General features: G+C 38.3%; 4 protein-coding genes across 14 annotated transcripts in view; 2 read left to right on the forward strand and 2 right to left on the reverse strand.

The window, feature by feature from the left end:
* Positions 1-9,102, reverse strand: part of sh3bgr (SH3 domain binding glutamate-rich protein) — a 26,865-nt gene extending 17,763 nt beyond the window's left edge. For 2 of the 8 annotated variants that reach the window (XM_079608929.1, XM_079608926.1), the window contains exons 1-3: positions 8,882-9,102; positions 5,258-5,443; positions 4,481-4,561 (exon numbers count right to left, since the gene is read on the reverse strand). In XM_079608929.1, the coding sequence (XP_079465055.1) occupies positions 4,481-4,561; positions 5,258-5,443; positions 8,882-8,926 (312 nt within the window). In that variant the 5' untranslated portion in view covers positions 8,927-9,102. Of the gene's footprint in view, positions 1-2,587; positions 2,666-4,480; positions 4,562-5,257; positions 5,444-8,881 lie in introns of all 8 variants that reach the window. The other 6 variants (XM_079608925.1, XM_079608923.1, XM_079608924.1 and 3 more) reach the window with 6 other exon arrangements.
* Positions 9,103-12,405: 3,303 nt separating this feature from the next.
* On the reverse strand, positions 12,406-18,945 carry get1 (guided entry of tail-anchored proteins factor 1). The gene is made up of 5 exons (XM_079608931.1): positions 18,511-18,945; positions 17,358-17,523; positions 15,459-15,526; positions 14,762-14,876; positions 12,406-12,916 (listed from the first exon to the last, which is right to left on the reverse strand). Exons 1-5 carry the CDS (start codon positions 18,598-18,600, stop codon positions 12,843-12,845), a joined length of 513 nt encoding a protein of 170 aa, XP_079465057.1. The 5' UTR covers positions 18,601-18,945; the 3' UTR covers positions 12,406-12,842.
* A 55-nt stretch (positions 18,946-19,000) lies between these two features.
* On the forward strand, positions 19,001-24,707 carry hmgn1a (high mobility group nucleosome binding domain 1a). The gene is made up of 6 exons (XM_079608932.1): positions 19,001-19,247; positions 20,448-20,474; positions 21,765-21,794; positions 21,887-21,928; positions 23,478-23,603; positions 23,713-24,707. Exons 1-6 carry the CDS (start codon positions 19,230-19,232, stop codon positions 23,770-23,772), a joined length of 303 nt encoding a protein of 100 aa, XP_079465058.1. The 5' UTR covers positions 19,001-19,229; the 3' UTR covers positions 23,773-24,707.
* Positions 24,708-27,269: 2,562 nt separating this feature from the next.
* Positions 27,270-60,135, forward strand: brwd1 (bromodomain and WD repeat domain containing 1). Of its 4 annotated transcripts, XM_079608846.1 has the most exons (44): positions 27,454-27,689; positions 27,786-27,844; positions 27,938-27,967; positions 28,180-28,239; positions 29,155-29,214; positions 29,441-29,591; positions 29,688-29,780; positions 31,294-31,454; positions 31,540-31,761; positions 34,536-34,636; positions 34,725-34,795; positions 35,639-35,739; positions 35,836-35,876; positions 37,909-38,010; positions 38,092-38,245; positions 38,330-38,464; positions 40,361-40,489; positions 40,589-40,814; positions 43,796-43,981; positions 44,096-44,279; positions 46,987-47,077; positions 47,170-47,310; positions 47,395-47,468; positions 47,684-47,906; positions 48,890-49,006; positions 49,087-49,194; positions 50,093-50,217; positions 50,525-50,607; positions 50,692-50,803; positions 50,891-50,952; positions 51,106-51,257; positions 52,430-52,469; positions 52,567-52,687; positions 53,403-53,528; positions 53,615-53,684; positions 53,760-53,813; positions 54,336-54,461; positions 54,791-54,943; positions 55,038-55,207; positions 55,336-55,478; positions 56,569-56,706; positions 56,821-57,141; positions 57,232-57,372; positions 57,900-60,135. In XM_079608846.1, exons 1-44 carry the CDS (start codon positions 27,641-27,643, stop codon positions 59,315-59,317), a joined length of 6,624 nt encoding a protein of 2,207 aa, XP_079464972.1. In that variant the 5' UTR covers positions 27,454-27,640; the 3' UTR covers positions 59,318-60,135. The 4 variants fall into 4 exon arrangements, with proteins under 4 accessions (XP_079464974.1, XP_079464975.1, XP_079464972.1 ...); XM_079608848.1 differs by lacking the exon at positions 29,155-29,214 and having other exon boundaries at positions 27,270-27,689; XM_079608847.1 differs by lacking the exon at positions 52,430-52,469 and having other exon boundaries at positions 51,106-51,261.
* Positions 60,136-67,039: the final 6,904 nt, after the last annotated feature.

Here is a 67,039-nt window from a genome sequence, read left to right on the forward strand (position 1 = left end):
ATGGGAGGATTTGAACTTGAAGAGCGGAGTGTACTGACGCCTTCCCGCGGGTAAAACAACATGTGTTTTTCACTGCGTGCGAACATGGTGTGTGTGAGAGCGGCGTAGCTTGTCGGACATAGCGACGGTAACTAAGGGGGGCGGGTCTTTGCGAACGGTCAATTCTCTGCTGTTTCCTACATTATCAATTGCTTGTGTCATGTTGATCAAAATGTATTATAATGGGTCTCTGTTGAATAGTCTCACCCCCCACAAGCCACAACATTTAGGCATTAGTTCATAGCATAAGTCTTTACATGCAAAATGGTTGAACAAATTGTCATAATATGTCATAATATAGAAGATATTCGTTGCGATGTGGATGAGAAATTGTGGCCCAACAGAGGAACGTCAGGAGGTGTAAAAGACTGATTCCTGCGGCACTGCGTGTACAGTTTTCCCTGAGGAGATTGTCCTATGTTCACATTTCTTTTGTTGTTTTTTTACTTCTTTCTTTGTGCTATGCAGTGCTGTCCTTTCCTTTCTGTGTCGCAATGACATGGACTGTCAACAAATTACAGAGCAAACAGTAAAAGTGTAAATGTGAATCTTGTCCAGTCTCTTGCAATCAAACTCCCACATGTGACCTACAATTTACAATAATTGTCATCAAACTTTAGCCATAGTTTACATCAGAGCATCCCTCCAGAGTACACTGTTATATTGACAACATGACAAAAGCAATTTGACTTTGTCTAATCCGTACACAGTGACACACGGACTTGTCGTTCTGACGGCACTGACATGTTCATAGACACAGATACTTACTTTTGAGAGATGAACTGAGGATTTTGAGCGAGAGACTGGCTTGTGCAGGTAATCCATGGTTTGTACGCATTGTTTTGGGAAATGCACTTACTGTTTTGCAAATGTCGAGGATGATTCGAGAAATGTACCAAAGCGACTGAGGAAAACTGTCATTTTAAACAAATTGAATACACATTTATAACGCTATACTTTGTGTTATATAACCTTCACACTAAATGACTAAATAGGAATTAACACTCCAGTGAGGGTGTTTCTACAACGGCTGAGGGAGTGACGGCTAACTTAACATCTTTCTCTCTTCTCACCGATGTAATCAATCTCTCTATATTTTCCCTCTTTTGTAAAGTCGTGGAATCGCCATCACATAATCTTTCTTTTGCTTTTAGAGCAGATGCAAATACAAAAATTATATTTGCTGTCATCTCCCGTTCAACACTATAAAAGTTCACACAACTGTGATGACTGGCACTTCTAAGAACCACGGAAATGTGAAAAAGGTTTATACACTAAACAAATTCGCAAATGTTAGCCATGCAGGAATTTCTTGCAAATGTACTCTGAGCAGTCTACATACCGCTGAAGTAGTATAGCATACTTATCCGAACATGGTGTTAAGTTACAAGGTTACACTCTCAGAAAAAAAATTATAGTACAAACGTTTGTCACTGGGATGGTCCCCTTTCAAAGGGATCTAATATATAACATCTAGGCACTAATATGTACAATTTAGGTACAGATATGTACCTTTAACCCTTAAAGACCTAGGACATTTTTGGGGCACCTGACTCGCCTGTTCTTTTCTTTGTTTTTCTAACTCATTATAGCAGTCAGCATCAAGTGCCATATATAATTTTAAACATTTTAAAGAACTTGAAGTTTCCATCTAGCTCATTTAAATTCCAAATTTGACATTAATTTTGTCTTGGAATGGATGAATTTACCAGATTTAAGAAAAACGGTAGCACATTTTTAGTGATTTTTTTTTTTTTTACTCAACTCAAACAAATCCTCCTGAAGTTTGTATCCTTTCCTTTAGAAATATTTACTTGGATATTCTAGATATCCAGATGAAATTTTGACTGCATGTAACAATCCCTAAGCAAGTTATAGCCATTTAATACAACATTATTATAGGCGATTTTCAGTGAAAAGCTGGTGTGTTTTTTCAATTTACTGACAATGTTGTGTCCAAAAAAGTTCAGGAAGTAAAATAAATAGAAAACATTGTAATAGGACACTGAAGCAAAAGTGACATGTATATATATAAACCAATCTGGGCATGAGGATGAGACTAAGCATCAACAATCATTCCTGTTTGGCTCAGAGAAACAAACGCATTGGTTTCTATTACGAATCAATGCTGATCAAGAAAATGATGCAATCACATTCACTACGGAGCCTCTGAATGTCCAAAGGTGTCCCGACACCACATAAAAGCCGCGAATCTCCTCTTTACGGGACTTTTTTAAAGCATACAGATTGGATTAGCGGTTCAAAAGTTATTAAACATTTAAGAACAATAGTTATTTTTAGCTGCCGGCGGCTGTATGGGTCTTTAAGGGTTAAGGTACTGATATGCACCCTTTAGGGGTAAATAAAGTACAAAGTGTCCCTTTTTTCTGAGAGTGTAGGTTGTGATTGACTGGTGAACAAAAACTTAGCAGAATCATAAAGCAGACGAAGGGCATAAAACAAAGACGTGTCTGGAAATGCACTGGAAGTGAATTTCGGTTAAATATATATAAACCAAAGAACTGAAAGAAATTCAATTGGGTATTACTGTTGTGTCATCACCAAGATGTTCCTCTGTGCCAGATCCATTATGAAGCTTTTGTGAATGTTCAGCTTGTTGTGCCTCCTGCACCAAGAGAGATTTTTATTAAAGAACTGGAGAGTCAATGCAATCACTGTCAGCAAGGGACAATTCACCAAAGTTGCTAAAAAAAGAGAGAGGAAGAAGACCGAATTCTACAGTGATAACACACTTTCATGATTAAATGTAATTCTACAGATGTTTGTCCATCCACCACCAAAGACTTGTCTGGTAATTGTTGTGCTTGATTCAGAGGATGACAAGGAGCCTGGGATATCTTTACTGGCTGATGCATTTCAAGCAATTTGATTCGATTTTTAATGAGAATTTCTATGTATTAAGCTAGATGTTCTGAGTGACATTAAGGTGGACAAAGGAAAAACATTCGATTTGGGTTTGCTGGCCGATAACTGTCTCAAATATCTTTCTCTTTTGTCTCTACGTCTGTATTCTGCATTACTAAAACTTTTAATAAAGTCACCCAAACATCTGCAGATAGTTGAGGCCTAAAACGGTACCAAAGCGATGTTTGGGTAGTTGGCAGATAGTGTACATGACTGGGAACAAGTGAAAAAAGATTTGGTTGTTATTTGCCCTAGATGTTAAAGGTTTAGTTCACCCAAAAATTATGTCATTATTTACTCGTTCTAAACCCGTAAGACTTTCCTTCATCTTCAGAACACAAATTAAGATATTTTCTATGAAATCTGAGAGCTTTCTGTGTCCCTCCATAGACAGCTAAGCAGCTGACACTTTGTGGTATACGAAAAGTTCAAAAAGTTCAGCTTCAGGTTCTTGCGTAGAACCTCGTAACACAAGAGAATGAACCTCATTGGTTATTGCAGAAGCTCAAACTTTCAGTGTAACACGAGAATGAACCTCGTTGGTTCTTGTGAAGCTTTAGTCAGATGCATTTACATTGTCACTGTGCCTCAGATGCAATCATCGCTATCTGTGTCTGTAAAGGTGTGAACCAAATGGCCCATACAGACGTATGGCCCATAGAAACTGAAGGGTGTGAATGACAAAGAAGCAACATTGCTCAGATCATTCTCCTGTGGGAGGTCCTAACAGTTTTCGATTGTATGTAGCCCTTTTGTCTTCATGTATAACGTTCACACAGACAGAACTTAGGATTAAGATTTTTTAAAGGCTGACAACCCGCTAACATCGCTGCTGAAGAACTGTGCTATACTACTACCTTCAATACATTCTCATTGGTTCTTGCAGAAGCTCAGACGTGCTGCGTGACACACAAGAACGAACCTCATTGGTTCTCACACCTCAATGATTGAGCTTCCGTATACCGCAACTGATGTGTGAGTGAGTTGATGAATATGTGAATAAAAGCCTAAATTTAAACTGTTCAATTCATTGGATTAGTTTTACGATCTCTTTATGAACTTTTTTAAGGATCAAAGTAGTAGTTGTGTAAGTTGACAGAAAGCTCTCAGATTTCATCAAACTTAATTTGTGTTACGAAGGTGAACGCAAGTCGTACGGGTTTGGAACAACATGAGGGTGAGTAATTACTGACTGAATTTTTATTTTTGGGTGAACTAACCCTTTTTACTGGTATCACTTTAAGATATTGCAGTCTAAAGGCCAATTCACACTGCGCCGACAGATGCAGACCAACGCCGACAGCCTCCAGTTTACAAGTATGTCATTTCTCAGTCATTTCAAGACCGACAAACGGCAATTCAACATGTTCAATCGGCAACAATGAGAGCCAACACACTGATTCAACAAAACCCGACAAAGTGTCTGTCGGTGGCGGTGCTGTAAAAATTGGCCTTAAGATGGTTTTCTATCAATCAAGAAAAGGAAGCACACAGAAAAGAAAAAAACAACAACAACCTTAGATCCTGGTGGAGGTGTCAGACCCAAAAATTCATAGACTGTGTTGTCCTCTTTGGCATCAAAGAATGTGTCGTAGTCCTGCAATGTAGGATAGGAAACCATCGTTAGCATTTTAAAGCAAATAATCTAGCAATTAATGTCTCATTTCTGATCAAGCAGAGGGTCCAGACTGGGTTATTTTATATAAAACATTAGTGGATGGGGACCGCATAAAATGAATGTAGTCAAAGTAAGTTGTCCATATGACTTATGCACTTGCTTTAAAATATCATGAAGCCGTACAATAACTTTTAGAGGAGAATGGATCAAAATCTTTAGTCATTGTTCCAACACAATCTCACTGCGATTCATAACTATAATACATTTTGGTGAATTGGTGGATAATTCATATGAATTCATTAAGTTCCTCAAAGATCACATTTTGTTCCCTATACATAAACTGCAAACAATTACACTTTTAAAAAAAACAACAGCAAACGGAATAAAAATATGAGTGTAATTTATAATACTGTTAACCACAGACATTATTTTCCTCAAAAAAAGCTTGAACCATTTTACAGCCCCATAGGAAATCCCCAATGTATATGGTAAATTTCTTCCAAGTTTTAGGACTACTAACTGTGCAGTTCTTTTGAATACGTTCTTGGGGGTTTCTGTCTTATAAAGTGGATTTTACATCTCTTAACCTGGATATACGACTTGTGAAAATGTTATCTCACATTAGGTCTTGACCCAAATTGTAGACTTTTAGAAGGGCCACATTCGAGATCTTACCCCACAGTACATCTCCTCGTTGAAAATCTGTGGAGGAAGAGGAATTCCACTGGTGGGCTTCTTTTCTCCAGGGACATTTTCCCTCATCCACAGCCGATTGTCCTCGTTTGAAGCAATGTCAAGCTGTGCGTGATCGATTTTAAGTGCCTCAAGAAACCCGACAACATCCTGCTGTTTCTTTTTGATCTGTGGTATTAGCAATAACAGATTATTGACGTGAATCCCAAGACACTTGGAAAAAGAAAAAAACATTCAAATTCTTGCAAATTCAAAACACACTCCAGATAGCAGTTCATTGTACACCGTAGTAGATAATGCATTTGAAATGTAAATACAGTAATGATGTCAGATGATACAAATGTTTCTTTGACATAAACCATAATAAAAAAAAATTAAAACACATAAAAGGTTTCAGAATTAAGGATTATAATTTGTAGGCTATAGGTTGGCATTTCCCGAAATAGGGTTTATGCCGAACGTCACATGAAAACAGGAAAACTGGTCTCATTGCATCCGCTTGTCAGAGAAAGTGTTAATAAAGTGTTATGACAGGACGAACTGATATCTATGCACTTATAAGGTAATCGGCTAACCTATCTATTTATTTTAATTGTTAGCTTTTTTTTCAGTTTAAATATTAAAATATTAGTGAGAAGAAGAAAAAAAATCGATACCAATCTGCATATGTGATGGACATTGGTTAAGCTCATCTTTGCTCACTCCTTTGTAGGTATCTTGAGTTAAACGGCTTTATATTTAAAGTCTATGTAGTGTTTTTAATATCCTTTAAGACAAACCATGTGTAGATTCATAAGTCGACAGCATTGCTGAGTATTTTCTACTTAAATCTGCAGTGAACCAAAGACAGTCTCAAAAACACGGTGTGAAATCGCTGGTGTTTCTGACGTCACAAACTACCTTGTAACCAATCAGATCAACGTGTGATCGTCAACCAGTGGATCTCTGAGCTGAGTGAGTGGGTGGAGGCGGGGTTCATTTGCATATTCATAGAACTGCGTATACTAAATGAGGCAAGGGTGTAAAGTTACATTCAAGCTATTTTTAGGAAAGCTATTTAAAGGTGAGATTTAAGGGATAAAATTATTGACTACAGGGGGACTTTAACAAAGCACATACAAAAGACCTGAACCGGAAGAGACACAACCTGTTTTACAAAACCCCCATTGTCAGAGTGACCAACACACACACACTAATACTTTTGAGCTATTTTTAATTGGCCATTGGGATAGTTTTGTTACGCAGACCTGGCAACTTAAAAAAAAAAAGATTTTACCTGTCTTAAAGAAAATAATTAGATGACTAACTGTCAAGACAAGCAGTTCATGCAATCAATCAATATTTTTGAAAAAAAGCAAAAATTGTTATTGGTCTAATTATTTTAAAGGGTGACCAAAAAACAAATGCAGAATTTAGCTAGGTGTGTTACAACAACGTATTATGGTGCGTTCAAGTCAGGTTATAAAGATCGTATTTACGAGTTGAACGCACATGAACCACCACAATGTCATAAATACGAGATGAATCTCTGGATTTTCTTTAAGCCCCGATCTTTGCGAGTTGAGGACGTGTCAGTGAACAACATGGCGGAATACCTTAAAGCTACAACATTCAACTGAACTACACGCAAGTGCTGAATTACTGTCTCATACAGGCCAGATCATATTCTAATTCTTTCACCACGTTGAGCTACATAACATTGATTAGTTTTATGTACATTGGCTCACCTGTCTAATAAAGTACATGCAAGAGTGTCTCTGTCAAGTCGAAGTTTGTCACAGACGCGAAGCTCTCGGCATCTCGAAAACGCCACGCTCGTTTTATTTCTTCTTTTGTCCCAAAGTCTGCTTGCCATGGTCCATAATGTTTGAACGAAACAACAACAACGTGGCGCTAGAAGTTACGCACTACGCAGTTGTCCACGTCTGTCGCCATGGTTACTATGGCAGTACAAGCGGAAACCAGGGATAACGCGGATATCACGTCATTGACAGGCGACAAGTGACAGGGACGGGCACTATTTAAAATTTTTAATTTTTCTGAATTTACAAATTCTTGGAAACAATTAGGATAATGTATACACAATTAAAAGAAATATAATAACACTGTGCATGTGGTTTTTGCATATTTTGATACAAAATTCTTACATATTGTACCTTTAAAGGTGCAGTATGTGAGATTGACAGCTAGTGGTTGAAATGGGTACTGCAGACCAAATTCAAAATATTGGAGAGTTGTTTCTTTCGCCCCATCCTCATCAGTCTCGATGCTCACGCTGGTTGCCAGATTGAGGACACGCAACAGGAACAAGCGCAATTGACAATAAAAGCTGAGGAGACTTACACTATAAGTTGATGAGTTGATTTATTGATTTATGATGAGTTAATATCGCGTTTTAATATGCTCCCATTCTTAGATATTTTTAGATGGGTGCGGAGGCTTTTTAGGTCGGGTAGAATCTGCAATCTTTGACACAGTTTGTTCGCTGGCTTCCATGACTGCAATATGCTGTGTTTTCCGACAACTGGCAACCTGTGGTGGCGAAATACTATTGGGAAAATTGGCAACCTGTGGTATCGCACAGACCAAAACAAAAACATATATTTCGACACGGAACACACATTTCAAAGTAAAATAACTGCCGGTAGCATTGTTTTTCAGAGAAACGAGTATGTGAACTTAGCATATTTCCTGCAAACACATTATGTTTTTTTTTTATGCTTTAGTACAGTCAAAAACTTACATACAGCACCTTAAAAGGTATTTATCAGTGATTTTGTCAGGCTTTTCTATTTGCAGCGAAGTAATTAATTTTCTACACAATATAATATAGCATTATAATAACAATAGCCTATAATATGTAACAATAAAGTAGTGGCTTCATAAATGAATTAAAAACATAACAAAAGCAAAACACACCTGATGCACATTCCTTGTTCTTCATTTTCTAGAAGTAGAGTTTAAGAACCTTGCTGTATTTTTGTGTAATTAATGAAGAGAAAGTACACCGCCATCTTACTCCGACGAAAGTGACTATAAACACACCTGCCGTCGTAAACACGACTTCCTATCTCGTAAATAGCAACTTCCCAGGAGGACTTGAACATCACTCATTAGACATGGACGCTATAATTTACACGGTGCAGGGGTAGATTGTAAACCCTAACAAGTTAAAACATGACAGTAAAAGTACCCTACATGTTTTGTTAGAGATAAAGTTAAGAGATTAGATCATTAGTAAGATATATCTTTAAAAAAAACATAAATCAATAAATAAACACGTCCTGCTGAGTAACTCAAATCAGTTCTGGAAGTTTCATGTTTAAAGGATCAGCATGCTGCTTTCTGGAATGTGATCTCAGAGATATTTAAGGAAACTGGCGGAGCTGCATCGGTTATTAGGTCACTCGGGATTATTTAAACCAGCTTGAGTCAAAAAAAATGTTAGGCTTTAAAATACATGCGCTAATTATTGCAAATACGCTTTTGGAGTATCGATCGATTCATTCCGCAATCTGCATTAAACACAGTCGAACTCAAAGCGCTTCGGCTCTTCGACCTGTTGAATGACTGAACAATAAACACACTTGCTGTCCGGTTTCTTACCGCCGTCGATCCCGAGGAGGATGCCAGGAAGACTTTAATGACCATTTTGTTGAAGTGCGAGGTTAAATGATCAGGGAAAAGTGTTTAAAGACACAGATATCCTTCCCACTTCGGCTGGAAAGCACAGACACAGCGCTTCAGTCTCAGTCTGGACTCTGGTGTCTATTTCTGTCCGCAGAGCATCATTGGCGCGCTTGTCCCGGCTTGTCCCAGTGCTGTCTGAGTGATTGGCGATTTCAGCTGTCTGTCCACATCAGGAGCTGCTAAAGTTAGTGTAACGAAATGCATATATGGGCAGAGATGCTGTTTCTCAAGAAACGTGCAATTTGCATTGACAACAACAACAACAAAAAGTGTGGTGAATTTTACTTTCATGTTTTGTTGTTGACTGCAACTCTGAGGCTATAGTTGGTGCTATTTAAAAACGGGTCAGTAGTTTAGTTAATATACTGCTAATCATTAGGCTACTGTTAATATCGCTTATCATTTACAAAATTACAGATTCAAACTGGAAAGTTACCACTGTTGAGACAGTGGGAATGTGGTCCCGGGCCCTGTGATGAGGGGGTCCCATGAGGTCTTGTAAAGTTTCGGCTATCTGGGAAGAGAGGCTTTTGACTCTGGACAACAAGAAACTAGTAATGCTCTTCTACAATGACCCAGAACACCCTAACAAAACTCAACTCCCCAGAAATCATCCAAGCAAATATCTACTGGGACAATATCATGATAGCAAGTTTTGCATTAAAAAAACAACTGCTCTAATTTTTCTTCTGCTTTATTGCATATCCCGTCACTGCGAAAGTTTCTTGTAGGTAAACAGAATCTTGTGCCTACACAAAAATATTATCATGCATACACACATTTTTTTCTGCAAATGTTAATTTAAGAGCTGTATTGGTCCATTATGTTGCAAGGTTAAAACCATCAATTAAAATAACCGTAATAAATGACAGAAGCTGTAACAGTTAATAAATATACAACTGTTGCATGAATAAGTTAAATTCATGAGCTTTATTCAGTGATGTATCTAGCAATTATTAACAAATGATCTACAGCGGGGAATCTAAAGGATCTGGAGAGATGAGGAATGAATGGTCAGGTGTTCTCTAAACTCATCTGGCATTAGGAGAAGATTCAGAGCTGTTATCTTTGCAAAAGGAGCTTGCAAAAAGTATTTGCCCCCCCCCCCCTCCCCCCACAGAATTTTAATTATTTTACTTCAATTAAAAAAGGTTCCATTTTTGTGAATTTTTTTAATAAAAGATCAAAAGGATGACCAATGCAGATTTATTTTTACAGCCATTTTTGATCATATTTACCAGGGGTGCCAATAATTCTGACCACGACTGTATATCAACTATTGTAATTAGCAAGCTATAGCTAACATTATAGCTAATGATATGCATCTAACGTTAATCAAGTAATTAAATATAGTGTAAATGTACATTTATGCATCATCTTTAATGTGCACCATAAAGTTGCTTATCAATCACTGAAATTAAATTATGTGTCACATTAAATAATGTTAGAAAATTTCAAAACAAATAGTAGGAAAAGAGCATAAAAGACAAGTTATGTTTCTGTAATGTTTTTTTTCCCTTAAAAAAAAGAGGAAAATGTGATGGTTATGCTAAGGGATGAGACCTGCAGGGATGCACAATACAATATTTATTCCTCGGGGTCAAGTAAAAGTTCTGATTTTAATAGTAGGTTTAAATTACTCTCAAAAGCAGAATTGTTTTTGAGTAAGTTCAAACTAACCACTGGGGTTACTCAGGGTTCGGTGCTTGGACCTTTCCTCTTCTTGATCTACACAACATCGCTAAAAACATCATCAAATTAACTAAATGACTTTAGTTGAAGTCAACAATACATTGATCTTTTTTACTTAGCCTAATGCACATTCCTGGTCTTATTGTGATTGATTCATTGGTACATTTTACTGCAAAAACTTCGGTAACACTTTATAATAAGGTTCATTAGTTAACATTAGTTAATGTATTTACTAACATGAACTAACAATGAGCAAAACATTTGTCACTGTATTTATTAATCTTTGATAATGTTAGTAAATAAAAATCCAGCTGTTCAGTTTTTGCTCATGTCAGCTCACGGCGTATTAACTAATGTTAACAAATACAACCTTTGATTTTAATAACGTATTAGTAAATGTTGAAATTAATATTAACTAAGATTAATAAATACTGAAGAAGTATTGTTCATTCTTAGGTCATGTTAACTAACAAACCTTATTGTAAAGTGTTACCAAAACTTCTATTACATGTTTAAATATAATAACTTGCTCTTATGGATGCTGATGTCACTAAGGCCTCACAAACAGATATTGAAGCATAATTTTATCAAACTTGCATTTGGTTTGGCTGCATTCTTGCATATTTGTGTAATGCCCTCTTTTCATGATCCAATCAATTCCCAATGGATGAAATAAGATATTAATGCATGTTCTTGGTCTTCATTAGTTCACATTATTCCAAAGAATGTCTTTGAATATTAACATTTTATCAGCATTTGCACTGTGCTTTTTTGTTTTTCTGTTTATTAGACAGACCAGTGAAGGGTTGAGACAGACAGAACTGAAGATATAACAACAGGATATGGGAATGCAACAAGCCAGCCCACTCAAACCTGTGTCCGCATAATGTCCTTGTGTGCACAAATAATGTGCAGTTCTTACATTCTTTATTCTTAAAAAAACATCATTCAAATTGTTATTATTCTACATTTTCTGAAAGTATTTGGTAAATAACAGCTATTCGTTGACATTTTGAGCATCAGTGACACAAAACCAGAACAAGGCACTGCAGGATCTAAAAACAGCTACTTACTGTACATTCAGTTCTTGATCCTTTTTTTTTCTTCAAAATTATGAGATAAAATGTGTATTTTACCAAAGTATAACCCCGTGTTTGTGCACAAGGACTGTGCATACAGCAAACAGGTCATGTGTGAAATGGGCGTTACAATGACTTTTTTTTTTATCATATTACATCATACAAACAAACCAAATGCAGTGGCAGGAACAGGTTTTTGAACAATTTGATATCTGGATGTCTGCATTGATTACTCAAGACACACAAACAGTTTCACTTTTCAACATGTTATTGAAGACAGTGATCATTGACAGAGCAGGCTGGACGAAGAAAGTGAACCTCTTGATTACTAATGTTCTGTGGACAATTAAGAAAAAAAAAAGTTTAACCGTTTTTTTTACTGTTAAAAACTCTTTTTAGACCCAAATCACACAAGTAAACCAACTAAAGAACGCTTTCTCTGCTAAAGGGGGGTCGAGAAGTTACTAAATTCACCCTGCACTGTGAATGATTTTAACATATCCAATAAAACTGTAAAAAGTACAATTGTTTGTGTGTTATTAGTTTAGCCAGAACAGACCAAATTGTATTAGTACCGGTAATCAATGCAGAAATCCAGTACCGGTAATTTCCAAAGAGTTCCTAAACATATTCTTGCCACTATAAAGGCAATTGAAGTAACAACTCACATACCTCATTTTCACATTTATTAACACATGGATTTTTTTTTTTGAAATACAATCAATAAATAGATTTGTAACACTGACAAAAAAAAAAACTGTAACACCAAAGCAAGCCCAAATATACAATTATGGTACAAGTAATAAATAAACAATCTTTTGATGGTTTCAACTTATATCATAAAGCTTAAACCAGTGTTTTGCTATTTGTCAGGAATGTTCACATGTCAGCATTTTCTAACTAAATGCAAATAAAACATTTGAAATTCATTAAACAACAAATTTACCACAGACTTGAACTGTTTAACGGAACAGTGAATGGTATGTTTTTTCATTAAAAGCGTCACTGAGATAAGGCCAGAGGTCCTGAGCCTCGCTGCACACCTCTTGTTTAGGCCACTCATGAAAATCCAGTGACTGTGTTGATGTTGATATGAAGCGGTTAGTTTAACTGATAGCATGAAGAACGATGGCCACCACCTTGTTGCAGACAACTAGCCAGCATGTGATCCCAACACCACCTGAGAAAAATCAGGGGGAAAAAACACACTTTATAACACTCTAAACCCCATGTGAATATATTTATGTTATCCAGATGGCAAGTAAATCATTCAGGGCTCGCAAAAATCACTAGCCCGACGTCCCGGGGCTATTGTGTTTTCCAGTCGGGCTACCAAAATGTGTGACGGGCTTTCTGAAATAGTGTAATCAAATTTCTCCCTTTTTTCACATTATTGACTCGTTATTTTAAGGAAAAATATGACCGGGTAAGTTTTTGATCATGCCGATTTATCCGCAGCGCAATTTCTCATGAATCTCTGTGCCTGTTTTAAGAGAAACACATGATCATTGCGTGTGATCACTTTTTTGTTTTAAAAAGTGGGTTGGAAAGGTGTGTGTGTGTGTGTGGGGGGGGGGGGGGGGGGGGGTTGCTAATACAATGCTAAATCAGATTTACAGGTGAAACGCGAAAAATTAGAATATGGTGCAAAAGTTCATTTATTTCAGTAATTCAACTTAAAAGGTGAAACTAATATATTATATAGACTCATTACATGCAAAGTGAGATATTTCAAGCCTTTATTTGTTATAATGTTGATGATTATGGCTTACAGCTTATGAAAACCTTTTAACAATATTCTAATTTTGAGTTTGGGGTTTTCATAAGCTGTAAGCCATAATCATCAAAACTATAACAAATAAAGGCTTGAAATATCTCACTTTGCATGTAATGAGTCTATATAGTATATTAGTTTCACCTTTTAATTTGAATTACTGAAATAAATGAACTTTTGCACCATATTCTAATTTTTCCAGTTTCACCTGTATGTACAATAACAATTTTAGGCAAAAAAAATAACATTATGATGTCTAGAAATCAATTTCAATAGTAAATTTGAATATCAGCAAACTCTGTTTGAGTTCTTCAATGGTCTAGTGGTTAAAACTTTTGCCAGAGGTTCTAATCCGCACTCGTATAGTTTATATTTTTTTCTCATCAAAACCAAATATGCTCATCAGTGGTTGTATATCAAGCAGGGACACGTTTGTGTGCATTTTGTTTTGTGATTACACCTGAACGAATAGAGAATCTCCGCAACGGCGATAGATTGAAGAGCGCGTCCGAGTGAAGACTGTGCGTGCGCCACAAGAGACACTGTATCCGCGCCACTGAAAGCAGCGGCAACAAGCGCTTGATTTCAAAAACAACACATTATAGCGCTAGATCGTCTCTTATTTAATAACGAACTAAATGAATGCTCTGCTAGTTAACTGGAGATGTTTTATTTATTTGTATTAGGTACATCCGTGCCTCATAATGTTTCCTTCTGATTCATTCATTCATGTTTATTTGATGCTATAAATGAACTAGAAGGAAGAGATGATCGGTTCACGAGCAGCTTTAACTGATGCTCTACACAGCAATCTGTCAGACACATTAAAGAGCCACAAAACGGTATTTATCGTTTAAATTTCTGCTTTTTTTTAAATCACCAAATTTGAAAGGTGAGACTTTGTTTAATATCAAAAGTAACCAAAAAGTAACCTGGTCTGTCCTGTCTGTCAGCGTGCGAACGGTCAATTGTTGATATTTGTGTTTTGAAAAAGTTTTTGATGGATGTTTTGACTCCTAACCAATTTTCTACATTAAAAATTGTCTTTTTATTTGGGCTAGTAAAATTCATTTCGGGCTGAAGAGTCTGAAGAGTAAGACAATCTGAAGAGTGACCAGCGATTTTGAAATTTTACGAGCCCTAATCGTGAATACATTTAGATGTCACTTTGTTAAAGACTTTTTAAATCTATAATCTATCCCACTATCCCATCAAAGTGGCCATCCAATACCGCTGGTGACTGGGACATACCTGCAACTCCAGAAGGAAAGGCTACTAGTCTCTCCAGCGGAGCAATCCATTTACTGGGCACAACTGTGACCGGATCTGCGTAATACTTCAATATGAGCGAGATCATGACGGCCGCCTAACAACAGAACAACATGCCATTATGAGAGGAATGCACATGCAGATACATACATCATATTAACACAGTAAAGCCTGACATATGAAAGAATAGTCGGAAAAAAAATTATTTCTTGAAATGGAAGAATTTATTCAACCTTTAGACAAAATCTAAAAATGTTTGCCTATTAATTAGTTAAGTATCTTCTATGAGATCTTTAGCAGTGTAGCAGACTACTAACATAAAATGCATATGAATAATAAACATCAGTTGTCACTCTACACGATTTTCCTAAAACATGATGCACGTGTAATCAAATAAACCTAATTTGCTTCTGTCCAGAAAGTGTTCATCTAAAAATATTACTAACAATATAAAAATTATTCTTGTGTTTACCACTACAGAATTTTTTTGGAAAGTTTTCATAGCAAAAATAGGCATGGACCATGTTCTGAAGGTGGACGCTTTTACAATTATACTAAACGGGCTTTTACTTATATTGTGTACAGCAGGTTTATCAGCAAAGGTTGACATTTGCATATCAAATATGATACAGTAGGCTTCATGGGGTTAATACGCAAATTAAAAATGCTCCTAACTCACCTGAGAAATGTAAAATACAATATTCACAATCCATTTCATCTTGGCTTGTTGTGCAGTTCTTGATTTGACTGTAAAGAAGAAGAAAAAAAACAAAGAATATAAACAAGACACCTAAGAGAACTATCATCTACTCAAAGTTTTCCTCAAATCCAGGCCCAGAAGGCCACAACCCTGCAGAGTTTTGCTCAAACCAAGTACCTGTCGTCTTCTAGCAACTCTGAAGCCAAGCTGCTTTAGGGTTAGCAAAAAAAAAAAGTGTAAAGCTTGAAAGACATAAGTGAATAAGACAGAGGGAAGTTAGTGAGGGAAGGGCATAAAACTTAAATCTAGCCCATGTAATGTGATTGGTTATCAAGGCACACGTGATCCAAGTTGGCCGTTACACTTTCTCCAATGGTAGAGCCACAGAGCCAATGAGAAGACCATCTCTGTCTGAAGAACCAGCTTTGAGCTGAACTCTGCAGGGCAGTGCTCTTCCCAGGCTAGATTTGAGGATTGGGCATCCATGAGATTAAAGATTTTCACAATTTATTCATGTAAAAATTGGTCTGTTTCTCACAGCACAAGAGTCATGTGAGCTACATTCAAGGTGCATTTTTGAGGCCAACAGTGTGAATCACTGTCCATGTTCACATGGTCAAGCTCTACAGATGTAGACAATGATCTACACACATGGATCAAAACCATTTTAGACTTTGGATGTCATATCTCACCCTCATGTCACTCCAGTCCAAACCCATAAGACTTATCATCTTCAAAACACAAATGAAAAGTCTTTTGAAAGTCCATTACAACAAAACTTTTGATGCTCTCAAAAAGTTCATGAAGACATTGTAAAAGAGATCCATACGCCATCCAATACCAAGCTAAATGGATGGAATTTAGGAATCCAAAACCAAGCGGTTTAATCCAGGTCTTCTGAAGAGACACAAACACTTTAATGATGAACAGAGTAAATTTAGTCTATTTATTATCATATAAACAACAATGCACATATGTAGATCACATCAAATATGGTAAAAAAGAAACTGAAATGTGCTTGCCTTAATGCAAGAGCCAATTTAATGGATCTTAATTCATTATTTTATTATTATTACAGATATATAATCACAAACGTTTGGCCAAAATGTGCAGCCCTACAAACAAGCACAACAAACCTGGATTTTACTTTAAATCACAAATGTATTATTCCCCAAATAGTGTAGCCCTAGTATAAAGTGATAGTATCTCTTCAGGAAACTTGGATTAAACTACGAAATTCATACATTTACAATTTTAATGGAGGGACAGAAATCTCTCAGGATTCATTTAAAGTCTCTTTGGTGTTTTGAAGATGAACATGTCTTATGGGATTGGAACGAGTAAATTATGATACAATTTAAAATTTGGGGTAAACTAACCCTTTAATGAGTTATAACCATGCTTTACTCCAATAACTGTGGCTACGGAAGACATGAAGGACAGCGCCAGGCAGCAGCTGAGCCATTTGTCTTCCTTCATGAATACTCAAGCCGTTATCTGAAACCCACCTGCCATTTTCCACACTTGGCCTGTGAAGTGAAGAAACTTTTGGTTCCTCAGTTTTCACCCTACTATAAAGTGGACAACAGCAATCACACAAACAAGCTCACCAAAGCAATGTTGGAAAGATTCATGCTAGTTTGACTTTCATCAGGTGTGCCGCTGGCTGTAAACATCTTAACACTTGCTGCCCTTTGCTCCTTGTTTTCAATATATCAATATTACTCATGTTGCGACACAATTTGGCTATTTTGTGAGCTTCTTTCTGTGTTGTGCTGGTTAGAAAGCAACCATTAGCTTGTCGCTTCATCTGCAATCTTGCTGCACACGCACCTATAAAGAAATCACAAAATAAAAACTTCATGAGGTTTTGTTTACCTAGAGTCTTTAGTTGATCGGTCATCTTGTTGATCTTGCGTTCCAGTCTAGCGTATCTGGCAAACTCGTCCATCATGTTGATGCTGGACAGCTCCATCCTCATGTTCTGGATCTCCGTCCTCATCTCTGTCTCCTGATCAGCATCTTTATGAAAGATCTTCGACAGCTATGAGAACAAACACAAAATCTTATAATGTTAGTATGTTACATGTGCTCATTAATATTGGATGCATTCAAATATACTCAAAGATTTTACGCTGAATATCCCCCAAAAAAGCAGAATCAAAAGGGAGATTTATTGTTATTACTTATGAAGATCTAAGAAGGCGATGGAAGTTTGTTTTCGCCACAGAATAAAAACATTAAAAAGGCAATTGAAATGTTTATCTCACAATTCTGACTTTTTCTCTCTCAAATACGAGTTTATATCTGAGTTTTGACTTTTTCCACATCTCTCAATTACGAGTTTATATCTCAGTTTTGACTTTTCCCTCTCAAAAGTCAATTTACTTTTTTCCTCAGAATTCGGAGTTTACATCTTAATTCAGTTTTATTTTCTGCCACGGAATAACAAAATAAAAAGGTAATTGCAACATTTTATCTCACAGTTGACCTTTCCCCCCTCACAGTTTATATCTCTATATCACTTTTATATTTATACGACTTTATAATGACTACAATAATCTAAACATTAAAAAAAAACAGACATTAGCATGTTTTTTAATATGGTATGTTGTTTTTTGGACATGTGTGGTACGAGATTGTTGAGTATTATTTACATGAAATGGCATGTTATATTAATAAATGATAATTCAGTACATGTGTAAGTAACATGGTATTGCCTAATTCATGAAAGAATGGCACTTTTTATTGGTTTGTGAAAATATGAATACTCCACATCAAACGTTTGTTAGGTCCTAGTACTACTGACCGCTAGTTGGTGTTAATGAATGAGTTTTACTTAGTAAAAGCTAAAGAATGGTGGTAGTTTAACAGAGCTTTTGTTTGCTGTGACTACATGAAGCTCCTGTAGGGGTAGCAGACATGCTGTGTGACACCGAGCATTATAATGGCGTCACATCACGACGAATATACTTTCGAAAATATAGATGTGTTTAAGCGTCCCTAAAAACCCTTTTGAATCAATACTTACAAATGAAGAAATGGATGGCAGGAGTGTTTTGACGAGGTTGCACAGAAACACACAGCTCAGTACAAGAAACCAGTTAAACCCGGCAGCCATTTTCTTTTCATCACCCTGATCCTCCCCCAATAATACAAACACTGCTTTTAACCGGTTCACGTTACATGTTTAAAATATGCTTATATAACGTGATCTAAAAATATGAAACGGCATAAACTCCCTAAAAAAGTAATGTTTCTAAGACAAAAAAAGGCGTTTTTTTATTTCTTAAGCGACGTGTTTCTTTAAATGCATTAAATTATCTGCACAGCATGAATATATAACCAATGTATTATGCAACCAACACTAAAGATATATTTATTTACATGCTGAAACAACAAATGCAGAAAGTGGCGCCTAAAGTACAGATACAAGCAAATCTGTGATTGACATGTCAACCTATCCACACGGGCACTTTGCTTTGGTTTGAAATGTGGTTGCCAGGACGTTTCAGCCAATCAGCGCCGAGAGGGGGCGGAGCGTCGCCCGCATCAGGTTAGTGCTGTAGTGGGAAGAATATAGAAAGGGGAGATCCAATCCGGTTTCAGCTAGTTTCTGTTCCGATAGAACATTAATGCTTGCTTCAGTGTTTCCAAGACCTGGTTTTTACACTTTACTTACCAGTGCGTAAGCTATCTTAATTTATTTTCCTTTTTTTGTTCTAAAAAGCACACAAGCTTTAAGCAGCCATGCCGAAAAGGAGCAAAGTAAGTTCACATTTATTGGATATTTTATTCTGTTTTATAATGTGTGATTTTTAAAAGCATGCAATAATTAAATAAGTACGTCGGTAGGACGCTTTATGTGAAGTTATATGAGTGTTTACTGCATTGGTGCATGTGTTAATTCGTAATCTAGGGCAGGCGAGTCGGTGGCATGAATCTGGCGCCTTTTTACTTAGAGTGTGTCGACTGCGAGTGGACATTTAATTTTTTTATTCTTATAATAAATAAATAAAAACATTATAAAGCGCATTCTCGCCTTAACTTTTACACTAAAGATGTAAAAAAATATATACGCAAAGTAATTATCACACAAAGGGGTGTAACCTCGTAATGTTTGGGCATGTTATTCCTCATGGAGAACAGCTTGTCCTGCAAATGTTTTCCTTATAACTGCGGTGTTTTACGATCTTTACAACCAAATACATGCGAATTAATGAAAGTTGTATGTTTGAGGACATCGTGGGGTCTTTGTTAGGCCCTTGTGTAACTGTAAATACATGTGTAGTTGTGTACGAATCCATATGGTCCTCGAGTAGGACACAAACACACACTTCGGCTTGAAGTCATGGCTGCCTTAACACGTTTCATGCCTTGTTATATTCAAATGAGTGTTATCCCAGCCGGTTTATTTCATAACGAAAGTATTTGCGTGACTGTATTTTTCATTTGACCTTTGAAACGGTCTTTTTTAAAGTGCATTAAGAAAGTTTCCACCGACTTTATTCGCGTTTTATTTAACTATTAAATGAAATATCGACGCCAAAGCTGGTTAATGTTCACAAACTTAGGCGGAATGTGTCGATTTTAACGTGTTTGCTCGTGGATCGTGTCTCGGGGGCGGAGCTAACGTTCCCCTCCTCCCTTCGACACGGACATTTGTCGTTAAAAACATCGCTAATAGCGATAATAATGCGTTCGCTACGCTCCGTAAATAAGCGCGCTGTCGGTGATTACGGCATTTCTGTTTACTTTTTATTTTTATTTCGCTGTGTTTTCTCGACGGATTTAACTCGTACGATAAAGGGATTGGATCGCATGACGCTGCACGGGACCCCTCCCCCACATGCACTTTTAGATTACATAATTGCACATAACTTGGAGGGGGTGTGGGGGGTACGGCACCTCCCCCTCAGTCAGCCATGTATGTACACATACTAACAGCTTGTGTTTCCTCTGCTACAGGCTAACAATGACACTGAAGCAGCTGGGGTGAGTTTCAGTCTACATTACTGTATGTGTGTGTAGGGTTCAACGGGGCTAAGGCACACCCTGGTTTTCACTACTCACACAGTGTGGTTGCAGAAAATATAGATATTTACATACTTGTATTGAACATTTATGGAGCAACAGATTTTGTGTAAATATATCATACATTTTATTTAAATGACTTATTTAATTTATTTTGTTTAACGTCTTCTACATGTAAGATGGTGGGGTAAAAGGCTGATCAAGCATGGGGCATAATGCACACATTATTTATATAAATACTTAGCTAATATAATGTTTTTAATAATGTATTAAGTTAATACTTGTTCAAAACAATCACTTTAGCAAAGTTTGTTTTATATATATAGATAAATAATTCATTTTTGTTCAGTAAATATACTGTAATTAAAATGTTTTAAGAATACAGAAACCAAAATTTTGAAAGCATTGAAGGATATCCCATAATAATTTAATATAGATTTACAGTAGTAAAAATAAATTATATTTTATTGAATAAATATTATATTTCATTATAATAATGGTGATTTATCTGGACACCCAACAAGGGCTGTGAAACTATTAGCCTAATCGCATCCAAAATAAAAGTTTGTTTACATAAAATGTGTGTGTGCTGCTTATAATTATTTTGTATATATAAATATACACGCATGCATGTGTATATATTTAATAAATATTTGCGTGTGTATATATATTTATTGATATATTATAAATAAAATACAAATTTATATAACTATTTTATATATATATATAAAAAAAATCTTAAATATAAACGTGTGTGTGTGTGTTTATACATACAAAATAATTATACACGTATATTATGTGTAAACAAACTTATTTTGGATGTGATTAATAATTACACAGCCCTACTACACCCAACTATAACCATGTCATGCCAACAAATGGTCACAGATATTTATTATCACGTTTATTATTGTGCCTTTTACCCCAAATACCATACTTTTACACATTCTTCCCATTATTAAAAAAAAAACGTTGCTTTAATACCTTGAACAAAATCATAAAGAAGACATTTGTCACAAAATATATTCAATAATTTTAGTGAATCTCATTTGCTACTTAAATCTACATTTATTTAAAAGAATCATTAAATAGTAGATCAAATTAGCGTCAAATCAACTTTTGTGCCATCTAGTGGTTTGGTTTAAAATGCGCCTTTATCCCCGTTGTCCCCTATAACACAGTTTCACATACAACTCTGATACTTAATGCCTGTGTTTTTCTTCTTCTTGTCCTCATCCAATAATCACACAGCCCAAAAGACGGTCTGAGAGACTTCAAGGAGTAAGTTGGTTTTGTCAGTCCCCCTGATTTCATATTTCCACATTTCCCTTTTTCCGTGATGCCCATGGCTTACGCTGACTTCTGTTTTACAGAAACCCCAAACGACAAAGTCTGAGCCCAAGGCCAAGCCAAAGGTGAGTCAGTTACCCAAACGAGCTTTGTTCAGGCATGAAAACTCCTCACCTTTCGGCGAAATTCGCCGTTTTAAAACCTAAAAGGGTCACCTACGTGATTTGTGCAGATCCGATGAGAAAATATTTTGGGGGGGGGGGGGTGTTCGAGGTCGAGGCCAGCATTTATCCCCTATAAAGTTACCATAAACTAGTTACCATCAGAGTAACGTTAGGGCAGAAATGTTTTCAAAGTCTTTTACACCGCGAGTCTGAGAACTGGACACACTGCCGAACAAAGAACCGCACGTCGGAAAGCAAGCCTGAGGTAAGTTAGCTTACAATGTTAACTGTCCTGTCAGATACAGACAGCGATGTTGCCAATGTCATTATTTTTTATTTTGACATAGAAGTGGGCGAGATAATATCGCGAGTGGGCGCGGGCGCCGTGAGCGCTGAGCGAGCAGGAACAAGTATTCATTGCGCGGCTCGCGAGCCTCATGCGGCTCGCCAAGCTTTAATTTGTGGCTCGCAGTTGCATGGCGGTAAATAATACGGTGATATGATAATGCATTCACTATAGATATTTTATAAAAACATAACAAGTAGGGCTTTAACATAACCCGTTAAAAACTCAAAGTGTCAGCTCTATTACAAATTATTTCGATCGGATTGAAAGGGGTGGTTTATCGAGAGAACGTGAAAAAACTTGATCGATTGAAAACCGAAACTGAAAGGACGACGTATGACGCGCTGAACAAGCTGTTCTCCTGATTAATAAAGTGTCATATAAATGAATATCCTTTCATTCTATAATTCTCCTTTCACTCAGCATCTGTGAAGTGAAGCAGGACAACGGCTCACCAGTGCTTGTTTCAGATTATCATACAGACGACTGGTTTGGGGCATTTTTGGGATAAATAGTAGTAGTAAATAGTTTTTTTTCTCTGAGACCCGATGAAATACGTAGATCAGCGGCCCATTGGTTCTTTTCTTGATTGACACTGGGCTAGCCCAATCACATCTTTAATGTGAAGTATAGAAATATACTCTTTCAAGTATAGAAATTAGTACAAAACTAATTATGAAAGTTTCCTTTATTTTTCAGTGCATTTGTTTTACAATAGGCTATATGGCTATTACTATCATGGGATTAATATTATAACTATTATTGTAGTAGTAATGTAGACAGACACTGTAACTAAAAGAGTTTTGAAATTTTCTTTGTTTAATTTGCACCAGATTGATGAATTTCACATTAAAAAGCACAAAATTTTCTTACGGGGGACCATGCCCCCGAACCCCCCTAGAGTGGCAGAGGACCACTCATCACAGTGATCCAAAAATCCTGTGAGAAACACTGGTAGCCTACTACAATGCCAATGCAGATTACAATTTGTTTTTTTTGTTGTTGTTGTTTCATTTTTTTTTTTTTTGGGGGGGGGGGGGGGGGGGGGATATATGCCGCATCCTTCTCACCTTTTTTACCCCTGACCTGTTTTCATGCCTGTTTGTTACTCTCAATGAATGTTATGGGCAATAGCTTAACCGTGTGTTTTCTGGAACATCACAGAAGGCACCCGCGAGGGGCAAGAAGGCCAAGGATGTAGAAAAGGCCAAACCAGAGGAGAAGAAAGAGGACGCCAAGCCCGAGGACGAGAAGACCCCCGCGGAGAACGGAGAGACCAAAGCTGATGAAGTGAGTCCATAACTAATGAATCCATCCCACTGAGGTCCGGTATGACCATTAGTGCTAGAGAGAACATTATATCTGTGGATAAGGTTATTTATTTGTTTGTTTGTTACAGGAGGACAACGGAGAGGAAGAAGGCGAGGAGGCCGACCAGAAAGAGGGAGCTGCTAAATAACGTAGATTACATTTCACCAGAGCTCCAATACCTCTTTTCTTGTACAATACAGAGGAATATTTTTATTGACTATTTTCTAAAAAACAAAACAAAAAAAAAAGGGCAGGTTTTTAGTAGTTCAATATTAGAAGCTCATTTTATAGATGACTTTCCCAAGAGAAAAGCCTTAAAGAGGGATTCCATCTTTTCCCACTCCAGTTTTTCCTGAAGAAGATTGACAGTCATGAAACAACCAATGACTACTTCTCTTGTTGTCGTCTTATTCTTCTGACTCTGTTTTGTTTTTAAAGAAGGGAGGGGAGCGGAACAGGTTGCAACAGATGTGCCATTTTTAAACCTTTAAAAATGAAATTTCTTGAAACTGGGAGTGTTTGCCTGAGACACTAACATTCCATAGGCAATGTGACGGACGTCTGTGTGTTGTATGGGAAGGGGGTTCTTTGTTTTATGGTTTGTTTGTTTTTATTGTAAGCTGTATTCTCTTTATTCAAACCGTTTTATGAATCAACCGCTTTGAATAATGATCCTGCTCACTAGTACTGGAACACTCATAAAGATTTGTGTTTTACATTGACTTTTGTCTCTGTGTGGTGATAGCATTGCAATAACGTTGTTGTATAGCTGCTGTGAAAAGGTTTTCATAATTTCTATATGCAGTATGTGATGGTACTTTAAGAGGATGAAAAATGGAATCGTGTGTGTTAGCAAAGCTAATAACAGAGCTGTGTTACAGTGTTAAACATGCAGGTTGTAGCTTATGTTATAAGAAAATTACTGTAATTTCTTTCACGTGAACATGCCAGCAGTAGCTATATCACTCAAGGTTTTTAGGTTAAATGTACAGTTTCTTTTTTATTTCCTTTTTTTTTTTTATGTAGCTGTCTCTGTAATGAGTGGTATGATATGCCAATAAAATGGGTGTTCTTTCACCATGATTTTTGCCCTTCTGTTTTCCTTTCTATGATTAAATGGAACAAAAGATTTAATATCCAACAGATAAAATACAGGTGAAAAGGAATACAGGGTTCCCACGCGTCCTGGAAAACACATGGAAAATGGGGAAAAAACTTCCTGGAAAATAATTTAAAAATATTTGCATTTAAACACATTCAGCTTTACAAAAGGTCTATCCATTTCAGCAATACAATTGACAAAAACGGTTACAAAGATTTTATAAATCAGTAATAATTCAGAATTTAGTCAAAAATACATAACTCATCAGTTTATGCCATTATGTATACCAGATGCGTAATGTGCCTTGGTGCGAGCAGATGCAATTAATTTAGAAGTCCGATAATAGTTAATATTTTTTAACGTTGGTGACTGATTGCGACTACAGCTTGACTGAGAGAGTTTGGACTTATAAACTGATATCAGCAAGTAAAATAGCAGTGTATGAACTAAAGTAGAGAATAACTTCTGTTTTAGTAGTGTGGCATTGTGAAAGACAACAATCTTTGCACAACTATAATACAGATATAACATCACATCTGTTTCAAAATATTTCTCGATATGATAATATTGCCCAGCCTTAGTTGTGATAACTTGACTCGCACTGTAGCAGCTGAAAAACTCCTGGAAAATCATTTCAAGAAAAGAGTGGGAACCCTAGAATAGCTATAAAAGTAATTATTTATTGACATATTGCATTTTAAATGTGTGTGTATATAGTTTTTGTGTAATATTTCATATTTTATCATTGGCTAGAATATGATTATATTTATAAATCCGGGAAAGTAATTTGTCAAAATATATAAACATCTATAAAAATGATTTGACATTTAGATATTTGGAAGTTATATTTTATTTATTATTATTATTATTATTATTATTAAAACCCCTATAATATCTATTATAAACTCTTCATTGACGAAGCTGGGACTGGGAATCCTTATTTCACTGTTCTGCATTGTAGATGTTTTCAAATCTAACCACTAAGTATCTGTGTGTGGTCTGCATTGCCACTGGTTGATTTTTATTTGAAGAAAAAAGAGAACATTGCCCCATTATATGACATTAGGTGTGTGTGTGTGTGTGTGTTCTGCAGTGGGGATGTTCTATGGTTTCATCTCTTCATTTGTGTGTGTGTTCTGGATTCTGCGAGGAGAGGATTTGATTTCTATTACAACCACAAAAAAATCCTTGAATTCAGTCTATGTGTGTTGAAATGTGACAAAACGGACAAGGTATTACACCACTTCGATGAACACTTCATTTGAAAAATGTAAGAGCCAGAAGAGTGTGGGTCCATTTGTATTCATTGTTTGTGAATCTGATCAGAGTTTCTTATGTTTTCTGTGATAAGGAGATAAAACATCCATGTAGTTTAGGAATTAGGGTCTACATTTTTGGAAGCTTTTATTTTAGTGTCTTAGAGGTCAGGGTGAAAGTATGTGACCAATATTCATAAACACGTCCGGACGACAGCATTGTAATCATAATTTAATCAACACTTCGCACTAGCTATGTATTTTGTTCTCACAAACCAGCTCATATTAAAATACAACATTACACTAAACATGTAACTATAGAGTTTCACTACAGTATGTACATTGGGTCCATAAATATGTGGCACCAAATATAAACGCAAGTGGCATCTGCAAACTAATTAAACCTCAGAATTATGTGTTTTAACCACATAATGTGATTTAAGTGGATGTCCGTTTCCTCAAGTACTCGTAGCAATTGCAGGTGTAGTTCTACCCAGTAACAAAGGACAGAGTAAATGTGACTTTGACAACCAGAACGTCTCCAAATCTGAACTATTTTATTTCTACAGCACTTTTCAAAATCTTCAATTTTACAGCAAATCACAATTTTAATGATTGTAATATCTATGAAGATAAGTGCCTTTTAGTCACATTTAACAGATTACTGCTCGGTTTACATAATACCGGTAGTTTACATTTTGCAATGATATAATCCATCAAGAAGTTGAGATTTGGCATATATCGCTTTACATGAAAGTGCTGTATGTATGTGGGTAAAGTTGGATTACACACATCCAACGTTATATATATGTGCAATATGAATGTATATTATCAGCAATAGGAACTGTATCATCTTTTATCATGTAAAACCTAACAAGCTTATTTTGTAAAAAGTTTTGCATGAGTATGCTTGCTCTCTTGAAAATAAGTCACTTGATTTGACGTTTTGTTTTTCATGCATAGAGACTGATACATTTGAAGCGTGTGCAACTGCTTTTTGATTTAAAAAAAAAGATTCAAAGGTTTGGTCTATTATTGCATTGTTCTACCTCAGAATCGGTGCTGTTTCCGTCAGCGGGCATATGTGTGTGTGTGTGTATCAAGTAAATTCGACACATTTAATACAATATACATCACGTAATCCCGCAAGCATGTAATAATAAGGAGGGGTGGTGAATATTAGTAGTTTGCATATCTTTAAATATTCAAACCATCAGGCTCTCAGACTGTTTTATAGACAAAAGATAAACGGTTTCTTCTGTCGCCATTCAACGTGACGTCATGAACGAGCCGCGCGACCTTCTTCGAACAGGAACGCGCGTTTTCGTCGTTCTCCGAGGAAAGGGTTGCTTTTAACGGCACGACAATAAACGTTTTGACCTGTACATTGAACGTTTGAGTTTTTAAACCTCCGCGTGGCTTCTGTTTTGCTGAAGGAGAAGACGAGCGGTCGAACCCCCTCCCCCTGTTTCCGGTGCTCAACCGGAAGTAGCTGTGATGAGCTCAGGCCTCATACTTCCAATGGCGACCGAAAACTGGCCGAACAGAAAGCGGGAGCAATCGTGGAGGGGGTACGAAGCGTACAATCGACATTAAATAATTATTTAACTTACAAACTACACATAAAGTTCGTCTCCAAATACCGTATTCTTCGAGCTATGGCCGATACTGCAGCCAGAAATGGGAGTATTTCGCCCCTTGAATCGGGTAAGCCACAAAAAAGTAGTATTTATGAATATTAATAACAGGTACTTTTATAGCGTCTGTGTCGTAAATCCATTAATAACCGGTGTCCTTTCGCAGAGTTATATTACTTGATCTCGCGCTATTTGAGCACGGGGCCGTGTCGGAAAGCGGCCGAGGTGAGTTGCCTTCAGTCATCGAGACTTTAACGCGAGGATTGTGTGTTTTAAACGATGCCCGTGTCGAACTGAGCCCGATCTCATCTGTTGCAGGCTCTCGTGTGCGAGCTGGAGGAGAACCAGGTGTGTGTTGCTCGGGTACTTCATGTCCATCAGAGTCTGTGTGTTGTTCGGCTCCCTCTTGGATTGAAACATGGATTCGGCGATATGCTACTTCTCATTATCTCTTGCCCTGAACTTTGTTTACATTTTCGGCTGGTGTTATTATTATTATTATTGAGACAACAAGAAAGTCGCATTCCTTATTAAACCGGCTTTTTAATTTTTTTTTATAGCTCCTTCCACGTCGGTTGGATTGGGAAGGAAATGAACACCCACGATCTTATGAAGATTTGGTAAGTGTTTTGATTTTTTTTTCCTGGAGCATGTTGTGCATGGTGTGTGTTTAATTCTCGCACGTGTGTGTTTTGTGGCCGAATTATGCTCGACTTTAAATGACAGGCATCTGAATTATTTCCTTCCGTTTTGTTATACATGCGTAAAGTATCTTTGACGACTTTGATTTGATCGTGTAGCGTTATTATCGCGTGCAGTTCTTGGGGGTTCTCTGTGTTTTGACTGCTTCCCTATTATTTAGTGCTGTATTGCAGTTAGGGTGGGGCCTCGCCGGGTTGTGGCGACGTCACGATGTTAAATCGTCCAATCAGAGATCAGGACTCGCTGTCGGCTTTTTATTTTGCATGTGACCTGCGCTCTGATTGGCCGATAAAGGGGCACGATTTGCATAAACTCCCTGCACTCAGCCGCATGAGACAGGCTTTTATTTATGTTTTCCTGACGGCTCGCGACCACAGTCAGTTATCTTAACCGTTTAAATTGACATAAATTAACAAGACGGCTACTTCAAATTAAAATTTAGTTGTCTGTTTGATTGTTTAAAAGCACATTGAGAAGCCAGAAATCAAATGCATCCACTAAAAAAAGAAGAAAAAAGAAAAAAGGTATTACATAGGGTGCAAAAAATAGCAATTTTACTTCGTATTAAGGACAGGTATTGCTATTACAAATAATTAAATATAAAAATGTTGTATTTTGGTCCCACTTTATAAAGTTTAATATGTACTAAGATTTAAATTAATAATTTGATATAATGCACTTATTGTGTACATGTTTTTAAACATTGTACTTGTATTTAAAGTACATGTGCATATGATTACATCTGTAAATAATTTCTGTAATTACATCTATAATTACACTGTTGACCCTTCCCTTCCCTTTTAACCCACTCTTTATTAAACCTACCACACCAGCAAACCTGTCCGTACCCATACCAGCAAACCTTTCCTGTATCTGCCTCAATAGCAGCACAAGTGGGTTTTTGATTTTTCAATGCAACATCAATACAATAAGTACGTTGTACTTACAAAAATAAAAAATGATTTAAATACATAGTTGTTAAAGACACCCCTAATATATAGTGACCACTTTTTTTATTTTTTTCATTTGGAAATGCATGTCATTAGTAAACGTGACAGAAGTAAAATAAGTGACTTTATTGCATCCACAATGGTGTAAAGATCCTTTGTTCTTTGTTAGGTTGCTGCCAACAGACATATCGCACCAGATCACCTTTTGCAGATATGCAAGCAGATCGGCCCGATCCTGGACCGAGAGCTCCCGTCTGGTGTGCCAGGAGTGCACTCTCTCCTGGGGGCCGGCAAACACTCTTTACTGCGGCGGTCAAAAGGTGAGATCAGCCTGAGCTTTCAACCGCACTGGCTTTGGTGTGAGTCTGTCAGTTATCCAAGTCTAAATGTCATCACCACCGCCTCTCTCTCTCTAGACTGCAGCAGCAGATGGAAATCCTCCACGTTTGCGGCCCTTCATAGAGGGAGACCACCAGAGAGGCCTTTAAGCTGCAGGGATGCCAATATTGGTGAGTGCCTTCAGTTATTCACCTGTAGCACAAACTTCTTGCCCTGGCTAAATTTGAACTGACTCGGAGGAAAAAATATAGGTTGCTTTTTTCTTTTATCGGCATGAAATGGAAGTTGCGAACATCTTTTCTTCCCTATTGTGATGCATATGCTTGAGTGAAACCGTAGGGCAGGAGTTAATTGTGTCCGTCGGGAATTGATTGGATAGTTGTTGTCTGCTCAGGAGGAGCACGTCATTAGAGAAGAGATGCTGTTGCGAGGGGGAGGGAAAGGTTTTATTTTTCCTTGGCGTACATGAATAAAAAAAAGTAGTGATGTGCCCGGATTAATCACTTATTATAAACACTATAATATTCCATAAAAAGAAGAATAGCCATTTTTGATTTGCATGGTGAATTTAACTTATTTTCCGCTTTTAAAAGCAAGTTATTTGTTGAATAAGATTAGGGTAGCCCACTGGAGAAATACTAAACCATAATAATGAGCATTTAAAATAGAAATCTTAAAGTGCTCAAGCTTGCCGCAGCGCCACCGGCAAACTTTTTTTGAGATCAGAATGCAAATAAAATAAATAACAGCCATATCTTATTTAACGAAAATATTTTTAAAATGTAGGGCATTAAAAAACAAATGCATAAATAGCCTATGCACCAAACTTTAACTCTTAAAAGAGAGATATCAATGCAAACATAATCAGGCCGATGAACAAGCGGCCTTAACATCGAATGAAAACAGTTTCCCAGAGGTTAAGAACACAACATAGTTACATCATATAAAAATGAATTAATAAAATATAGAAAACTGAAACACTACAGCAATATGGACAATTTGGCTATTCCTTAACTCGCATCACAATTTTTTTACTAAATTAATGTTAATATTTAATGTCGTTAATAGTTAATAATTAATCACCAAAATTACATATGTAAAAGTTTTTTCCTTTTAAAAAAAATGATTCGTGCCTCAAAATAACTTGAATGTAACTCTACACCATTGCCTCATTTAGTATACACGGTTCTATGCAAATGTTACCCGCCTCCACTCACTCACTCAGCTCAGAGATCCACTGGTTGACGATCACACGTTGATCTGATTGGTTACAAGGTAGTGTGTGACGTCAGAAACACCAGCGATTTCAAACCGTGTGTTTGAGACTGTCTTTGGTTCACTGCAGTTTTAAGCAGAAAATACTCAGCAATGCTGTCGACTTGTGATTCTACACACGGTTTGTCTCAAAGCATATTAAAAACACCACATAGACATATAAACAACATTAAAAACTGGATTAAGCAGGAAATGCTCAGTTAATGGCCTCCATTTTAATGCATCGTATCTCACGCCTTGAACGTTGATGTAAGATGATTAAACTTGACAGAGCAAACTGTCTTAATGGCGTAAATGTGGCTCTGGCCTGTTGACTCTCTCCTCTCACTTTGGCTCATAGCCATCCCTGATCCACGTTTAATGCGTTTAGTCTTGGCAAACGGAGAAATGCAATGTCTCTGTCACTAGTGGAGGTGTGTCGAGGCAGAGAGCTCACCGGCGCTCAGCGCTTCAGCTCCATCAACCCTGTCAGCAATTATCAGCACATGCGGATGCACAGGAGGATCCTGGGACATCTCTCGGCCGTGTACTGCATCGCCTTCGATCGGACGGGCTCCAGGATCTTTACGGTGAGCGTCACGCATATCGTGGGGGATTCACAGCTCTGGGTCTCTGATGTCCCACGCTTGACACTGTTCGTTTCCTGTCCCGCAGGGTTCAGACGATGCCTTGGTGAAGATCTGGTCCTCCTTTGACGGAAGTCTTCACTCCACGCTCAGAGGACATTACGCTGAGATATCAGACCTCGCCGTTAACTTTGAGAACACCCTTATTGCGGCCGGGAGCTGCGACAAATCCATCCGAGTCTGGTGCCTTCGTACCTGTGCCCCAGTGGCGGTCCTGCAGGGCCACAGTGGATCTATTACCTCTTTACAGGTGAGAGCGCTGTATCAATGATCATGTGATATCACCATTTTAAGTTTGGGAGCGCTTCAAATGTCTTCACGATCTGCCTTTGAGGAGAGATTGTAGTATCGTGCTACATTCGTTCAGTTCAGTTCTGGCACCCACGTCCCAGCATGCTGTACATCGGCACGGCATGACATTTACATAGCTTTTTAAGCAGCGCTGGGGGTGGAGTTAAGCTCACGTGACACAGCAGCTCTTCGTCATCATTAGGGTCGGAAAGTGAAAGTCCTTGAGGTCAGGAATCGGATACTTGTTATAAAATAAAAATTTCGATTCCTCTTATGCCTTTGTCTTATTTTAATATAACTTCAAACTATTGTTGTCACGGTACCAAAAATTTCAGTATTCGGTACCAATACCCGTGAAAATCCACGGTTCTCTGTACCAAGTTCGGTACCAAAGCTTAATGTTGATTAAATATACATATATTAAAGTGTATATCCATTTGTTAGATAACATTAGATTAAATTACCTAACAATAAACAATAGTTATGTATACTGAAGCAATTATTCTCCTTGGGGCAATTTAAAAATGTAGCCTACTACATTTTTAAAATCAAAAGTATTATCTGTTCATGAACAATCAAGTGTTTGTATTAAATAACATGTGTTGATGTTAGATAAGGCATTAAGTAATGTTAATGAATGGTATCTTATTGTAGTTACCAACTAAAAAGGAGATAAAACATGTTTTATTAGACTTGACTGTCCTTTTATTTAATCCAAAACTGCATTCATATTTAATTTTAAAAGGCCTTTTAAACTAGATACAACCGCACACAATACCACTTTAGGGGCCGTTCACATAACACGTTTTATGCGCGTGCAAATTCGTTATTTCAAATGTAGGCGCGCGGCTTATAATAGAAGCATCTCAACAGGTCATGTGACAAAAACCAGTGGCCTTTCCGTAACAACATGGAAAACGCACATGTGAACGGCTCTTTCCTCCTCTCTTGTCAACAAGTGGATTCAGAGCCACCGCATTAGCAGCGCCGCCGGTCGCCGTGTCTCAGTGTGTTTATGAAGAGGACGCAACTGTGCACCTTTCGGACAGCGCATCAAGAACCGGATTTACCTGATACTTCGGTACCACCGGTACTTAAGAAAAGCTGGTACCGTAACCATTTAATTTTTTAGTACCGAAATGGTACCGAAGTACCGGGTCTTTTGACAACACTACTTCAAACCATTCGAGCGCGAGACAACTCGTGTGTAACTATATTGGGCAACTCTTAAAGTGACAGTACACTAATATAGACGCTGCCGTCTCTATAATAACACTAATCAAAAGACCATTCACTCGTTCTTGACTGAATAACTTTTGTAACTATATTTGTAATGTATATTTTATTTATAAAGTGCAGTGTTATTTTACATTTGATCACAGTTTCTGTAGCTGAATACCTGGAAATCTTAAAACACAGTTTATTTAAATCGTATATTTATTCAGTTGTTTCTATTTGTTGTGATTGCTAATTTTTTTATTTGTTTTTTTTTAATTACTCTGTGTTTACTTGTCTTTAATAATGCTTGACATGCATATTAGTCAGGCTAGGGGGTTTTCTACGGTATTTTTAAACCACAGACATGCGTTTCTTGTGTAAGTGTTCTTTAGCCTGTTTGTTCATGATATTCAGCTACAATTAAATGTTTTGCAATAAGACTAAATGTGAATGATATCTAAGGTTTTTTGTACCTTATTGTTATCAAAATTAGGAATTGAGAAGAATCATAATTGATAAGCAGTGTGTATCATACACGTACATTATGGGTAAAAAGTTTGGATTTATTGTTTTTGAAATAAGTCACTTATGAAAAATAAAATAAAAACCGTAATATTGTGAATAGTTTTGAATATGTTATCAAATTTATTCCTGTGATGCAAAGCTACATTTCCAGCATCATTACTCCAGTGTTCACTGGCTACGTTCACATGCAACCAAATAATGCGTTAGTAATCGGGTTGGCGGCTCAATCGCACAGAAAAGCCTTCATGTGAACGCCTTAATCGATCGGATTGAGCTCGATCCGAAGAGATTTCGATCGGATTGAAAGGGGTGCTTTATTCCTTTTCTAATCCGATCGAGAGAACATGTAAACACTTGATCGGATTGAAAACTGAAAGGACTGCGCATGTGCAGTGACGTAGAAATAGCGTAATGGCATGTGACGGGTGGAGCGTTTTTAAGATTTCCACTCCGGAGGGTGGTTTCACTTTTTTGCGTTTTTAAGCCCCAAAAACGCCGTCGCCGTCTAAACGAAAGACGCATCCGCTAAAATATTTTTCCGTTTTCACCCGCGAGCGTTCTCGTGTAAACACGGCCTCAGACTCTCATCCACGTTCGGTTCCATCAATCGCAATGAATTCAGTCCGATTGAAACTAAAGTTGTGCGTGTAAACGTAGCCAGTGTCACATGATCCTTCCGAAATCTCGCTCTTTTAAGGTTTTAGTCATCAGCCCACTCATAATCGTGTTAAATAATCGGTATTACAGAATAAACGTGATTGTGATTTCTGCCACGATTGAGTGTGGCGATAGGAAGCTAGATGTGAAATGAAAAGACTCGTTCCATCTAGACCACGGCGTGCATCAAGGCCGCTCTGTCTTCTTCAGTGGTTTTCCTGGGGGAAAAACATGGTGTTCTCGGTGGAGGATTACCCACAATGCTTACAGCGGTGTCATTTCATGAGTTTGAATGCTCTAACGGGTGTTTCTGCTTCCTCTTTCTCCTCGCAGTTCTCTCCATTTGTCAAGGGCTCCAAAAGGTACATGGTGTCCACAGGAACCGATGCAACGGTGTGTTTCTGGCAGTGGGATGTGAACAATAGCTTTTTCAGGTGAGGCTTATTCAAGTCAGAATGGAAGTATGAGAAGCCAGTCAGAGATTGATGTTCGTTCTTCTCCCTCTCCTTTAATGTTCACCAGCGATCGTCCACACAAGTTCACAGAGAAGCCGAGGCCTGGTGTTCAGACGGTGTGCTCTTCCTTCAGCCCTGGTGAGAGGACCGGATGTTTGCACTCCTGCTGGAGGGGTTCTCTCTATCTATCTCTCTCTCTATCTATCTCTCTATCTATCTCTCTCTCTATCTATCTCTCTATCTATCTCTATCTATCTCTCTATCTATCTCTATCTCTATCTATCTCTCTATCTATCTCTATCTATCTCTCTATCTATCTATCCATCTATCTATCTCTCTATCCATCTATCTCTCTATCTATCTATCCATCTATCTCTCTATCTATCCATCTATCTCTCTATCTATCTATCTATCTATCTATCTCTCTATCTATCTAGCTATCTATCTATCTCCATCTATCTCTCTATCTATCTATCTCTCTATCTATCTATCTATCTCCTATCTATCTCCTATCTATCTCCTATCTATCTCCTATCTATCTCCTATCTATCTCTCTATCTATCTCCTATCTATCTCTCTATCTATCTCTCTATCTCTATCTATCTCCTATCTATCTCTATTTATCTATCTCCTATCTATATCTCTATTTATCTCTCTATCTATCTCTCTATCTATCTATCTCTATCTATCTCTCTATCTATCTATCTCTCTACCTATCTCTCTATCTCTATCTATCTATCTTTCTATCCATCTATCTCCATCCATCCATCTATCCATCTCTCTCTCTCTCTCTCTCTCTCTCTCTCTCTCTCTCTCTCTCTCTCTCTCTCTCTCTCTCTCTCTCTCTCTCTCTCTCTCTCTCTCTCTCTCTCTCTCTCTCTCTCTCTCTCTCTCTCTCTCTCTCTCTCTCTCTCTCTCTCTCTCCCCGTGTGTATGTTTACGCAAGGCTTTTTCAGTTTGCTTTTGTTTCTCTTCATACAGGTGGCATGTTCCTTGCAACAGGAAGCACAGATGATGTCATCAGGATATACTACCTGGGCAGCGGCTGTCCTGAAAAACTAGCTGAGCTTGACTCGCACACAGTAAGAGCGCCCGGTTTTTAGCAGTAGTTTGAGGTAATTTTGAGGTAATATCTCTCATGGTGTGTCCTGATTCACAATACTTGGTTTCATTTGTAGGACAAGGTGGACAGCATCCAGTTCTGTCATTCAGGAGAGAGGTAATATTGGTGGTGTTTTGTTTGTTTTTGGACAGAAACGAAATTTAAAAAGCAAACATAAGTTCACAACACAACAAAATGAATCCACAACACAACGGAAATGCTCCCGACCACTAGAGGGCTCTCGGAGTAAAGTTAGTTTTCCTTGCCATTGTTCAATAGAGTCAGCCGTCTTAAGATGTCAATACCACGATTAGTTCTAACAGTATGTAGCTGACCATTGTATATCAACATAAAACATTACTTCAAAATAACCTACATGAATTATAGCTGCGTATTTATACTCGAGAATGCTTTGACGCGTCACCACAGCGCATGATCCCTAAGGGAACGTCTGCCAATTACTTCAAGTGGGTAAAACTTATAATTTATCATTTGATAGCCTAAATATAAACAATTTGGTGAGTTGCAGAATTACAGGAAGGTATTGGCACAATTTCACCTGTAATAAACCAGTCTGGACACTAGGAACCACAAGCTTTGTGACATGAAAAAGAAAAAACCTTTAGGGGGTTTACAGTAGGCCTAATGTTTTCATTAAAAAAAACGAATTGTGTCCTGTGCATACAGGGAGCTGTTGGCACAATTTCACCTGTTGTAAGTCAGTCTGGTTAATAGGAACTACAACCTTTGAAACATGGTAAAAGAAAAAAAAAGTTTACAGAAATTCCTAAAAAATAATTGTTCACTGTAAATACATGAAGGGAGGTGTAGTAAAAATGTAGTAAGTCAGTCTACTACCAAATACAACCAAGCTTTGGATTTTGAACATGTTTGTTTTTTAATGTTAAAAGTAATTTTAATTAATACAAATTATACGTTTTAAGAACTTGGAGGAATTGGCAGACGTTCCCTTATGCGCTGTGGTGACGCGTCCAAGCATTCTCGAGTATAAATACGCAGCTATAATTCATGTAGGTTATTTTGAAGTAATGTTTTATGTTGATATACAATGGTCAGCTACATACTGTTAAAACTAATCGTGGTATTGACATCTTAAGACGGCTGACTCCATTGAACAATGGCAAGGAAAACTAACTTTACTCCAAGAGCCCTCTAGTGGTCGGGAGCATTTTCCGTTGTGTTGTGGATTCATTTTGTTGTGTTGTGAACTTATGTTTGCTTTTTAAATTTCGTTGTGTTATGCACTACTGGGCCACCGTAGAAACTGTTTTGGAGGGCCGCAATCATTGACTGAAATGGTTTACCGGTAATTAGCGCTTTGAATTCAGGGTCTATGCGGAATAAAATGAGTGCCTATTTCAAAGTAGATTCGCTCCAAGTAAACGTGAGCTGTGTAGATGTTAGGGCTGGGTTGACTAAAGATTTTTAATTAACATTTTTATGAATTTAAGAATCTTTTTTATATATAACTATGCAAACGCAAATTGTGACACTACATATATATGTGCTAAATACAAAATAAACAGGACAAACATACTAACACCCAACATAAGTAAATTCTGCTAACTGTGGGAATGGAAGCATATAAACCAGAGTAGCTGTAAAGTATAACAGATATACTAACAGTAACAGTAAATACATAATGATAATCAAGATATCACTGGAAAAGTATCAGTAACGGATATATAAATAGAAAGATCCATAAATAACAACAACAATAAACTAATTTAATCAAGATTGGGCTTTTTTATGATCTATGCACGCACAGTTCTCTGTGTTTCTACCGTGGAAAGGCATGAATAAAACACATCATGTACCGTTACATTTTCTTTAGGAAAGCTTGTCCTTGTGTCCAGTGTCCTGAGCTTGATAGAATATTCTAGAGATGAGCTTTTTGCTAAATATATACACTCTATTGCATATTACAGGGCTTCAGACCGCAATCTATGTGATTTAAACACAGCTCGTTTTTTATTTGAATGTTTCGTATTAATAATCTCATTGTTTATTACATTTTTCTTTTTGCTAAATATAACCTGTGTTTCTGTACATGAATTTTGGTGCATTACTGTCGTGTTACTTCAGTCTGTTCTCTGTTTTATTTATCCTTCTGTAATCTGTGTTTTAGGTTTGTGAGTGGCAGTCGAGACGGCACTGCTCGTATATGGCGCCTGCATCAGAGACACCAGTGGAAGAGCATTTTATTGAACATGTCTGCCACTCTTCCAGGGTACGGAGAACCTCCGGGAAACGCGTTCATTGAAGCTGACTCGATCTGATAGTGAAGTTTCTCCTTCCTTGTTTACTGCAGGTCTGCACCTTTAACAGAGGATGAGAATTTCTTCAAACCCAAAGTCACCATGGTGTCCTGGGACCGGCACGATAACACGGTCATTACCGCCGTCAACAATTATCTTCTCAAAGTGTGGAACTCCTACACGGGACAGTTGCTGCACATCCTTAAAGTAAGGCCGTTTTCTGCTGCACAGATCCTGAGATTGAAGCATGTAGGATTTAGTTTGAATGAATCTCTCTTGGCCTTCTCATAGGGTCACGAGGCGGAGGTGTATGTTCTGGAGCCACATCCCTATGACCCCCGCATCATACTGTCGGCAGGCCATGATGGGAACGTCTTCATATGGGACCTCATCAGAGGCATTAAAACCATGCACTACTTTAATATGGTAGCGTATACCAATGATCTTTTAGTATTACTTCCAGAACTCGTACAGCCGCAACAGCAAGTGTGCACTAGCCTAATAGTCAATAACCATTCGTTTTATTTAGCGACTTATAAAATGGAGCTTTTATCTAGGCTAATACATTTAAAACTACTCATTTGAATCAGTGCAAGTGTATTACAACTGTCATGCTGGTTTAGTGAGAAATAAATGAATAGTTAACTTGTATTGTCCATTTATATTAGGGATGCACCGAATGTTCTGCAACCGAAATGATTAGGCCGGAAAAAAAAACACTTTCGGTGTTCGGCCGAATAAGTGAAAAGGCCGAATAAACTTCACCGAACAATGACGTTTTTAATGACGCGACCATGGCAGAGTGAGAATGCCATGCAAACATGTGATTATGAATCCAGCAAACGTGTCGTCAGTGTGGAAGCGTTTTAAAGTGTCCGAGAAAGATGAAAAAGTCAGCGCGGAGATCAAGTCAGTGTGTGATTAACGAGAATCTTTAAAAAGAGTATCAAGTTATAAATGATGCGCAGTAAGTTGTGAAAAAATAACACTAATGTTGTCTCGGGCTGAATGACGTGCACCAGAAGCGCTCTCAGACCGCGCTCGATCCCGAATTCGCCTGAATGGTGAAATACTGACACACAGGTGTCAGTCAAACTGCGCATTATGTGGAGTATCTCACGTAAATACAGTCGGTTATGGCTTAACCACTCGGTGAAAACCTGATATGTGTCAGTATGTATTACCGGTAGATCCAAGCATTTGGTCTTAAAATGACAGCACCCTAAAATACCTGTCTGTGTCATATTAATGTTAATCAAACAACAAAAGATGCACTTTTGTTTTTGTAGGCATACAAACGTTACATTCTTTCAGCAGTTATAGGCCTAATATAAGCTCAAAGATGGTCAAATAAAAATATTATTAATTAGTTTAACAATTTATTTATTTTAAGTTATATTGTGCTTTGTTGGTATAATGTCTGCTGGAATGTAAACAAAATGTTCAATGTTAAATAAATATTTTTAAATTGTAGTTTTGTAATTAATTTTTTTCTTTGAAAAGCAAGACAAAATAGTAAAAAGCACATTTTGACTATTTAATTTATGCAATGATGGAAAAATGGTCAAAATAAATGGGGAAAAACCGTGTTTGGTATTCGGCCAAGTCTTTCATAATATTCGGTTTCGACTTGGCCAAGAATTTTAATTTCGGTGCATCACTAATATGAGTATTTATGGTTATTCTGATAATTAGCCATTACGGCTTCAAACATATGTGACATTTAATTAAATTGAAACTACGCAATTTTTTCTTTAAACTACCATTAAAAAATATGGGGTCTGTAAGATTTGTAAAACATTTTTTAAAAGTTTATTCCGCTCACCACGGCTGCATTTAGTTGATCAAAGTACAGTAAAAACAGAAATATTGTGAAATATTATTATCATTTAAAATAACTGTTTCCATTTGAATACATTGTAAAGTGTAAACTATTCCTGTGATGTAAAGCTGTTTTCAGCACCATTACTCCAGTCTTCAGTGTCACGTGATCCTTCAGAAACCATTCTTATTGATATTATGAAAACGGTTATGGAAAACGTGATAATTTGTTTTCAGGACTCTTTGAAGACTTTAAGTTTAGAAGAACAGCATTTTGTAACTTATAAATCTTTGCAATCTTTACTGTCAATTTTGATCAATTTGTTGGGTCTATGCTGAATAAAAGTAAAAAATAATAATAGTGTATATAATATAAAACAAAAAAAAAGTTCAATATCACTATTGCAACTGGCAATTTATTTATCAGAATATTACTGTAGGCCCTATCATTCATTTATTAGACATTCACATTTTTTTTGTCCTTGTTTTTCTGTGGTGTAGATTGAAGGTCAAGGACATGGTGCTGTGTTCGACTGTAAGTTCACCGCTGATGGCCATCGCTTTGCAATGACAGACTCTCATGGACATCTGGTTATTTTTGGCTTTGGGACCTCTAAGCCTTATGAAAAGGTTTGTATGATTTCTAGTTGACAGCTAGTATAAAACGATTGAAGTTTCCTAAATATAACTTCTCCATCTTTTAATTTATGTCTCCAAAATGATCCGTAGCTTCCAGACCAGGTGTTTTTCCACACGGACTACCGGCCGCTGATCCGGGACTCGAACGGGTTTGTCCTGGATGAGCAGACCCAGCAGGCGCCACACCTCATGCCTCCTCCCTTCCTGGTGGACGTGGATGGGAACCCTCACCCTCCCAGATTCCAGAGACTGGTCCCAGGAAGAGAAAACATTGCAGATGAGCATCTAGTTCCTCAACTGGGTTATGTCGCCACAAGTAAGTTCCCCACTGTTGTCATAACATAGTTGTAATGTATCCATAGTGTGAACAGCGCATAGAAAAACCAGTTTCAGAACCGGTTCTATTGTATTAAAAGAAGTGTGATGCACCAAAGTGAAATTTGACCTAACTGAAATTAAAGTTGCAATTTTTAGTTGAAAACTGAAACCAAAGAGAGTTTATTATTGATTTTGAAATGCATTTGATTACATTTTTCTTATTGTTAAATAAACGGAGTAATTCAAATTGCACATAAGGCTTATTTTTTTATATTAGCCTTTTAATGATTTTGAGGGACTGTATATCCAGCCGGTTATCGCAGAATAAATCCCCACTTGGTGATCAGGACCCACAATGCAGCTTGCACAATGTCTTCTTGTCACGCAAGTATATAATTAGACACAAAATATTGATTTGAATCTAAATATTTTATTAGCTCATTAAATGCAAAACTTCAGCAAATATTTTTTTTTCCTAGCAAGCAGACAAGCCTAGACAAACGATTAAGTTCTAACAAGACGGACATTTAAGTCATAAAATCACTTATTACACTGCTTTTCACCACACAAATATAGACGGGGTGATGAAATACTCATTTGAGAAAAAAGAGACGTTTTCTGATCTTACCCGTTTATTATCTTGCGCACCATCAGAGAAGCGCTTATTAAATGTCCCCGTTTTGAACAATGATTTTCTCAAAACCAAAAATTCAGTTACATTTTATATTAAGGTGATGTTACAGTGTAATTACTCTAAGTACAGAGTATTTTTAATTAGCTACATATATTTACTACATGGTTGAAATTTGCAGAGTTTATAATTGACCCTTCGCTAAGCCACGCCCAAAAACCGCCACTGGCCAATCGTGGCTTAGCAACCGTAACTATGCGCGGGAGGTCTGGCAAGCTTTCGAGCGAGGGAAACATGCCGAGGCGTTGTGCGTATGGATTGTGCAAATCTGATACGCGGTATCCTAAAAGTTTGGACGGCGGGGTGGAGTTTTTTTCCTTCCCGAAACCTAAAAGCCGAGGGGAGAAATGCCGGGCGTGGATCAGGCAGTGTGGGACGCCCCATTCACAACTAAATGTCCACAGGATTAACAAACGCACCTAACCTAATATTGCTTGAAATAATGACGGTTCTTTGCTCATAATGCATATATTTGAACGTAAAATAAGACGATTAAAGGCAAGACGGAGGCTCACTGACATACTTTCAAATGTATTTGAGCATTTTGTTAATCGAAATTACCCCTGGCCTACCCCTGAGTAACTTTAAGGTTACGTTACCCCAATCCGATCGCGGCTCTCCCGTTGTTAGTGTTCCACATAAGATTTATGGATAAGCTGTTTGATTTATAATTATTAGTAGGGCTGTAATCTCCCAGTCGATTAGTCGATTGTTGGTCGATACGTTCTGGCTCGACCAAAATTCAAATTGGTCGATTTTTTGCCGCGTTCGTTTCATTAGTTTTGCCGCGTTCGTTTCATCAGGAGGAAAGCACTAATTGCTAATGGGGGTGTTTTCAGAGCACCCCTGTTTCACAGGTAACAGTCTGTGTTCAGAACACCCCCCTTGTTTTCACTTCTTTTGGATTAGCCCAACCCACCGGAGAAGAGAGACAGATTGAAGAAAGTAGCCTACTAGAAGGTTTGCTGAATGTTATTTATTTAATTGTGAGAGCGTTTAATTCATAGTCAGTCCTCCTCTACCATGTCAACAAAGACATCGGCAGTGTGGCAGCATTTTTTTTTTTTTATAGAAAACGGGAAAAAATGATTGTAGCCTAATGCGCAATGCGCTGTTTGTATTAGTTTTATGCACTTTATTTCGTTTTTGCTCTTGATCTGGTTTGTTTAATAAATATAATTTTTTTATTAAAATGGACGTGCCTTTTGTGTTTAAGAGTAAAGCTTTAAGTTAATAGTCTATTCGTGTCTCAGCCGCGAAGCTGCGCTCCTGTGTTCAGACTCACTCTGTGCGAGCTGTCAGTTATTATAATACATATGATAAAAAACAATTGTCTAAATTATGTTGCATATTCCTCAAAAGTTCTTGTGATGATATCACTAGTTGACAACAGTACTATTTTCGGAAATCATAGGCTATGATATTGCGCAGGTGCACGTGATTCAACGCTGTCAGAGCCGACAGACTCGTGTGTCAGACTCATTTCAGTGCAAAATAATTTTATATTAAACGATTTAATATACTGCAAATACCCTACTATTTTTTTATGTTTATTTATAATTCATTTAGGCGGACAACAAGGCTACCAAGTACTGCGCACAGTGCGCAGCTAATTAATTTAAAGTTTTTTTTCCTAACGTCATTTTTAGTCGATTTTTTGTCGAAAATTTCAGGACTTCAGTCGACCAAGATTTCCTTTGGTTGATTACAGCCCTAATTATTAGATTATAATTTATTTTCACATTTCACTTACCCTGCTGTGCAGCTGTTCCTCAATTTGTGTGTTTCCCATTTGAATGGTCGGCGAATGAGGCGGCTGCTGCGCTGGTAACGTTAAGCCTATAGGCTTTGGCTTCAATTTTGATTAAATTATTCTCTAATCGGTTGCATATTATGTCGTGAATATATCCCTCGAATGCATACTGCAGTCCCTTCTGTCTCGCTCTCTCAGATATTTCATCTGTTCGCCAAAAATGACTAATTATCTCCTTGGGAATGTTTGACACCGGTCCATACACACTATAATAGACGTGCCAGGCGCGAAAGCTTGCCAGGCGTAGCAACAGTAACTAAGGAGGGCGGGGCTTAGCGAAGGGTCAATTGTAACTTCTAGTTGTAATTTGCACAATGCATAATTTACTGTCATTTCTATAGTAAGTATATGCAACATATAACTGTCAGCTTAAAATAGTGTTACCAAAAATAATATTTGGCTATTATGTGCATTTTCGGTTGCCGGTGCATCACTAAAAACATTATGATCACGGAGCGTTTCTGATTTGTGTCAGGTGATGGTGAGGTCGTGGAGCAGGTGATCAGTCAACAGTCTGCGGAGAGCGAGGAGGCTCGTCCCAGCGCCCTGGATTTTGCCATCCGCCAGCTTCAGCTGCATCATGACAGACATGTTTCGGTTCAGGGAGAGGGCGGCGTTCCCGCTACGGCCCGTGTGCTAGAGCCAGGAACTCCCCGCAGAGGTGCCGATGCATTTAAATCACAGCATTGTACTCTTAGATCCACACCCGTTCAAGTAGATTTGCAATTGAATCTCCACCGAGTCTCATCTAATGTTGCTGTGTTTGATTGCACAGTGTCGGTGAACGAGCGCATGGAGGTGCAGTCTCCACCTAACGTGGGTTTGCGGCGCAGCGGACAGGTAGAGGGAGTTCGGCAGATGCACCAGAATGCTCCACGCAGTCAGATGGCCACGGAGAGGGACCTTCAGGCCTGGAGGCGCAGGGTGGTGGTGCCTGATCTTACGACCAGTGGCTACAGGTGAGTTTTATTCATCAATTACGTTTGGTTTTCTTCAGTTTGTGTAAACGTTAAAGGATTAGTTCACTCCAGAATTAAAATTTCCTGATTATTTACTCACCCCGCCCCATGTCATCCAAGATGTTCATGTCTCTCTTTCTTCAGTCGAAAAGAAATGAAGGTTTTTGCATTCCAGGATTTTTTTAATGGGGTCCAAATGTGAGTTTCACTGCAGCTTCAAAGATCTCTACACGATCCCAGCCGAGGAATAAGAGTCTCATCTAGAGGAACCATTGGTCAAAAAAATTATGTTTAAACACAAATACTCATCTTGCACTAGCTCAGTGATATGTGTCCACGACTTCACGCATTGCGTAGTCACGTTGGAAAGGTCACGTGCACATCCTTTGTCAAGTATCAAATTCTTTTTCTTTTTTTTAATGCGTTCTTTTACATATTTACACATTAACCTTAGAGTCTTTAAAACTCATTTTCAACCGTGTCCCTTCATTTTTGACGGTGTCCCTAAAATTAGGGCAATAATTAATTAAAAACCTTTCAGTTTATGAATATTTCGTTCCCTTCTTGGGGAACCGGGTTACATTTGTAACCTGAGACATTCCCTTTTAAGGAAACTTCAATGTGTCATGGTGTTGACACTATGGGAACTTTAATACCCATGCTGCCGTACTGACCAAATGCCTGCCCAATCAAGCTGTGAAATAAGGCAAGCACAGACTTAATGATAAAAAAATCAGACAATAGCTTCCTGAAGACATGGTCATCCATGACGTATGTGCCCTTTAACCTGTTAGCCTTCACCAGAGCGAGGACGCTCTGAAGCGTTTTTTTTTTTAAATAGTTCAAAGTTACTATCAGATTTAATGTTATTACCTTGACAAACTATACATCATTAAAAATATATAAGTCTCACGTTTCAGTATTTGACCACTATTGTATTCTGAGAAACTTATAGTGACAGTTATGTCTTAATTTGTGTCAGGATTTATGTAATGAAAAAATTAGTCGATACCTTTAATATGAATTATGAGCGTCAGCTGCTCCATTCATAAAAAAACTCCGGTGCTGTTGTCTTGAGAACGCGTGACAAAACAACGTTCCTCAGGGCTTTTGGCTCAAAAATGTGCAGATTTGGAGAAATATTGATATATTCTCATAGGTTTACATCATATTTCTATAGACAGGAATAATATTTATTGAATTTATATCCAAATGCGTCGATGTATACATAAAGAGCGCTGGATACTCTGATGTACTGTGTTTTCAATCCATACAGCAGAATGAGGGCGCTCTATGCACAGTTTTTTCCAAATATGGAAGCTCACGAAGAAGAAATAACCTGTGACCTTCCAGGACGTCACTGACATAAACATAGCTATAGCTTCAGAGATCGCTATAACATGCAGATAAAGATGTTTTGAAGACAATAAACATGATTGCAATGATATTTGATTTACCTGTGTTCTTCGAGCCATGTCAGGTATTTTTATAATAATAGATTATATGTATAATGTAATGCTAATCGGTATAGACTTTACAATAGTGCAGAATAATATCAAATCATATATTTTCTGTCTGATTTTTTTTATTGAAGCCAAATAAGCTCACATAAGGTTATTTAAAACACTCGACTTGCGCTAAAAAGTAAGTTTGGAGCACAAACATGGGTTTAATCTCATAAATTGTCGTGTATTGATGGTGTGCTAAGCTAACATGCTAGCTAGCTCTCTAGGTGCACCTGCCATATAACTGTTATTTTTATGATTTTTTTCTAAATAGGAATGCTTACTGAAATGTTTCTTTATTTAAGAAAGGCATTTGATACAGTTATAAATGTGAAAGGTGAGAACTATGAAAGAAATTAGGGGGTGATGCACCGTGAATAGCCAGTCGCTAGCCATTATAATGCAAACAAAGGAAAAGAATATTTATGCCCATAAGCCGGCTGGAGGTGTAAATGTGAGCAAGAGAAACTGCCACTGAATGGGGCTCGTTTGCACCACAAAACAATAGATACAATAGACTGAATAGATGCTTATAGATGACAATAAACACAAGTTTGCATTTTAGAGTCTAATCAAAAATAAAGTCATATGACAGGATCTTGAAAAACATTTAACTAAATACAGAGTTTTAGACTTATCACCTTCAAATTTTAAATATAACATGGTCAGACATGTGTCTTTAGCTGGAGTGCATTTCTAGATTGCTGACGGGCCAACTTCAATTTAATTTTCATGAAGATGTTTCATAAAAATAAATTTCTAATAACTTACACAACTTTGAAGCTATTCATACATTTTTTTTTCATTATGACAATAATTAATTCTACATTTCCAATAAAGTGCCAGGTGTCAGCTTTCAAATGAGATCATGCTTGTGCTTTTAGGACAAAGGGTAAATTAACTGTGTCTGTATTAGTTTGGGTATTAAATTTCTGGGGATTTTTCAAAAGTGGCGCTGAAGGCTAACAGGTTAATGGTCTTGATGCGCTACGCGGAGTCATCTGACCTCTGTCAGCCAATAGAATTGGCATGTTTTCACACGTGCTTTAAACACTGGTCTCGCTGGATGCATTCCCATAACAACAACTGAACATGATGCAGCAACTCCATGTCGATTACCAATCAGTTGATTTGGTGGCAGGGGTTAAGTTATTGGAGCATTCAGACAGGCTGTTTAACAATGCAATGGCTTCTTCCTTTAGGGCGCAGGAGTCGTTCAGAACAGCCAAGGGAGACGAGGAGGTCAGCCTTTACAACATCAAGAGAAGAAGAGTGACCCACGCCAGCTTCAGGGTAGGGTTCTTCCTCCTCATGAACTGCATTATGGTTATTAATGTCAACAGCACTGAGTGAACGTCATTAAGGTGAGATGGTTTTGCCCATAGGATGATTCTGATGAGGAAGGACCATGTCTCAAACGTGCGCAGTCACGCAAGCGGCAGAAAAACCAGCAGCGTAAAGAGAGTCTGGCTGAAGAGTACATCGAGTTCTCATGTGAGGAAGGGGAGGAGACGGCATCTTCTGAGGTTGAGCGTTTGTTCATTTATTTTTTCAAACTCTGTCATATCAGACATGTCAATAATGATGTGCGTTTATGTGTATTGTTGCAGGACAGTGAAATGGAGGGCAGTGATGTTCATTTGTCCATTGAGGATGAAGAGGAATGGAGGAGTGACAGTTCAAGGTACTCTTGCTGCCACCATAATTGTTTTAAAAATGGAAGTGTTGACGTGGAAATGCTCATTTTTTGAATTCTGTTTGGTCCTGCTGGTGACAAAATAATAAGCTACACCCTTAAGCTACCGATAAGTCTTCCATATAGTCATTGAGTTTCATGTTGTCATCGCTAACATATTCATGAGGGTAAGATGTACGCTGTCTCTTTGTTCATGACTGAAGCCGCTCCTCCAGTGATTATTCCGACTGGATGGCAGATGCAGGAATAACTTTGCGGCGGTCCGCGTCTCCATCCTCCCGACGGAGGACTAGCCGCAGGATCAGCAGCTCTGAGGAAGAGGAGGAGGAGGACGAAGAGGCAGCGGATGAGGACCAGACTCTGGATGAAGAGGAGCAGATGGCTTCACCCCGAAAGCACAAGAAGGCCAAAAGCAAAATGCCAAAGGTGTCAATAGGGCCGTACAGCACATGCATCACTGTAAGGCCCTGATATACTCACGGCGAAGTACTTAGTCGTTCTTTGCATGGGGCAAAAAGAAATTGGAAATTTGTGACCAGCGGTATATACTGTTCGCGAACATCCCATCGCCCATCCTGCTGAGAGCAGTGTTTAGATGAACGTTATCTCTCTCAGTAACAAAATAAACACAATAAAAATAACAGCGGTGAGAAAACGGCAGTTAAGAAAGCATCAGATTCTGCTCTCCAGTCATGTCACATTTATTTATGTACCGCTTTATACTATAGATTGCTTTAAATCAAACAGCTTTACAGTGGTAAACATGAAAACATTTTCTACTATAAAGCGGCTCTCCAGGGTGTTTTTACTCGTGGATCTCTGACCAGAAGAAATGAACCGGAGAAGATTCCCATGTAAAGGTGAAACCTCAGAGCCACATTCCTATAATGTATTCACCGTGAACCAACGGTAGTGCGAAGCGTTTACCAGCCGGAGCAAACTGTCCCGGGAAGTTAGTTTTGGCAAGCTTTTTCGCTGTGTCCCGATTTTTTTCAAAATGGCGTCACACCAGTTAGTTACTCGCTTTAGATTGAAGTATATCGGGGCCTTTTCTGTCAGTATTTGAAGTATATCGGGGCCTTTTCTGTCAGTATTTGAAGTATATCGGGGCCTTTACTGTCAGTATTTGAAGTATATCGGGGCCTTTACTGTCAGTATTTGAAGTATATCGGGGCCTTTTCTGTCAGTATTTGAAGTATATCGGGGCCTTTACTGTCAGTATTACAAGTTCTTATTTGATCCTTTAAAATTAAATATCAACTTGGTACTGTGAAGTCATTTTTTAAATCCTTAGTTGTAATTCTGGAGGCATTTTTACTGTTGGCTAGCACTTCATTTTTGTATTTCATGAAATAATGGTTTGAAAAACTTATTTGAAATTCATTTTTAAATAATTTTCTTATCCTTAGCCGCCAAAACCGAGGCCACCCATTAACCGAGAGATCTCGAATGAGTTCCGTCCCCCAGCATGGATTACTGACATCATTCCCCGAAAGTCCCCCTTCGTCCCTCAAATGGGAGACGAGGTACAGAACACATTGCTCTCGTCTGTATTAAAGCATAACCGATCCATGTCTAAATCCACGGTCTCTTTTTCTGTTCACAGGTCATCTATTTTTGTCAGGGTCATGAGGCGTATGTGGAGACGGTCTGTAGGACAAAACTGTACCCCATCAACCAAGACAGACTGCCGTGGAAGAAGATGGAGTTAAGAGTATGATCAAAACAATACTGCGATTTTACTGACACTTTTACTGTTATACATCTGTTCTTATTAGTGCTTAGTAGTGCTTTGTGTTGATCTGATTTTAACAGTATGCGCACATGCATGCATCACTTCAATAGCTATGTTTCCATCCACATATTTTTATGCAAATTTTGGGATGTCGCATAAAATTATACTGGATGGAAATGCTCTTAAAATCTTAAAACGCGCGCAAAAAAAAATTCACTCAATTAGGGTGGATCACTTTTTATTCGGTAAGAAAACATACTCATAAACTGCGAGGGGAAACAAATTTACCGGATTGATCCTTGGTGCGCAACAAATAAAACTCTTTGTATCAACAGATCATGTGATCGGTTCACTGGTATTAATTCAGTTATCCAATCTCATTTAAAATACTGTTGTAGTCGTGATGAAATGCCTGACCCGAAGTCTTTCATCAATGATTTGGTATAATTGCCTCCCAGAACTGTTAACATGACAGCGTTTATTGCATTTCAAGTCATTTATTATAACTAAGTCCCACTGACTTCACCTGTTCAAACTCATTTATTATTCTATTAATGATAGTTTGTGCCAGTTTCCCATGAAGTAAAGGTTTTGTTCCCTTGAGCACATGGGATCATGGAAACGATGCTTTAATCGTTTTCTGCAAACGCAGAGTTTAATCTGCAGCATAGCTAGTGCGGCAAGGCTATTTTTATTTGTCTGCATTTATTTGTTGTAGTGACCGACAACAGGCCACAGACGCTGTCTTAATGTTCTGTTTCCTTGTATTTAACCTTGAACATTTCTTTATTTAAAAAAACATGCATGCAACTCAGCTAACCTTTAATGTTTTCATCAAGTTTGGCATTGAAAAATATAAATCCTATGTTTTTACCAGGACCAAGAGTTTGTGAAAATAACAGGGATCAAGTATGAAGTCTCCCCTCCAACCCTCTGTTGTCTGAAACTGACCCAGATTGACCCTGGAACAGGCAAAATAACAGACCGAACCTTTTCCATAAAGTAAGTGCTGGCAGGTAGATTACACACACTATTTAGTCCATTACTAAATACAAATTACCTGATGAAGATTGTGGTTAGTAACGGTATTATAACATTACACATTTTAGGTAATATAACACCTTATAAATACCATTTTGATATAAAAATAGAAAGAAAAAGAAGAAAACAAATGTTGAATATGAATTACGTAATCCAGATTACATGTAATCTGTTACTACCCAGCACTGTGGGCAAGCTCTGATATAAAATTCAGATTTTTTGTTGATTTTTAAGCAAAAATATAAGTTTTGTTGCCGTTTTTCCTCAGATATCATGATATGGCGGACGTAATTGATTTTCTGGTGCTGCGTCAAAGCTACGACGAGGCGCGGAGCAGAGTGTGGACGTCGAGTAAGTGTGAGGCATGACCTGGGAATAGAGTTGAGCGAGTTTGTTGTGGTACCCGGCATCATCATGTCTGTTCTGTTTCTGTAGAGGACCGGTTTCGCTCCGTGATCGATGACGCCTGGTGGTTTGGGACCATAGTTTGTCAGGAACCATATCAGTCCGAGTATCCCGACAGCCATTTTCAGTGCTTCAAAGTCAAGTAAGCTCAAACTTAGTTTGAATTATTGGGAGCCGTTGCATTGATCTTAGGCATTGGCTGTGATTTTTAACTTCCTGATTTTTGCAGATGGGACAATGGCGAGACCGAAAAGCTGAGTCCATGGGATGTGGAAGCTATTCCTGAAAACGGTACTTCTGACCGCTTGAGCTTTAGCTTAAACCAGATGCACTGTGGGATTTTTGTTTGTTTACTCCTGCATTTCTAACAGAAAGGTCATTTGTTATTGTGTTTTAATAAAGCAAGTGGTCTGTTTATTGAATTGAGCTGTTTCCGTGCTGCAGCTGAACAGCCGGAGTCGGAGGGTGCGGGGGTGCCAGTGACGGACGAGGAGATGATCGATATCCTCTATAAACCTCAGGGGGGTGAATGGGGGGACGGGGGTCGAGACCAAGAGAGCGCACGCGTCATTGCAGGCATAGAACAGCTTGTGACTGTGGGTGCGTTTGATTTTGCAGTTGTCCTATTCTTTACATTATCTTTATCAATTTTGTGCCATTTCTTTAAAGGTACACTATGTTACTTTTGTTCCGCTAGCGGTAAAAAAAAAAAAACACTGCATATATTTTGCGGAAGAACATTTGTCTTGGTTGTGCTTTGTGACTTTGCCATATGTAGCTCACTAACAGTCCGCAGTTTATCTGTTCAGTTAAATAGCTTACTCACCTGTTGAGTAATAAAAACACCATCTCCATGGCGATTATACAGCATTTCAAATCCCTCAGTTCTCGCAGTCTCTGAAAAGCCAAGCCAATGTTGGTTCTTGTTTTATTACGAGCTCCGTCTCGTTCTGTCTTCACCAGCAGACTCTCCTCTGTTCGGCATTTGTTTAAAACGGGTGATTCCCCGGAGGTTGGAGATTGGTTCTGCTCTGTCAAGCTTTCTCACTCGTTGTGACAACTTATCTATGCCACTCCCACACCATACACACGCCAAAGTAGCCGGAGCAACTTGAGCGAGTTTACATGTTCGCAATTTTTTTATGTGAAAACCATCCTGTCAGATCTAAAATATAAACACTTATAATTGCATACCATAGGGAATCAGGGTAAGACAAATATATTTTGGAAGGATTGATGTATTGTTTCTTCTTATTTTTTAATTTTGAACAAAAAAATTACAAAGTGTACCTTTAAGCAAATCCGATTTAGATGGTCTACAAGGACTTAAAGGGTTAGTTCACCCGAAAATTTAAATTGTCATTTTACCTCACCCTCATTTCGTTTCAAACCCACAAGACCTTTGTTGGACAATTTGTTATTCATAATTTTTCTTCATCCATTAAAAAAAGTATATGTAGTTAACATTTTCAATGCAGCAAAAAGTTCATAAAGACATCATAAAAGTAATCCATGTGAATAGAGCGATATAATCCAAGTGTGAAGAGACCTCAGTGGTTCTCACTCGTGTTTTGAGCTTCCATTTACCGTATTTGAGGTGCGTTGATCAATGTTTAAAGGTGATTAAAAGCCTAAATAAATCTGTTGAGCACTTGGATTATACCACTTAATTCACTTGGATTATTTTTTTCGATTTTTTTATGTACATTTTAAAGCTTGAAAATGTTGATGAGAGAATTTTAAAAATATCTTAATTTGTTTTCCGAAGTTGAACGAGTCAAGTCTTATAGGTTTGGAACGACATGAGGGTGAGTAGATGATGACAGTATTTTCATTGATGCGTGAACTAACCCTTTAAATGTGACCCTCTGGCTCATCAATGTCCATTTCTGTCCTTTTGACCAGATATCACAGCACCTTTCTCTGGACCGGTCGACCTTGCTCAGTATCCCACATATTGTGCTGTCATTGCATATCCCACTGACCTGAACACCATCAAACTGCGGCTCAAGCACAAGTTCTACAGGTTTGCAACTTAATGGGTATTGTCCACCTAAAAATAATGATCATCATTCGATCATCCTTTCTAAACCTGTGACGTTAGTTTTTCATTGTGAGACATTGTGATCAGTGTTCATTCTGCCTTTTTTCCATGCAAAAAAATTCCAAGTAGTCTTGACAACTTGTAGTCTTCGGTTTTAATCACCAATATTTATAGGGTTAGTTCACCCAAAAATGAAATGATCAATTACTCACCCTCATATTGTTCCAAACCCATAAGACTTTCGTTCATCTTCAGAACACAGATGAAGATATGTTTAATTTCTGTCCCTATTTTGAAGCTCTTTCAACTTTGACTCTTCAAAAAGTTCATTGAGATCGCAAAATTTATCCACATGTATCAGGCAGATTAATAAAAGTCTATTGTGGAGACAGTTTGTGATAAACATATTTCATTTAGGCTTTCATTCACATGTGGACATGCATGGAGCACATCAAATTTCAACCATACTTGCCTGAAACACAAGAGCAAACCTCATTGGTTCTCACACATCAAGCGTGCATTTTTGCACTTGACTCCTTTTATTTGTATGGAAAAGAGTAGTGTGCACATTATTCAAAATATCCATGAAGACATTTATATTATATATGAATAAATGAGAGTTTGATAGTTTTATTTTCTAATTTCCCATATTTGTGTGTTGCTTAATGTTTGTTTTAACATGTCTTGGGTTTTTTAGGAGGATGTCTGCACTGATCTGGGATGTCAAACACATTGAACAGAATGCCAAGACCTTCAATGAGCCCCGCAGCAAGATTGCAGAGTCTGCAAAAATCATAACAAATGTTCTTCTGAAGTTCATAAGGTTTGTCCTGGACATTTGTGGCAAAGATCTATTTGTGATATTGTAATATTTTAGCTTTGTAACCTTCCCCCTCTCTGTGGCCACAGTAAACCTCACTGTACAGATATTATGGAGATCTATAATGCCGTTGAGAACATGGAGTTCTCTGACGATGAGGTGAGTGTATTTGTTCAACCTGTATTTTCTCTGGGTTTTCCTGGAAAACATGAGATTAACTCACGTGGCTTTCAGGACATGGATGACATTGATGCACCTGGACCCTCTGCTGGACAAAGACTTCGCCAGGTACTGTGAGATGTGTTATGCATAATAGTACAGTAGTAGAGTTGGGTAATATGACAGCATGTACCCCACATTGGTAGAAATGGTTTAACAGAGATTCTATTACATTGTTACAGAGATGGTTCAGCCAAAAATGAATATTGTCATTTACTCGCCCTCAAGTTGTTCCAAACATGCATTGATTTATCTCTTCTGCTGAAGATATTTTTACGAAAATGGGGAACCAAACAGTTTATGGACCCCATTGACTTCCATAGTATGGAGAAAAAAAAAATACTATGCAAGTCAATGGGGTCCATCAACTGTTTGGTTCTCCCAACAGAAGAAAGAAACTCATACAGGTTTGGAGCAACTTGAGGGTGAGTAAACGATAACCATTTTAATTTTTGGGTGAACTATCTCTTTAATATCGTAGGATACATCCCTCATGGTTAAAAATTGTAGCGCATCAGTAAATGAGAAGTTTGATTACGTGGAAAACTACTTAAAATGCGTTAAAGATGCTTTCTTTGTGATTTTTGCCAGCCATCAGTGGAGGTCGTACTGGACAGGGACGCATGGAAGGACTCCAGCAAGCGTTTACTGAACTACATGTTTGAGTGTGAGGATTCAGAGCCTTTCCGGGATCCTGTAGATCAGGGAGATTATCCGGTGAGTCTCCAAAACACGATCAATGGAATATTGTTATGGAAGTGGTCATCTTTCTTATCTCTTTCCCTGCCAAAGTGTTGTTGTTTTTTTTAAGTTGCCAGCTTTTTTTAAAATATTAAATTAAAATTAATTGAATTAAAAAAGCTAATAAAATCACGTTTTTGTCAAAGACAACGTCTGGTTCGGATTCAGCATCTATCTTTAAGTAATGTATGTCTGAAAACAAAGAGGTGTCACTTCTCTGTGGTGTTAGGAAGTGTCACCTCTTTGTCCAAAGATGGTTAATAGTAATAGTTTAGTCTTATAATACCATATCTCGGTGTCTCCAGGATTACAGTAATATCATCGACACGCCTATGGACCTTGGAAGTGTGCGGCAGTCTCTGGAAGAAGACCGCTATGAAAATCCCATAGACCTTTGCAAGGACACCAGGCTTATTTTTGCCAATGCTAAAGCCTACACGCCAAACAAACGGTCAAAGGTAACGCATTAATGTCTTGACTAATTATGGCTTTTTTTTTACTTTTTGTGTAATTCTTAAAGACTCATCGATATCCTTGCGCGCTATTTTACAGATTTACAGCATGACTTTGCGACTGTCAGCGTTTTTCGAGGAGAGTATACGCAAAATCATTTCCGACTACAAGACCGCTGTGAAAAGTAGCTTGAAGCTGCGCCGCAGTCAGAGATTCAGGAAGAAGTTGCAGCATCAGGACTCGGCTCTTTCCCACCAAGGATCCACACGGTAGGCCTGATCTCCTGCCTCCACGTGTTTCCTCCTGTTCGATTCTTCTGTTTTTTTTTTTTTTTTGCGATGAATGGTTTGCATGCAGAAGACAATAAACCTGTCCTTATTTCTCCTCTTGGCCCTAGTCAAAAGAGGGCTACTATAAAGACTCAGGAAAATACAGAACAGTCTACAGCCAAATCTACCTCAGCCAAAGTGTCTGGACCAGAGCGCCGCAGAGTCAATGAAGCCAAGGAGAACTTCAGACGGAGCGGCTCATCTTCATCCGGTGAGACGGACAGTTCCCAAAAATATAAGGCACTCGGTTGCTGCACATTGTGCCTCACAACACCTGTGTGCAGAGCAGTTCACAAAATGAAAAGCTCATGGGCTCGCCATGATAGTGAACTACTTATTTATGTGAAGATGTTCTGAAACTGTTTGAACCTCTTTCTTCTGTGGGACACAAAAGGAGAAGCTTATGAATCCTCATGTCTGCTTACAAAGACAACTTTTATTGCTTTATTTAAGTTTACATTATGAATGACAGATCTCCAGTGACCTACAAACTTTGTGACCAGATCAGCAAGTTAGTCAGTTGAACTCAAAATACAGATCAGTCGTGTTGTGAATGAAACATTTTGCCTGGTTTTGTGAACTGGAGCAACAATTTCAACCAATCGTTTATGAATGCAAAATATATATCGGCCGATACCGGTATGGTGGCACCGATACATATCGGTATGAGCCGATATGTTACGTTTTAATGTTATCGTTATCTGCCTGATAAGAAAATTTGGCCTATATATATATATATATATATATAAAAAAAAAAATAATGGATTATTTCCTTCAGCTCAGACACTTCAGATGTGCACTGTTCAACATGAAAGTTTTGAATAGCTTGAAACATGATTTGAATCACTTAAAAAAAGGAGAGACAAGTCTCTCATATTATAATTGTGTTTGGGACATGGCTTTTAATGGTAAGACTTTTGTTTTTGTAATCAGGCTCTCAAACATTATATACAATTTTGGATTTCGATTTATCTGCCAATATATCAGTTATCGGCTTTCAAATATAAAGAGTTATCAGCATCTAAATATTCATATCGGTGCATCCCTACAATCGTTGTTCCTGTTGAGTGCACTGTACTTTGACAGACAATATTTTTAGAGACCCACCAGGTGGAGCCATTTATCAGTTGACCGGATATTACATAGATAACCTATTAAGTAGAAAATAGTAATTATTTGTCAAAGTACTGGATTATAGGTAACTCTCTGATTATAGGATGAACTATTCCTTTTATTACATGGGGCCTTTAGCACCTGATGTTCATTCCATAGTTTCTTAAGTTTGTGCTTTTGATTTATAGGGTCTGATCATGACAGCAAACAATCTTTGAGTCAGTCGGAAGAGGATGAAGAACCTTTATCTGCGTCTCGCGGCTTCAGACGAGAGACTAGAGCCACGAGAAGAGCTGCACAGAACAAAGGAGCAAGACGAAAACATGGTGAGACCCCACAATATGTGTCATTGGGTGCGCTTTCAGCTGTGGCCACCCAGTGGTAAAACGTGACTGGCTGGACAAACAAATTTTATGCATCTTACATCTTATGCATCCTAGAGAGCCACGCCAAGATGAATGGGCACAGCAGGTCACATGAGCGTCAGAGACCACGGCCCTGCAGCGACTCTGACCAAGAGCCTTCGCAAGGTTCAGACACCTCAGAAAACGAGTCGTCATCTTCTGTCAGTCGCCGGCCAAGGACCCGCAAGACCGCCATGGCAGCGGTCAATAAGATGAAACTCATGGATATCCTGGAAGACGGTGACGGCTCGGACGAGGAGGGTCGTGGAGGCAGCAGCCGTCCCGCTACTCGTGCTAGCAAACGCTCTGCTGTCATTCAGAGCAGCTCAGATTCAGACCAAGAGGAAGCTTCTCAGGGTAGAAACATCTACATCGCTTACCTTGAAATGACTTCTTTCCAAAAATCTTATGTACCTTAAACTCTTTTAAATGTTGTTCTTCTCATAGAGTCAAATGAAAGTGATGCTTCTGCTAGTGAAGAAGAGAAAAGTGGCGTCAGCGGGGACAGCGACTCGTCTTCTCACAGCAAAGAGGAGAGTAGATCTGCTGGGCGCAGGCCATGCAGACGATCGGCAGTAGAGAAAAAGGGTATGTTTGGTAGTATCGTTGAGCTCTACACTCAGCCTGAAATCAAAATGTTTATCCATCAACACGTCCCTGTTTTTCACTTTCCAAAAGAAGAAAAGAGTTCATCTTAATGATGATAACTTGAGTCATAATAACTTGTTCAGCTTCTATAGCCTGATCACTAGGACAAAACCTTTTCCACAATTTGCTGCAAACTCACCATTCTGGTAATGATGCCTCCTTTTCACAATCTAGTCAATTCCTGATGGACAAAAGTCCCATCCTGCAGCTTTTTTCTCATTAAATGTTCCATTCAGAAGTCACATTAAGTGAATGAGTTGTTTTATCTCTCAGATATTGTGTTTTGAAGATGAATGAAAGTCTTATGTTTGGGTCGACATGAAAATGAATAATGGGTGATGGGTAATAGGATCATTTTTGGGTTAACTAACCCTTGAATGCTAATGGCACTCTGACAAAGAATGAAAGAAAGTTCAATATATTGTGGAGAGGAAGTTGTTGACTACTTTCCATTTTTCCATCTTTAGAAACGTCTCCTTTCGTTAATGGACACAGCACCAAACTACAATGGGAGGACAGTGAGGACAACTCGAATGATGGGGGGAGTCAGAATGAAAGTGTGAATGGGGAGTCGGACGAGGACCTCGTTGTCAGGCGGAAATACAACAGGAAGACCGCGAAAGCCGCTGTCAGTAAAATAAAGAAACTGAATGACACCGATGCCGAAGAAGAGGAAAACTGCTCCAGAAACCGACGTCAGAAACCTCGGCAAAGCAAGCAGGAGTCTGAAAAGAGCTCGGAGGAAGAAGTTGAGGTTCCCAGAACTCAAAAGCACCCTCATCAGAACGGAAGAAAGGTGTATGCGAAAGAGCTGAAGAAAAGTAAAGCATCGTCGGAAAGCTCAGAGCAAGCTTCTGCCGCAAAACAAGTTACCCACAAAAAATCCTTAGCCACAGATGCGTTTATGTCAACAACCCAGGACTCGGAGGAACTCAGTGATGTTTCGGAAGAGTCTGACGCACACAGGAAGAGAATTAAATCAGAAGATGATGAGAATCAAAGCGATGGTGCAGAAGAAAAGAGGTCCCCCAGAAACAGAAAACGGGCGTCCAACGCTCGCAGAAAGAAACTTGATGAAAGGTCGGATGCCTCCAGTTCGGATAGCGAAAGAAAGGTGGACCGAAGGAGGAGAAAAAAGGTGGGCTCTTCCTCCGATGACTGGCCAAAGAGTGACGTTTCAGAGGAAGACAAGAAGACTCATCCGAGGAGGAAGCCTTGCATTACAGTTTCATCCAAGGGAATATCACTTCGAACTCTTCCCAAGAAGAACTACATTATGGAGGACTCGGATGCAGAATTCAGTCCTGAGATAGAGATTCAATCAAAGAACGGGAAGAGCAAGGAGGGGACCAACTCCCGGGCGAGGAAACCGCCAGGCGGCGACTCCAAAAGGAAACGCGACGGCTCCTCCGAGTCTGAAGACACGGACAACAAAAGTAGCAGGACCAGCGATGAAAACGAGTGCATGGAACCTCAACGGAAGAGTGCGAAACGCTTCAAGCGCTTGAGCGGCTCTTCAGACTCTGAGAGCGACTCGGAAACCAGATGCAAATCGGAGAACGGTCAAGAACTGAGGCCTCAGGAGAAGAATCCCAAAGCGACCCGACGGCGGCGGAAACGAAGTGAAAGCGATAATGGGAGCAATGAGGATGCCAGCGACTCTGAGAGTGGCAGGTCCGGAGAGTCTAAATCGGACGCCAGCTCAGGTTCACGGAGCAGTCCGAGGAGGAGACTGAGGAACCGTGAGCGAGGAGCCGCGAGGAAACGTCAGCGGGATGCGTCCGACGAGGACAGCGACGTGTCGTATGGGAAACCTCGACGGGCCACGCGCATCCGGACCAGGAACAGAGGCAAGCGGACTGTGAATTACCAAGACAGCGAATGAAGGACTTGGAGGGTCGAGCCATGCAAAAAGACACTAACTGGAGACCTTGAAGACACTTGATTGTCCCAACACTTTAAAAACTATGGTAGTAGCACTGGAGTCCTCAATATACTGTGAATCAGTTCCATTCAGGGATATTTATATTTTCTATGAAAAACAAATCAAAAACTAATGAATTATAAATAAGATGTATTTGATCTACTGGTTTGGCTGTGCAAACCAGCCCCACTCTGTGATTCGGCCAACAGGAAAGACTTGCATAGAGAAGCATTGTTTGCTTGGGTGCTATCTTAATATACCTCCTGATTAATTGAGCATATTTGCTGGCTTGCACTAAAAGGCACACTGTAAATGAGGTATTTTATACACTAAGTCTGCATTAGAAACTCAGGGGTCAACTACGTTTACCATATTCTCAGACTTGCATTTGTTTATTATTTTTAGTTCTTGGATTCTAGTGTCATATTGTCGACATGAGCATTTAGGTTCAAACACCCTTTACGAAAAATGAACAAGTCGTCTTCGGCTCGGACACACAAATTCTGTATTATTATTATCACTGTTAAAGGGATCGTTGAGCCAAAATGTACAAACTTTCTTTTTTTCCTGTCATCCTTGTGGTTCCTCTTTGTTTGTTTGGATTTCTTTGACCATATTTCCAGGTTTCTGAGAATCAGTCTGTAGCAAAGCATTGTATATTTAAATTCCTCTGTCAAGCATTAATTTTCTTTTTGTATTCAATTAAAATGAATTGACATGCCATGAAATATGAATTGGTACCTATTTGCTAAAGTACAGTAAATCAAAATGAGTACTTCCAGCAAAGTACTGTGATTTCTCATATTGGGAAGATGTTTTAGTGATCCGTGTTGCATACTTTCAGTATTAATTCCTTTTCTGACTTAACTTATGAACAGCAATGAACTTTTGTACACAGTCTTTGAATTGTGCATCGCAGTTTATGTAATGCAGTTGTCAATTGGCATTTTGCTTGATGTCTTTTTCATAAGAGCTTCTTTAATACACCGAGGATGTTAAGTCTGTTGGCCGCTGAAGTGAGAGATGGATCACCTCCTATGAATAAAGTACTGTTTCAGGTTGGAGTTGGAATTTGTTTTCTTTAGCTCGATTTTCAGCCACACCAGTTTTGCTTGAGAACGAAAATGAGTTAATAAAGGACAAATGAAAGGCAAATCTTAATTCTTTTCAAGTCCCCCTGTGGTGAAAATCAAGCTTTTAATGTGTATATTTCTATGTGGTGTTTTTAATATGCTTTCAGACAAGCCATGTATAAATTCATAAGTCAACACTATTGCTGAATATTGCTTAAAACTGCAGTGAACCAAAGATAGTCTCAAAAACACGGTTTGAAATCGCTGGTGTTTCTGACGTCACAAACTACCTTGTAACCAATCAAATCAACGTGTGATCGTCAACCAGTGGATCTCTGAGCTGAGTGAGTGAGTGGAGGCAAATGTGTAAGCTGCCATATACGGTGTTACTTGACTGAACCATATGTAGATGAATATAAATTAATATTCTGTTACAGTCGTTATTTAAGTGTTTGCTTGTCCCAAGAATCTGATCAAATTAATGCACATGGCATTTGCTTTATTCAGGTTTCTAGAAACCAGAATATTAGCTTAGGGTTATGGATGGCAATTGGCGTGTTTATGTAAAGTGGAATTTTAATAAATTCTGATCAATATCAGAATAATTATTGTGCTTTTAAATATGGTCATTGTGAATTGGTAAATTTAAATAATTAGCATTTCAACTCTAAAGCACATTTTATTGTAAGTTTGCTGTAGAAATTGCATATATTTATCTTTGTTTACTGGTTCTTTGGGCAAATTAAGTGGCTTATGCCAATCAGTACGCGGCTCAACCAATCAGAATCAAGGGACTGGAACTATCCGTTTTATAATAAGGATTTGGAATTAGGCGGATGCATATGGAAAAAAGGGGGGCCGGGGCTGGCGGGTTAATACTACAATTAAATAGAATAGAATGAAAAACTGGCTTCAATTTGGAAACATGAAAGATGGGATTAATTCTCCTGTACGCAGGAGGGAGTTTAAGGCGAACTGCCACCGGGCTAAGAATCATGGTGACAGCGAACAGGCCGATGAATTTGGGAGCTAACTTGTTACAAACGGCGCAGAGAGGAATGTTCTTGGAAGAAAGCCACACTTTTTGACCCACGACATATATGGGAGGCTTCGACCGGTGGCGATCGGCCTAAGCCATCGTGCGCACTCCCACTTGGAGAAGAGTCTTGAAGGCTATGTTGATATGTCGCAGGCTTCTGGGGCTCATGGCAGCAGCCTCTCCTGTGCTGCCCTTGGGTCTCCTTCATATGAGACCTGTGCTGGATGAAACTCAACCGCCCTTCTTGGTCTGCCTTCCGCCTGCTGAGAGTGTCGCGCAGTTGCCTTCGCGCTCTTTGGAGGTGGAAAGACTCCCCCTTTTTACTTCAGGGGGTCAAGAAGGGTGTAGTTTGCCGTCGCCAGGTTGTCACGACGGACGCCTCTTTGACTTGTTGGGGTTTGGGCTTCGAGGGCAGACCGACGTGCGGTTTGGACAGGCGAGCTTCTCTCGTGGCACATAAATTGCCTCAAGTTGCAAGCCCTAATGGACTGTCATGTCAGGACGGACAACATGGCAGTGGTGTCCCATGTAAATGTCCCAGGGATACTTGTGGTCGCGCACCCTCGACAGGCATGCGCACCGCCTCCTCCTTTTGGCTCAAGACTTCTTTCGCTGAGATTAGTTCATGATCCAGGGGACCTGAACATCGCAGCGGACTTTCTGTCGAGATAGAAGCTCAAGTCGGGGGAATGGATGTCTAAACAGTGGCTCAAATTTGGAGCAGGCGGACCTCTTTGCGTTGCAGAGCTGGACACAGTGCTCCCTGTGGTTTTCCCTGTCTCATCCGACGCCTCTGTGGATAGATGCCCTCGCTCATCCGTGGCTGGAGTTGAGAGTGTATGCATTCCCTCCGGTCAAGCTAATCCCTGCAGTCCTTTGCAGAGTGAGGAAGTGTGTAATCCGCCTCCTTCTGGTAGCCCCATTCTGGCCATCCCAGACGTGGTTCTCGGTACTGAGCTCCCTGGTGGAGGGGTCCCCTTGGCAGATTCCTATCAGGAGAGATCTGCGGTCTCAGCTCCAGGGCAGGATTTGGCATCCTCGACCCGAGATATGGAGGCTGTGGGTGTGGCCGATAAGAGGCAATAGCGACAGTGGCGTCTGGTCTTCCCGCTGATGTTCGGGAGACCGTTGAAAACGCTCGTGCGCCTTCTACTAGACTGCTGTATTTCTCTAAGTGGAAGGTTTTTGAGTCTTGGTGTTCGGCTAATGCAGTGGACCCAGTCAGCTGCCCGGTCGGCTCAGTGCTGGAATTCCTGCAGGATAAATTTGTGGCTGGAGCATCTGCTACCACCTTGAGAGTTTATGTCGCGGCTATCGCTACCTATCGGGAGTAAGACGAGGTAAGACCTACCCTTAGGTGGACACCGTCTGGTCTCCTCATTTAAGTGTGGAGTTAGACGCTTGAGGCCTGCACGTCCTATTAGTGTCCACTCCTATGATTTATCAGTTGTTCTGGAGGGGCTATTAAAGCCTTCCTTTGAACCCTTGAAGTCAGCTCCGGATCGGATTCTGACTCTCAAGGTGGCACTTTTGTTAGCGTTGGCCTCTATCAAGCATGCGGGGGATATCACACGCTTTCTGTGAGTGAGCCTTGTATGGAGTTTGCCCCAGGTCTTGTGAAGGTGTTTCTACGGCCTACACCTGGTTATGTCCCCAAAGTTTTGTCCACGTCATTCCGCTCTCAAGCAGCGCTGCTGAGGAGGGGTCCTCGCCATCAGCCAATTAATTGGCGTGATTCAGACGGGTTCAGACAGCCTTCACGTGGCAGCCCTGTTTTGACTAATGTTACAGTACCACACAGTTCTAATGAATTTATTATTTCTTGGAATGGTTATGAACCACAGAAACCACCAACACTAGGCAAAACGATGTGAGAAAGGAGAAATATGCAATTACTTAAGGGAAATTGTACTTATTTTTCACATAAATATTCTTGAAACCAATTGCTTTAATATATAATTGTACTTGTAATCACTTATCTATCATGCAGATATGCTAATTAGAATATTACATGGCCCAAACATGTATCAGGCACCAGTATTCCTGGTCTAGCAGGAATACAAAGGAGTAATTTTAAGGACCTGACGGCCGCCATTTTGAATATGGGGGCTTTCTTGGAGTCAAACTTTGGTAAACTTTTAGTATGTTTTTAAGTACATCTGATACTACTGTAAACCACTGAGAAACCTTTTTTTAGATTATTTTTTTTTAGGGTCAAACCATATTTGCAGCTGACTAAATGGTCTGATGAGTCTTAAAATAGTATCTTTACTATTCACAATGACAAATGTTGCAAGATTTCATAGTACAAGGAAGTAGGCTTAGTATAAACACTGGTCCGATTTTAATAACTACTACAAAATTGAACTGTGCTTCACAGTCAGCGATGCAGTAAAATTGCAGAACATGATGATGACACGATGACTTATAATGATGGAATTATTTAAACTGATTTTTTTTTTTTTTTAAGAAGAAGAATTGTGCAAGAGTAGATATCACAGACAGCAAACTGAACTTTAGCCTACATGACCATAAGTATATGCGTACAGTCAGCTCTGTCCTTATCTCTGGCTTTTGCTCCTGCACACTTCCTAATATCAATATTGAAGAGCACATTTGTAATGTAGCTTGAATGAAGTTAAGCATATCGAACTCTAGTTTCATTTTTATCTGAGGACGGAGAAGCTGAGTTTTCTTTTGATGTTTTGATTAGTGAAACTAATGTAATTCAGCCTATAAATTATGAATTATATTGTTCTGCTTGTTTTTAATCAGTGCCTTGAAATGTTCCTCTTTAGTCAGTAAGTGCAATAGGTTTCAATCTTGTCTTTGATCACGCTAAATATGAAATTTTGTTGATGGGATAAGAATTGCTTGGTGGTTTTGAGGACTAACTAACTCATAAGGTTTTTTTATTTTACAAGCTTTAAAAACACTGAACAGGTTGATGGGAACACTTCCCCTAAACTCTAGTTCTTAAGCAACATGACCCTTCTGCTCCATTTTTTAAACCCAATGACATTTTGCTTAGGAATAATGCCAACATCTTTTGTTCTTTTTCTTCAGAAATGTGGGCAACTCTCATTAAAAACTCAATCCACACATTAAATATTTACATCTATTTCAACTATTTCAACAAAAAATTAAATTGCTGTCTTGAATTTTAGGCATTTTTAGCTTAAATTAGGCTATTTTAAAGGCTAAGTTAAAATCTTGTGTAACAAAAAAAGTTTAAATTGTTTACATTTTTCTAATGAGTTAATGTAAAAACATGTTGTCATGACTTAGGCTATTAATTAGCCCTACACCATTTTTAGGTTTCACCCCAAAACCAGAAAAAGCTGCACGATTAAAAAATGCTGGGTTGTTTCAACCCAATTTTGGGTCAAATATGGACAAACCCAAACGTTGGGTTAAAAATGTAATTAAAAAATTTAACCCAACGGCTGGGTTTGTCCATATTTGACCCAAAATTGGGTTGAAACAACCCAGCATTTTTTAGAGCGTTAAAAGATCACGATCTCAATTCAAACGACACGCAATCTTATTCATAAGTGACAACGATTTGGCTCTGTCTGTTAAACCTTCGGCAAGTACGATCACACTGATTCAGATCTGCGTTGGTGCTGGAGCCAGTTGTCATGAATATATGAAACCGCTTTATAAACAGTCTTTTCAACCACAAAGAGTAGGCTATCATTATTTCTGTGTTACAGTAGGCTAATTCACATCATTACAGCCGATGCATTACAGTATAAAATTCGGATATAAACACTGATGTCAACGGTAGCGATAAAAAGAATAAACCACCTAAATCAATAAATCACAGTAACGTGACGCTTCAAATAAAGATTGTATTATTTGCATCATTACACCAGTAGGTGGCGACAGGCGACTGTTAAATGCATTTGTGATTGAATCATTCATCAATAGATTCCTTCAAAACAATTACTTATGAGTCATCGTTCATTAAAACAATTATTTAAAAATAATTAATTCAAATTAATTAAACATTTTTAAATAGACTGCAGCAGGTAAAATGTTGTCAGAACCTCTAGTATGTTATTGATTGTCTGTTCAGAATCGTTCAGAATTTATTTAGCTACATAATGGCATAATTCTATCAGATTAATGTTTTAAATAGAATATAGCTTATTTTTTAATACAGCCACGTGAAAATTATTTAAAACTATGTAAATAAACACAAAAGCCTCAGTATGTCAATAAATCACTGCATATCAAATCCACCCTTTTTTTTGGCTGTTGCGTCTCTCGCATTTAAAAAAATCCACCTTTTGTAACTAACTATCCCTCCATTGGAGTGATGTCAATCCTCTCTTCGCTTGATTGGCTAAAGGAGGAGCTGTCAATCTAGAACTAGTGGACCAATGGTGAGGCTTGAGCCCGCCCTGATTTACATGAAACTCGACCTGCAACATTTGGAAAAGCAAGCTCAGAACATGGAAAGAAAAACAGCACAAGTGTACAAAATATGAAAATAAATTAAAGTAATAAAAACAACTTTTAAGAACACAAACACAAGCAATATAATTTTTTTATAATGAATATAATTCATGCTTGATTTTTTTTTTAAATGCGCTTTTAATATTTTGATCCACGTTGTTTGCTATTCTGACCAATTTTCATAATGTTTTTCAGATATATGTTTACAAGTTTTTCCATTTTTGATTCACGAACAAAATACTTTCTGCAGGAATTTAATCTCATAAAAGACCATTAAATTTTACTGAATCAAATTCATGCTGAAGTTTTATTACAGCAATAAATATGAGATTGGTTATCTATTTGTTTATTTATTCATATATTTTTGCTCTGATTTCTTTGTATTAAACACACAAGGGTCATATTTCACTGATGGTCATATTAACTATCATGAAAGCCTCTAGTGATGGGTTATGGTAAAAAGTTAACACTTTATTTTACATTGTCCTTGTTATACATACTATAGTAATAACTATAAATTATGCATAATCAGATGCAAATAACCCTAAACCAAACCCCAATCCTAACCCTATAGTAAGTAAATGTTTATTACTCAGTAATTAAATGCATAATTACACTGTAACACTGACACCTAAAAATAGTGTAACCAAAACGTATAATGACACAGCAGCCAACATGCAAAAAAACATCTAATCCCATTTGACATTAGTTTAATCAATTACATTGTTATCACAGTGTAATTCATAGTATGTGTGCTAGAGTATAAATGCACTTGTGAAATCTGAAAAGTGATTGCATTAATGTGATGATAACTGATACTTCCTGATCAAAGACTGCGCTGATAATGAGTGTGTTTGCCTCATGGTGACAGAGATCAAATGCAGTATAAAGACACGTATCTTCACTTATCATAATGTGCCCTACACTTTCACCAGTGTTACAAATACACAGATGCAAGCGACACGTTATTACTGGAGCCTCTTTGCCAAACTTTACTATTTTATTGCACATTGTTAATTGAAACAAGATATGAACTTAATCACGGGACTGTTCAAAGGTTTGGAGTCACTAAGATGCATTATTTTTTAAAGAATTGAACACTTTTAT

Source organism: Phoxinus phoxinus (genome assembly GCF_949152265.1).
Source record: "Phoxinus phoxinus genome assembly, chromosome: 4".
In the NCBI taxonomy this organism is placed as follows: domain Eukaryota; kingdom Metazoa; phylum Chordata; class Actinopteri; order Cypriniformes; family Leuciscidae; genus Phoxinus; species Phoxinus phoxinus.

What these genes read in the sequence shown, in the direction of transcription:
- get1 (XM_079608931.1), bottom strand. Translation starts at nt 18,600, where the DNA reads ATGGCTGCCGGGTTTAACTGGTTTCTTGTACTGAGCTGTGTGTTTCTG. An exon ending in CGATCAACTAAAGACTCTAG is followed by an intron (nt 15,527 to 17,357) that starts GTAAACAAAACC and finishes TCTTCTTTACAG; the next exon opens with TCAAATCAAGAACTGCACAA. An exon ending in CTTTCCTTCTGGAGTTGCAG is followed by an intron (nt 12,917 to 14,761) that starts GTATGTCCCAGT and finishes GATTTTTCTCAG; the next exon opens with GTGGTGTTGGGATCACATGC.
- hmgn1a (XM_079608932.1), top strand. An exon ending in ATGACACTGAAGCAGCTGGG is followed by an intron (nt 20,475 to 21,764) that starts GTGAGTTTCAGT and finishes ATAATCACACAG; the next exon opens with CCCAAAAGACGGTCTGAGAG. An exon ending in AGCCCAAGGCCAAGCCAAAG is followed by an intron (nt 21,929 to 23,477) that starts GTGAGTCAGTTA and finishes GGAACATCACAG; the next exon opens with AAGGCACCCGCGAGGGGCAA.
- brwd1 (XM_079608846.1), top strand. Translation starts at nt 27,641, where the DNA reads ATGGCCGATACTGCAGCCAGAAATGGGAGTATTTCGCCCCTTGAATCG. An exon ending in CACGATCTTATGAAGATTTG is followed by an intron (nt 28,240 to 29,154) that starts GTAAGTGTTTTG and finishes CTACCACACCAG; the next exon opens with CAAACCTGTCCGTACCCATA. An exon ending in AGGAGACGGCATCTTCTGAG is followed by an intron (nt 47,311 to 47,394) that starts GTTGAGCGTTTG and finishes GTATTGTTGCAG; the next exon opens with GACAGTGAAATGGAGGGCAG.